This window comes from Hibiscus syriacus, unplaced genomic scaffold (assembly GCF_006381635.1).
Source record: "Hibiscus syriacus cultivar Baekdansim isolate YM2019G1 unplaced genomic scaffold, ASM638163v2 tig00110387_pilon, whole genome shotgun sequence".
Lineage (NCBI taxonomy): Eukaryota > Viridiplantae > Streptophyta > Magnoliopsida > Malvales > Malvaceae > Hibiscus > Hibiscus syriacus.
Window position 1 is genome coordinate 2412537 of NW_024062717.1, and position 72089 is coordinate 2484625.

General features: G+C 35.6%; 3 protein-coding genes and 1 pseudogene across 5 annotated transcripts; 1 reads left to right on the plus strand and 3 right to left on the minus strand.

The window, feature by feature from the left end:
• Window positions 1-14592: 14592 nt before the first annotated feature.
• LOC120122385 lies at window positions 14593-16251 on the plus strand (annotated as a pseudogene).
• A 3426-nt stretch (window positions 16252-19677) lies between these two features.
• LOC120122386 (E3 ubiquitin-protein ligase RHA2B-like) lies at window positions 19678-20218 on the minus strand (the record flags this gene model as incomplete). The annotated part of the gene is made up of 1 exon (XM_039141505.1): window positions 19678-20218. A coding segment is annotated over one exon (474 nt), but the record flags the coding sequence as incomplete, so codon positions are not given.
• A 2646-nt stretch (window positions 20219-22864) lies between these two features.
• Window positions 22865-42081, minus strand: LOC120122409 (apoptotic chromatin condensation inducer in the nucleus-like). Of its 2 annotated transcripts, none has more exons than XM_039141527.1 (6): window positions 41929-42078; window positions 39990-41381; window positions 39256-39453; window positions 39010-39161; window positions 38661-38882; window positions 22865-23190 (listed from the first exon to the last, which is right to left on the minus strand). In XM_039141527.1, exons 2-6 carry the CDS (start codon window positions 41350-41352, stop codon window positions 22939-22941), a joined length of 2187 nt encoding a protein of 728 aa, XP_038997458.1. In that variant the 5' UTR covers window positions 41353-41381; window positions 41929-42078; the 3' UTR covers window positions 22865-22938. The 2 variants fall into 2 exon arrangements, with proteins under 2 accessions (XP_038997458.1, XP_038997459.1); XM_039141528.1 differs by lacking the exon at window positions 22865-23190 and adding an exon at window positions 38005-38400 and having other exon boundaries at window positions 38438-38882; window positions 41929-42081.
• Window positions 26147-27949, minus strand: LOC120122411 (cell division cycle and apoptosis regulator protein 1-like). 2 transcript variants are annotated; one of them, XM_039141530.1, is made up of 3 exons: window positions 27799-27949; window positions 26427-27264; window positions 26147-26301 (listed from the first exon to the last, which is right to left on the minus strand). In XM_039141530.1, exons 2-3 carry the CDS (start codon window positions 27258-27260, stop codon window positions 26287-26289), a joined length of 849 nt encoding a protein of 282 aa, XP_038997461.1. In that variant the 5' UTR covers window positions 27261-27264; window positions 27799-27949; the 3' UTR covers window positions 26147-26286. The 2 variants fall into 2 exon arrangements, with proteins under 2 accessions (XP_038997461.1, XP_038997460.1); XM_039141529.1 differs by having other exon boundaries at window positions 26418-27264.
• Window positions 42082-72089: the final 30008 nt, after the last annotated feature.

Consider the following 72089-nt stretch of genomic DNA (forward strand, 5'->3'; position numbering starts at 1 on the left):
CTTTAACACTGTGAAATAGTATTTGTCTTTGTTTTGTCTTTTGGTTGAAAGTAAATTTGTTCGGTTGCTGCCAATTCTGCTAAACTGTGTATTCTTTAACACTGTGAAATAGTATTTGTCTTTGTTTTGTCTTTTGGTTGAAAGTAAATTTGTTCGGTTGCTGCCAATTCTGCTAAACTGTGTATTCTTTAACACTGTGAAATAGTATTTGTCTTTGTTTTGTCTTTTGGTTGAAAGTAAATTTGTTCGGTTGCTGCCAATTCTGCTAAACTGTGTATTCTTTAACACTGTGAAATAGTATTGTCTTTGTTTTGTCTTTTGGTTGAAAGTAAATTTGTTCGGTTGCTGCCAATTCTGCTAAACTGTGTATTCTTTAACACTGTGAAATAGTATTTGTCTTTGTTTTGTCTTTTGGTTGAAAGTAAATTTGTTCGGTTGCTGCCAATTCTGCTAAACTGTGTATTCTTTAACACTGTGAAATAGTATTTGTCTTTGTTTTGTCTTTTGGTTGAAAGTAAATTTATCCATTCAAGTTTCAATTTGCAGAAGAAGAAATAGTTTACTTTCGCAACACGAAACTTAAAATCGCAACGCGAAACCAAAATCGCAACGCGAAATGAAAATCGCAACGACAGAATCGCAACGCGAAACCAAAATCGCAACGAAAGAATCGCAACGCGAAATGAAAATCGCAATGCGATTTTGGTTTCGCGTTGCGATCTTGTCGTTGCGATTTTGGTTTCGCGTTGCGATTATGTCGTTGCGATTTTCATTTCGCGTTGCGATTTTGGTTTCGCGTTGCGATTTTAAGTTTCGTGTTGCGAAAGTAAACTATTTCTTCTTCTGCAAATTGAAACTTGAATGGATTGCATTACTTCAACCAATAGACAAAACAAAGACAAATACTAACTTCAGGGTATTAGTTTGAAACATATTTTTCTTTGTTATCTGATGCATTTTGTGAACTATGATAGAATAATGACTTGGGTGAATACAATGCAAGTTTGAAACATATTTGTCTTTGTTTTCACTGTTTAAATATCATGTCTGTTTATTTACTGATTTTTGTATTTAATTATTTAGCGGCCCGATAGAGTGGATGCTTTACGTCGGGTTATGCTTGCACGACGGAGTTCACGCATCAGACAGCGTGCACGTGCTATTAAGTCTCCGTACACCCCAATAGTGCGAAGACACCGCAAGAAGAAGCCCGACTCGCCTGTCATCCCTCAAGAGTCCACTCCTATCGTTGAAGAGGCCCCCCATATCATTCCTCGAGAGTCCCCTCCCACCGTTCAAGAGGCCACTGTCATCATTGAAGAGGTCCCTCCCACCATTCAAGAGCCCGATTCACATGGCGTCATATGTAGGCTTCTTGAGAAACCCTCTGACGTGCCGGACATGATGGATTCAAGTTGGCTCTCGTATGAGTTACCGGCCAGTACCATACCGGTATCTGAAGAGGAGAGGGAACAACTACCGGACACAATTTTGGATAACACCCTTTGGGCTAAGACCGCAGTTGATTTTTATCTACATGAGCGGAGCAAGGGGTGTTTCACTGACATATGCAAGCTCACCGATGATATCTTTTTGTTGCTTGAACGGCCTTGGTGGGGCGTATTATTAGGGGTCGAAGACAATGGCTATTTCGATGGGGGGGTAAGTCTTATATTTTTCTTATATTTCAATTTGATTAATTTTTTTTTTAAATTTATGTAAGTCACTAATATATGTCTTTTTTTGTAAAACAGCATATCGATGCGTGGGTGACACGTCTTCTAATAATAAGAAAACTTAAGAAAAATAAAAATATACGATATACAATAATGCCGACGTCTTTTCACGCCGTTCACTTGAAGAATGCACGAGATGAATCATTTGATTTGGGCAATGGACAAGCTAAACTTTATCCTGCATGGTGGGAGGTCGATAAGGTTAGTATTTATTTTAGATTGAGTTTAAAGGTTTTATGAAATAAGTGCGCAAATGAATGAATTATTACTTATGATTGCAGGTGTTTATCCCTGTTTTGGAACGTAAACATTGGATTCTCGTCGAGCTTCAGCTCCCATCCCTTAAGACTATAGTGTATGACAGCATGATAAATTACATATCATTGGCTGATTTAAGAGATGTTATTAAGGGATGGAGCTCTCATTTGGCTAAATTCTTGGATGCGATCAATTATTGGACTCGTTCTGGAAACAAGAAGCCAAAGAAGCTCAATATTATAGTTATTAGAGACGAGACCGCGCCACAACAAACGAGCGGAGCCAGAGGAGATTGTGGTCCTCTCGTATGCTTGGCGTTGGAGCGTTTGACGACGGGAAGCATCAAGTATCTACCTCCCACCGATAGAGATAAAGCTGCAGTAGGCTTGTGGTTTCGGCATTATATGGCTAAATCGATATACGAGACGCTGCCTACCTGCATCCGCGTTATAAAAATGTCCATAAACAATTGGTAAGTTTATATACTTATAAATGAAAATGTTTGGTTAAGTAACTAGAATTCAATAATTTGCTGTTTGTAGGTTTTAGATGTGTAGAAAGTGTTGTTTGAACAAATGTTTGGTTTCTGCAGGTTAATCTCAGAAGTGAACTGCGTGAAAATGATGTCGAGCTGCAAAAGTTGATTCAATAGTTTAATTGATTGTTTTTTGATTGTTTAATTGATTTGTAAAAGTTGATTCAATAGTAGATGATCGGAAATAAGAATTATTGCTTATTTTTTGATTGTTTAATTGATTTGTAAAAGATGATTTGTAAAAGTTGATTTGTGTAATTGATGCGAACATAATTCTTATTTGTGCTTGTTTAATTGATTGAAATGTAATGGTTGATTTTGTTGATTTCAATCTGCATTATGTTGAAGGCAAAAATGACTATCGCAATGCGAAATGAAAATCGCAATGCGAAATGAAAATCGCAACGAGAGAATCGCAATGTGAAATGAAATCGCAATGCGGAAATGAAAATCGCAATGCGTTTATAATTTCGCATTGCGATTCTCTCGTTGCGATTTTCATTTCGCATTGCGATTATTTCGTTGCGATTTTCATTTCGCATTGCGATTTTCATTTCGCATTGCGATTTTCATTTCGCATTGCGATTTTCATTTCGCATTGCGATTTTCATTTCGCATTGCGATTTTCATTTCGCATTGCGATTCTCTCGTTGCGATTTTCATTTCGCATTGCGATTTTCATTTCGCATTGCGATTCTCTCGTTGCGATTTTCATTTCCGCATTGCGATTTTCATGTTGGGATTTTCATTTCGCGTTGCGATTGTATTTTCCGTGTTGCGATAGTCAAATGTATGCCTAATAGTGATAACAACTGAATAACAAGAGTTGGTTAAGTCAAAATGGTTGGCCTGAGTCATTAATTCAACTGAAAATGTTAAAAGTTCACACATAAAATCCACATAATACAACGTTTGCATTTAAAAATCACCTAAGTTAACAGTCTCAAAAGGTGAAGCCAATCGTGATTGGGATTTTAAAGATGATTGCCTTTTGCTTGACACCATATGAGCTTTGGATTTTGATGAGGATCCATATTTTGGTAGAGGAAAAGATGATTTTGATGGCACTGGTGATCCACATGTCAACCTTGTATGACCACTTTCCTTGCACCGACTACATGTCGATCTCTTCTTCTCTTCACCCTTAGACGGTATACGATCGTGACTTTTTGGTCGGCCAGGTAGCCTTCTGTCCATGGCTGGTGGCAAAACTGTTTGTAAGTCATCTGGTATGTCCCACTCAGAAGGATGTGGAATAGGGTAGACAATCTCGGCATAAGTCTGTCGATAAACTTCTGTAGTGTAGCAATCCATAGCGTATGCGCTTGAATCATCTTGGTTTAAATGAAGAGCAACTTTTATAACATGGCCACACGGATAACCAGATGTTTGCCATTTCATACAACTACACGTCTTTGCATTTAGATCGACTAGCCCATTTAAGTTATTATCCAGTACTTGAAACAAAGTGTTTGAACATGGTTCAACTCTCTATGACGTTGACTTCACAACACGTTTCGTTATCTTTTTTTCAGTCCATGGTGTAACACGATGTTCCAATGTTCCTGTAAATTTAAATAAACAATACTTAGTAAAATATATAAATATGATAAGTTACGAATTCAAAGAAATAATACCTGCATGGTTTCTTTTCTTGTAGTACCACTGTTGAATAGAGGTTCGAAAAAACTCCATTAACATAGTAATGGGTAATTTCCGGGAATGACGACTTAGAGCGTTGATTGATTCTGCACTATTAGACGTCATGAAACCATATCTTGCTCCAAGTTGATGTACTCTTGACCATCTTTCAAACCCGACATCTTCTAGTGTTTGAGCACACTGAGGCAAAACACGTCTTAAACAATTTATATGCTTATTGAAATCCACTTCCCGATAAGCTTTTACAGCCTTCCAGTATGTCCATTTGTGCTTTTTTATACCAGCAGACCTTGATTTTAGATTTCTATACAAATGAACACCACAAAGTCCATGAAAAGCATCTGGGAAACACCTTCTAACAGCGTTGTCAATTGAGTTTGCCCTATCGGATATGATTGTCAGATTGCTAATAGGACCTATGCAATCCCTAAGATGCCCCATAAACCATGTCCATGAATCAGAGGTTTCAGATTTGCCAACCCCGTAAGCTATTGGCAATATCCCATTGTTAGCATCCATGGCTACTGCTAATAAGTTTACTCCAAGGTATCGACCTTTCAAATGTGCTCCGTCAACTATAATAACTGGGCGCATGCAAGTAATAAACGAACGAATCTACAAAATAATATACACAAGAAATATAATCATTTAAATGTGAAATGCATGTAACTAACAAAAATGAGTCAACAAAATTATATTGATTTACTAACCGTAGCACCAATGGCGATAAACAGCAACTCAAAGCATCCATCTCTATCTGTTTTGATATGAGTTACCGACCCAGGATTTTTCAGCTTTAAATTGTGACAATAAGCCGGCAGTTGGGCAAACGATGCTTCTGGCGACCCCCTCAACAATTCCAAGGCATAACATTTGGCTCTCCAAGCTTGAGAATATGATATACTAATCTTGAACCGAGCATTCATGTCAGTCATAATTTCATGTCCCCGATATACCCTACCATTCAAAAACATTAACTCAGCCAGAAAACCACCCAACACCTTTTTGTTTGCCTATCTATGGTGAGGAAAAACTTGGGTTCTTGAACATGTATGTTTATCAATAAAAGTCCTAACTTGAAACATTTCGCAATCTTTTATCCTCTTTGCAATCATACGCCACATACAGTTTTTGTCAATCATACACCTTGTTTCGAAACGATCTTTGCTTGATTTGTTAACTTTTAGTTGATAGCCATCTTCCACACATTTCGTATATAAAGCTATCTTCAAGTCTTCCTTTGTATCAAAACAATCATCTTTCTTGATACGAATAACTTTTGTGTAACAATCAACTGCTTTCTTTATCAACTCTTCTTCCGGTATCTGAAGTAATTCTGGCATATTCCAGTTATACGCCCGTGGCATTTTCTTTTCTTCGGGGACTTTTTCTTCTTCTTTTTCTTCTTCAGGATTATATGAATTACAGAATGGATGTTCAACATGTTCATTCACAGTCGTAACTTCCTCCTCATTATCATCAACATTACATTCTTCGGCAACGGCTGTTTCATCATCAAAATTCGGGTATTGACCAATATCAATATCATTACACGCATGGTCTGTTTCTTCTTCTGAAACATCATCAAAATCCGTGTATTGACCAATATCAAAGTCCGGATATTGACCAAGACCAAATTTCGAATACTGACTAGTACTCACAATTTTTTCTGTTGGCTCATCATCGTCTAACTGGTCAATACGAAAACCGGAATTTGGTGCTGAAAGTTGACTGGGATTTGGATTAGAGAAAGGTTGTGGGTTTTGAGAAAAACTTAGTTGATTACTACCCGCTACTGACCCAACAATACTACTTCTAGGTTCAACAACATACAATGTAACATCATCTTGTGAAACACTAATGTAAGCAATGAATCGTTCAACATCTTCATTGTCGGTTAACAAATAAACTTTACCATTTCTCTGATAAGATAGCCTAAATCCACTTAGGGGCTCTAAATTCAATTTATTTGAAACACGTAGCATTAGAGTTTCATAAGTTAACTTTTGTAAAGACAATTTTAGTTGAAGATTCATGGGTAAAGGCATATATTGTAAAACACCATGAACATTATCCCATGACCCTCCAAAACACAAATCTATCCAAACATGATCAACATTAGATGATTTCATGGTTGTAAATTAATTTACTAAACAGACGAGCTGCGAAACTAAAACCTGTTGCCGGATTGGGAAGGATGTCGTTGGATATAGGAACGGATGTCGCCGGAGAGAGTGATAGATGGAGATGGAATGAGTTGCGATTTAGGGATTTAGTTTATGATTTCAGTGTTATATACCCAAAATTTCAGTGTTGTGATTTACAGATTCTCGTTGCGATTTACGGATTATCGTTGCGATTTACAGATTCTCGTTGCGATTTACGGATTATCGTTGCGATTTACGGATACGCGTTGCGATTTACGGATTATCGTTGCGATTTACGGATACGCGTTGCGATTTACGGATACGCATTGCGATTTACGGATACGCGTTGCGATTTACGGATACACGTTGCGGTTTACGGATACGCGTTGCGATTTACGGATACGCGTTGCGATATACGGATACGCATTGCGATTTACCCATACGCGTTGCGATTTACGGATACACGTTGCGATTTACGGATACGCGTTGCGATTTATGTGTTCGCGTTGCGATTTTCATATTCGCGTTGCGATTATGGAAAATCGCAATGCGAATTTGTACTATCGCATCGCGATTTTCAAGAATCGCGTTGCGATTTTGGAAACTGATTTGCGATTCTGGGGATCGCGTTGCGATTTTTATTTCGCGTTGCGAATTTGTTGGTCATTTTGGCAAATCCAAAAAAAGTTGGTTAAAATCGTATATTATAACTTTTTTTTGGTCACTGAGGCGATTTTCTCTTTCTTTAATTGAAGTTATAGGCATCTCAGGTGCATAAAGATAGATTTAAGAGGCTTAGTTCAGGCAAAGCGCTCCGCTATTTATGTAATATTTAGACGGGGAAAAAAGCTTTGTTTTTTCTTCAAGTGATAGTTGTGAAGAGTGGACGTGTTTGTTGTATTAATAATAATGTGAGAACTTTAGTCTCATTTAAAAATATCTTTCAAACTTATTGCAGAGTTCTCTTGGTTGTCTACTATTCTAATATATCATCGATTATCCTTTGTTTAGTAACAATTCTTATTATATTAGCAAACAATTTTTTATCAAAGAGTGATATGACAATAGTCTTTATGCGATTAGAAAACAAATGGCACAAGTCTTTGTGCGAGCACCAAAACAACTACAAAGGTATGCGAAAAACATACCAAAAGCCATAATAAACCTACCACAAAAGTAGAGAAAAAATGTTTCACAATGACAGATTCTTATTCAAAATTGAAAAAAAAAATATCAAGAAAAAAAAAAAGAAAACAAAGGACATATTATGAAAAAAACAAGAGAAATAATAGTCACTTGCAGTCAGCAATTAACATTAAGATTGATGTCGCCACCGGCTAAATAAAAATTAAAGGGAAACAGGAAGGCGACACAAAAATATTGAGAGAAAATTTAAGTTAGAGGAAACCTAGGGAAAGCTATTGGGTACATTTTAATATATATGTACAATTAGAAAAAATTATCAATTATTTTATATAAAAAACATATGATTTTTGTTTTTTAATAATTGAAGAGAAGACTGAAGCTAAAGCTTTGCATCAAGTATTGTTTATCAAATTATAAAAATTGCAGTAGAGTCGTAGGTGGTTCCTCATAAATCAATAAGGTGTGGCCTTGGAGATTTTCAAGTTTAGCTATTTTATCAGCATCTTTGTTCCTTTCACGGGGAATTCAAAGGATGTTGGTCATCCAACTTTTACAACGAAGTCTATCTGTAACATCCTCAATACCAGGTTAGTGACTAAATTGTAAAATTTTAGAATTTGGTGATTAAAGTGAAAAACTTGAAAGGTTCAATGATTTATTTGAAAGTATTTCCTAAAAGTTTTTAGTAATTATCAAAGAAAATAAAGGGCAAAATGGTCATTGAACAAAGGAAATAATAAAATAATAATTAATGGGTATTATAATACCCATGTGGAGCATACGTTTTGGGAAATTAAGTTTCCATATTACTCTTCTCTCTTCCATCTTCATCTTCTTCTCTTCTCCACGTGAAAGCTCAAGCAAAGGTAAGATTTAGTTGTTGTTGATTATTAGTTGAAATTTAAGTTGGGTTTTGATCATTAGATGATAACTAAGCTTAAGGAAAGCTTAAGTTATCTTAAAATCAAAAGATAAAGGAGTTAGGAGAGATTAAAGATTTTGAGTTCTTGAGTGAAATCTTGAATAGAGTTGATAAGTTGAATTTGAAGTTAAAATTGACTTGTCATCAGCTTAATTAAGAAGTATTAAGTGTTAGAATTGGATTTGAAACATGTTGAATATTTGGTATGATTTTTTAAGTTCATAAAGAGGAGAAGATTTTGAGGTTTAAGATGTGATAAATTAGTAGAAATTAGTTTAAGTATGTATATTTGAGTTAAGAATAGAAAAGTGAATGAAACATGAAGAATTTAAGTTGATATAGTGAATTTTCGGACATGAACAGTGATTTCCTGGGCTTGAACGCAAAAATCCAAATTGTGCAGGGGGTACAGATTCCCCCATGGGGGGGTATCGATTCCCCCTAAATGAAAAATAGAATTTTGGTTCATTAAATCGACTTAAGTTATCAGCATCAAGTTTAAGGTTTAGGCTTCTGATATTTGTTTTGAAATGTTATATTTATGTAGATATTGAGCCTAAACAAGTTCTGGAATAATCAAAGGATTAGAATTGAATCAAAGAAAGGCTAAGGTGAGTGCAATTTAATTTGTGCTTATGTTATAGAACGAACATTGGCTTGCGATGAGCCAGTGACGGATTTACTATGGTAAGAAGTAAATTCTAAAATGCTATGTGATTTATATGTGTTAACAGGTTATAATATATGTTACATGATTTGCATAAGTATATGTTAGTGTGATAAGTCATATGAAACAATATAAATAATCTATAAGATTATATAAGATTATGAAATATGTTATAGAAATTACATGATGACATGTTTGTTCCTTGGTGTTGTGATATATATGTGTTATTTGATATGAATATGGTAAGTAAAAGGGGTTAATGGGGATGATAAGAATAATAAGGATAATGAAATGATATATATATGGGAATATATGTATATTCGATTATGTGATGTATATACGAACATATGAGAACAAGATATGACATACGTACATGAACAAATGAGAAATGATATATGTTATATGATATGGACCTATGTGACTACGTGAGAAAGAATATATGTCTATGAGAAGGCATAAGAGCAAAGTATAAGATATGTGACATATGAATATAAATCATATGGAAATGTTCTACGTGTAAGTGAACTATGTGATGATATGATATGTGATAAATATGAAAAATAATGCCCATGTTATGTGTCATGAGATCTAGAGGTATAGTTGGCATGTCAAGAGTAGAAGGTCTATGCGGTTCTTCGGGACAAATTCTACGTGGTCCTTCGGGACGTATATGTATTCTTTGGAACATGTATGAGGTATTTTGAGACACCTATTTGATCATTGGTATATGTATATGATTCTTAAGGAATTTATATGTGGTCCTTATGGACAATCTTATATGACACTACAGTGCAATTCTACGTGGCACTTCGGTGCAATTCTACGCGGTCCTCTGGGACAAATTCTACGTGACACTTCTGTGCAAACTTATATGAGCTGTGGTGAAAACATTAGTGCACAACCTCAATGTACTCGAATACCTTAAGTTCTCAGTAATGCACATGATATTATAAAATATATCAAAAGTATTTGCATTATTATATGATATCGTGCTATTATTGTTTACACTGAATTCTTTGTGTACATGAACTAAATAAGAGACAATAACAAATACAATATATGTGATGTATATTCTTTTGGTGATATAAAATATGTTACATGAATTATATGATGTTATGTGTGTTTTGTTATGAAATGATATATGTGTTCCATGATGTATATGAAAATGTTCAACATATGCTTATATGATATAAATGAATTAGTGATAATAATATGATTATTGATAAATATGTTCATGATAAAGGTATATGTGTGCATTGGTTATATAATGGGAGATATGCTTTTATATAATATGATAGTATTTGCAGATGTATGCCTTTTGTTTATATGAATGGTATATGGTTATATTATATGTTTTATATGCCTTACTAAGTCATCGACTTAGCGTGTGATTGTTTCACACGTAGGTTTGGAAAACGAAAAGAGAAATAAAGAGGAACAAGACAGGTCAGTTCTCCATACCAAAGATCAGATCAGAAATGTAGATTGGATTACATGTATTTTGTTAGAAAGAATTTAGTTGGCATATAATAAAAAGGATTTGCATTAGAAACGCTCTGATCGAGTTTTGAAATGTTTTAAACGTATATATGTAAATGGTAAATGTATAATGATTAACGTTTTAAATTTTATGAATTTATATGTATTTTACGAAAGTACTGTAGCAGTATTGTAGCAAGGAATCGGTACCCTGTAGCAGGGGAATCAGTTCCCCTCTGACATTCTGGAAAAAATTTAACATTCGAGTACTGTTCACGGTACTGTTCATACGGTATTGTTCACTGTTCATGCCGTATTTTACTGTTTATAAAACGTATATTTTCTTAATTTAGTTATAACAAACATGATTCAACAATATATTATCTTATTTTCTTAAAAAGAGTTCAAATGTCTTTATATTTTGTAAGAAAAATGTTTTGAAATGTCAATGTGACATCTCGGACTCGTATCCGGGTCGGATACGGGTTGGGGTGTTACACTATCAATGGGTCAAACAGGGAGTTGGAGTTAATTCCAGTGTTTGGATCATGTAGTAGTTGGACTGCCTCTTTATTATCAGTCTGAATGATTAGTCTCTCAAAACCATAGTTCATGCAAGTTGTAAACCAATAAAGATTTCCCACAATTTGGCCTGCAGTGGTTGTGTGATACCTATTGTTTTATTGAACCCCAGAATCCAAGACCCTTCATGATCGCGAAAGGTACTTCCAATAGAACAAATACATGTACCTGAGGAGATTTCCTTGTCTGTGTTTAAGCATATCTAGCCCTTAGAAGGATGATGTCAATGAGCAGATGTGGTGTGGAATCTCGAGTGGAAGTAGCAGGAAGTTGGCTTTCAGAACAATAACGCGCCCATGTGACGCTTCTAATAACAATAGATTCAGGTGAAGACTTGAAATTGTTGAAGACCACCTCATTCCGGTTTTTCCATATTTGCCAAAGGGTTGAGGCAAATATAAATGACCAAGGCAAGTTCCAGACATTATGCATAATGTGAGAATCCAAATTTTAAAGTATCCAATCTTCAACACTTGTTGGAAGAAATTAGGAGTGTGAGTTGAAGGAAGAACCTGATTCCGGATAGTTTGCATTTGACATAAAATGACGCAACAACCCTAGAGTTGGGAATGTATTATCTAATTACGGTTGCAGATTTTGTTGCGGATGCAGTGTCGCAGTTGCGGATGCTGCAAACGTTACGTAACGTGTTGATGCTGTCGAGGGCGTGATCTCTTCCTCAAAAATCACAATACTTCTAAAATATTATATTTATACATTTTACAGTTATCTTTTAATACACTAATATTAATTTACTCTTTTAATATTTTATTTTGAAAATAAAAATTTAATTTCATAGATAAAAATTTATTAAAACAAATATAAACCATAGAAGTGTTATCATACTGGATAATGAGTAATAACAATTATAATATTAATGAATAACATATAAACAATATCACTAAAATCATATAAAATTTTTTTTATATTGTAACAATAAAAATGTTCATTTTACATAACTTAAAAAGAAAAAAAAAACATAACTACAAATATAAAAATTCTATATCTTACACTTCACCACCAAAATGATTGGCGTGACGGATCTAAAGCATTTTCATCTTCGTCATTATCTTGGTTTTGATTCCTTCATATTCCATGTGAAGAAGACATCACATTATGTGCATCATAAGATGCATCATTTGTAGGAAACATGTTGTATGATAAATGATGATAAAAAAATTCGTAACTTGGATTTTGTTCAAGGTAAGGTGGATAACATGAATTTAGTTGGTAAGAATGAGAACCATGAGATGATTCACTAATTTCATTATTATTTGTAGCTGAACTATATAATGATGAACCTGAAAATGAATCATAAAAGTGTTCTCACATCCTCCTATGAGTTCTATTATCATCATCTCTTATATTTTGTGATGCAATTGTTCTATACAAACTTGCATTATCATTGCAAGGATATCTAGAAGTACCTTGATCTTCATGAAAAGCAATAGAATAAATGTGTTCATATTCTGGTTGGTACGTACCTTCATTATCACCACCATGATCATCACAACCACCACCATCATCATCATCATCATCATCACCATAATTTGACGTCGATAGCTGAACATTTTCCTCATTAGATAAAGTAGGTGAATTGTTCATTTTTTTCACCTTGAGTTTCTTCATTAGTTTCATTAAGAACTCCTCAGGCAACCATGAGAAATTTTATTCACTATCAAGTGTAGCATTTTCTCTTTCTTCAATCCACGCATTTAATAGGTCATTTTCTTCAAAAATATTTTCAAGATTAATCGGATTAAAACCCATTTATAATTATTGTGCACTTTTTCTTTGCATGTGTCTCAGCTTCAACCTTATATTATAATGAAGGTAAACCAATTTTTTTAAGTTTTTATGCTTGAGTCTATTTCTTTTCTTTGCATGGATCAAACTAAAAGTACTCCGACACTACAGCAAAATTGTTTTGTAGCGGCTCTTTTAGTGGCGTTTGAAAATTTAACACCGCAAAATTTAAACATATAGCGACGTTTACAATCTAAACGCCACAAAATGATACTTTAGCGGCGTTTCTTAAACAAACGCCGCTATAGAGTAGTATTGTAGCGGCGTTTTTTATATAAACGCCGCAATAGGTACATATGTAGTGGTGTTTTTTCAACAAACACCACAACAAAGTAGTACTTTAGTGACGTTTTTATATAAACTCCGCAATAAGTTCATCTATAGTGGCGTTTATTATAAAAACGCCACAATAGATTAGTACTTTAGCGGCGTTTTTATAAAAATGCCATAATAGGATTCACCTATAGTGGTGTTTTTACCAATAAATACTGTAACAGATTAGAACTTTAGCGGCATTTTTACACAAATGTCGCAAAAACATGTATTTTAGCGGCTTTTTTTTTTAAGAAAAAACCGCTATAAAATGATAAATGGTGGCGTTTGTGTCAACAAACGCCACAAAATTTGATAATTGTAATTGTTCAAATCCCTTTCCCCTTTTCCATATGTTCCCACGATCCCCTATTCCTCTTGCCCATCTCCGCCGAACATAGTATCTGTTATTCACTTATGAAAGCCTTTTCTCTCACCATTAGATCTATTTTTTCAAATCCCTTTCCCCTTTTTCATATTTTCCATCCACGCAAAACTGGTGCTGCTCGTCGCCGGTCGAAGCTGTCGAGGCCTCCAACCTGTCGCCATCAAAGCTTGACTCTCTGATTTGAGGTGCGAATAGTATCTGCTGTTCACTTATGAAATCCTTTTTATTTTCCATTAGATCTATTTTTCAAGCTTTTGTTCTTGAATTGTTTGGAGGAAAACTCTAATCTACCAACTGGTTTTATATGTTTTTCTTAGGGTTTCGAATATATAGTTTGTGCTTTGATAATGTGGATTTCTTCCTTTTATTTTTCTCCTCAATTCGTACGTCTCAACGTTCTTAATTATCATATTCAGATGTCAAATTGGATCTATTGTCACTGATATCTTTGCTTACGTTGATTTTGCATGCAAATCCTAGTTTGTATATTTAACGATATTTACTGTAGCTTATTCTGTGAAGCTGGTGGCTAATTTTCTTGAATTCCTCGAAAATTCGATTTAATTGTTTACTGGAGAAAAGCTAATTAAAGTATTTCTGATTATAGTACATTTTATTCTTGTTCGAGTGAATTTTGATTTGTAAAATTGAAGGAATGATGTTTACTTGCTGAGTGTGTGAAATTTGTCCTACATTTTATTGAAATTATCTAAATAAGAGGTTTAAATCCGATATTTTATTCTTGTTTGAGTGAATTTTGATTCGTAGGATGATGATGGAGGAACTGTAAGTGATGACATTGAGAATCTATGAGGCACAGAGTTTCCAGGGGTTGGTATTTTTGGTTAAAAGTGCTTGTTTGATTGCTATGCAATTTCAATTGTACAAAATTTCATCCTTTGTTTTTCTCAATTCTGTTATGATTTCGATTGATATGCAACTTCCGTAAGTAATGTTCCTCCAAGGGGAACATGCCAAGTGGAAACACAAGTAAGATCAACTTACATGATTTGTTTTCCTTTTACTAATATTAGCTTTAAAAAACTGAAAAAGATAAAAAGTTGATGGTTTTCCCACCTTGATTAGGATAATTGTTACACTTGTATTGACTTTTCTTACAAGTTCACAAGCAATACTTATTGTCTGGTCGAAGAGAGCTGGGAAGTATGAGTATAGTGTTACCACAACGAACTTTGTGGTGAGTAGAATAGTCATCTTATGTTATGACTTGACATGGTGCCAATGGGATTGACCTTACAGATGGACTTTGATTTTTGGTTTCCTTGTGAATAACTATATCTTGGTCTTATTTTCCAAAATGTAATTGTATGTCCTTTTCAATTTTATGTTTGCAGTATTACATCTTTGCCTATGTTGACGCACCGGGTTATCAAATACTGAAGAATCTGAATATTATCAGTACTGGTGTTTTGTATCGTATCATCCTTAAGAAAAAGTAAGTTGCTTAAAACCACGCACGTCGATGTTTTTCATAAAAAGAGTTGATGAATAAAATCTGATGATTGTTCAGTATAGCGTAGCATAGCAATTGAAATTATCATAATCTCAGTTATGCAAATTTCAATTAAATAAACCTAATATACATTAAAGTGGAAGAAACACCAAAATAGACATATATTGTGCACCTTTTGGATTCCATAAAATTTTCTTTTATTGATACTTTAATTCAGATTAAGTCAGATTCAATGGGCAACTTTTATTCTCTTATGTGTTGGTTGCACAACAACACAACTAAATTCTCGGTAAGAATCATTAAACCTTTCCTAATTTTCCAGAATTTGTTTTTGAGCACATGTTTGTTACTTTGATGCAAACTTATTGACTTTGGAGATTGTCTTGGTACTGTTCTCTGATGGTTTAACGTGATAGACCTGTCAATTTCATCTTGATGAATGTAAAAAATTGTCAGATAATGATTGAACAATTTTAACATGTATGCTTCATATAGTTATGGGTAGAATATTTGAAATGAAAACTGATATCTCAATTCTCAATCCCATGAGGATAAGGACATGCTGTTCTCAATTTGAGTTTTTATGGGGTTTATGATTTGGCTATTCCTTAGTAAATTTGCATTATTTTTTTGTAGTTTTGATCAAGTAATTCAAGCACCTCTGCCAGGTTGGATAATGGCCATTGTAAGTTGACAAAATATTTTTCTTTTTGTTCCACAAAGATGAAAAGTAGAATTGATTGGTTGCTTCAAAATCAAAACTTTTAATCATTTGTTAATTTGTTTGCTTTGCAGGTGATGGCTCTTTTGAGTGGATTTGCAGGAGTCTACACTGAGGTAATTTTTTTAAGATATTTGTTTAATTTCTTCTTTTTTGCGCTGTAACTTATTTTTGGATGATTATTTATTGTTAAGGTGTTTTGTCGATGTTGCCTAATCCGATTTTGGTTGAATTCAGTGATTTATAGTTCTCAATCAATGAAAATGTCTTGATTCAGTTAAACATACATAGCTTCTATTGAGTTAGATTAGAAAAATTCTTGATTGTCATAGAAATCCATGTTGATTATTTACTTCTGTTGGCAGGCTATAATTAAGAAGCGCCCGTCAAGTGAAGCACTGAACGATGCATCATGAAACAAGGAAAACTGTTTTTTTACTTCCTTTCCACACGAAGGAGCAATGAAGATTAAATTCTAGTGAACAATATTTTTTTAGTTGAAAGTGAAAGAACCTAGACTAAATTCTAGAGAACAATGTCAAACTACATTACTTTTAATACTTAATGTTTATAAATTTTAATTTATTTTGTTGTTAAGTATTTTTCTACATAACTTGTGTATTAATGAAAATGGATGGTTGTTGTTAATTAGATAAATCTACATGATATTAAATTTAGGTGATGTACAACTGAAATGAAATATGCAAAATCAATTAATCTTAGCTAAAGATAGGTAATTCGTGGCGTTTGAATCCAAAAACGCCGCTATAGATCTGACCTTTTACGGCGTTTGTAATAAAAAACGCCGCTATAGTTCTAAAAAAATGCCGCTATAAATCTAACATTTTACGGCATTTTTGAAAAAAAGACCGCTATAGATATCGACCTTTTGCGGCGTTTGTTCCAAAAACGCAGCAATAATCTTGACCTATGTTGGCGTTTTTGGTTCTCAAACGCAACTAACTTTAGCGGCGCTTCTTGCGGCGTTTTTTCAATCGTCGTAAGCGCTTTTAGCGGCGCTTAAAAATGCTGCTATAGGACTAAAAAAGCACCGCTAAAACTCTATTTTGTTGTAGTGCAATTACGCTCACAATTTGAAAATGAAGTTGTTTGACTCAAAACTTAGACATCGATGCGTTGAAGTTGTTGTGCACAAGTTTCATAATTAATGCACCATTCAACTATAAAAAACATAAATATTAAGATATAATTCATAAAATATTTATACAAATATCTTTATTATCTACAAAACTATATAGGATAAATTCTTTTTGTTTATCAGTGTTAGTCTTCAAAATTGCAGCTTGAGCTAATGGTGTTCTAAAAGAATCCATTTTGTCTCGATATAACAACAACTAAAAAATAAATGAATTAGTAGTTTAAATATGATAATTTATGAGTTTTTTCAAACAATTTAAGTATATAAAATACATATCTGGTTCATTGCAAGAATTTGATCATTCAAGTTGGGTTCTATCCTCTATATGACATTTCTAACTCCATTTATAGTTTCACGAATTACTTCACTTGTGGAATTGACTCCGTATAAAAATTGTGAATTTAGAAAATATCCTACATAAAAATTAATATAATAAATATCTAAACAAGATATCACAATTTAAATTTAAAAGTTTTATAATGTACCAGCAAAATGTAAATCATTATGAAGTTGTTTACTCCATCGTCTATCAATTATTTTCTAATATAATAATAAATAAAATATAATTATGATACTTAATTTTTAATATAAAAATTTAATTTAAAATTAATCACGTCAATTTTAGATATTAGAAAAATTCAATTTAAATTTAAATTAATTTAATTTTAAAATAACGTTAATAAATAATTTAATTAATTCAAATTTAAGTAACTAATTTTAAACATAACTATTGCGCTATTATTAATGTTATATATTTATAATCCAGTTTTAAGAATTAAATTAGAACAATTCATCTATGTAATTTTATATTTCAGATAATTTAAAGTTTGTTGCGGCGTAATTTATAGTGTGTTGCGGTGTTACGTAACGGTTTTTGACCGCAACAATTGTGACGCGATTCCCTTATTGCGGTGCGCGAATATTACGTCGCAATATTCTTAAAAAACAGTACGATGCGGGCGTTACGCTGTGTTGGGGCCACAATTTAATACTATGGTTGGGATCCAAATATCATCTAGAGGTTGGATGGAGTTTCCATTGCCTAAGGACCAGGCCAGACTTGTTCTCAAATCATTTCAAGCTTTCGAGATAGCTCTCCAAAGCGGCGTGCTGTTTGAGCTACGAATCGAAGCAGAACAAGTTTCAACAACCTTATATTTTTGGCGAAGAATGCGAACCGATACTGCATTAGTGTCGGTGACCAAAGAGAAGGCTATCTTGAGAATAAAAGCCATGTTGAAGTCGTATATTCTCCTGAAACCGAGTCCTTCACGATCAATCGATTGACAGATATTTTCCCAATTAACAAGGGATATTTTGGGCGTGCCCCATATGTATTGTCTTAGAATTTTTTTCGACCGCATTATAGACTTACTTGGGGAGCATAGAAGTTTGCATAAAATATGTTGAGATTGCTGAGAGGACAAATTTGGCCAAAGTCAAAATCCGAGCACTTTGTTCGACGATGAAGAACAGGGACACCTATGTACTTGTCTAAGGAATCGACTTGCTGAAAGCTCAAGAATGAATAACAAGTATCAAGGATATTCTGAATAGTTTTAGCTTGCTTTAAACCAGCTTTCGCATAAAGAATGAGATCATAACTTATATAAATAAAATCTGAAATTAATATATATTTAACAATTGATATTTTCAAATTATGGAATGTATCATTATTATTATCATTATACTTATTATGATGAAAATTTTCAAATTAATTCGTTCTCTATATTAAAAAATAATATATTTAATGATTATTTTTATATAAAATAAATAGATATTACTATGTCACTCCAAAATGTAATAATATGCATAACTTATATAAATAGAATCTGAAATTATGATTAAATTATTAAAAAATGAGTCTTAAGATAACGTAGGATGTGATCAAACTGCTCATCTTTTCCTATAGAGTTACTCTTCTCCTCCCCTCTAGTAGGATTAGGATTAGGATTAGGATTAGATTTAGGACTTGTCTAAAAAACAAAAATATACCTCTATGCTGCAAAGGCACACAAACATGAACATAAACGCTGCTGGCAACATGGCATATATTAGGCAGAAACCAGTGATTCCCTCTACTTTTCGACAAATTTTTACAAGTTTGGATAATTCCCACAGGTAATTTATTGGTTCTTTTTCCCTAGTTGAGTTCAAATTGGGGAAGTGTCAGATTCGAAAGAAGAAATATGACTCTGAATTTGTGAAAAACCTTAGCACAGTTTATCTATCAGTGTCAGTAATCCTGCATCTGAACCTCCATTCCCTTTTCAGAAAGTAGAAGAATCTAAAGAAATCCGTTTTGTTTTTTCTTGAAATACCTATCTATATCCAGCAATCGTTTGTTCTAAATATGGACATAATATATAGCCTCTAAAAAGCTTTTGAATTAATAGAACACCATAAAAACAAAATTGAATGCAGTGGAGAGACAAGTAACCGAGAAGCAACCTATCCAATGTATTTCACCTGTTTACCTACCAATCTTCTAAGAAAAATGTTGGTAGACAATATTGATAATGAAGAAACATCTAGCAGTAATTAAGCATTGATATTTGCTAGCTACCATGAAGCTGATTCATAAAATTAGATCACCAAGCCTCTATCTAATATTCCTCTGGAGTTCTTTCACAAACTTTAAAAGAAAAACAGTTATAATATTCCACAATGTAACGAGCTTCTCTCGGGCAAGTAAATTTATAAGAAAAAAATAACTTAAGAGTCCTTTAAGTATAACAAAACAGAACTGATCAGAACCATCTGTGTAAACTATTATCATGAAGTGCAGACAGCAAGAAAACCACATCTTCATCACTTCCATCATATTCTACCTGATTTTGCAGCCTGTGATAATTAGCCACGATCTCGTCCGGCAAAACTTTGGTCCTACAAAGTGGACAGGTAGCCCACTGATGGAGCCACCAGTCCTTGTGGAAAGTGTGTTTGCATTTCAGTTTCCTCACTTTTTCACCTTCTTCAAGCTCGGACAAACACACGGCACATTCATTCGATGACTGGTCCACCCTCGACGAAGACGACGACGATCTTGCGGAGTAAATGATTGTTGGGTTCTTTTCTTCAATGAATTTGAGGTACTGGGTGGTGGTGATGGGACGCTTTTCGGAGTTGGAAACGCCGTTGGTGATGGACCTGATGAGGGTTGCAGTTTCGAGGAGTAAGAGTTGAAGAAGACGACGGTCATGGTGTAGAGGTGGGAGAAGAATTCAGTGAGAGCAGCCATGGTTGGTGGTGGAGGAAAGAGGAACTTTATGGATATGAAAAAAGAGTATCAAAAGGCTATATTTTCTACTAGGCTGAAGCCGTACGAAACAATTTTGTTTTAGTTGTGATCATAAATTGCCAATAATAGAATATGTGGTAACTATGTCATTGGTCAGCCTACTATTATGTCTATTCTATATTGGTCACTATATTATTTTTCCTACATATATGATCACAAATATTATATATTTTTCTTACTTTGGTCATCGTTATGTTTTATTGAATATGCTGAGTAATATTTTGAATATCTAAAATTTGTATATTTTACTAATTTGATTTTAGTTCATAATAATTTAATAAATTCAACCATCAATATTTAAAATATTATCAATTTGGTCATTGTCTAATCTAAACCCTAGCCTTAATGTTATAGTAGTCATCGAGTATTATTTTCAACATCTTCTCTGATTAACGAGATTATCAAAAAATTCATTGTTTTTCCCTCTTTCATCTAGTCGATGGGAATGAAGAAGACATCTAAAGAATTATGTCAAGAAGTTAAAGTTGATAGAGGGGTTTTAAAATTTTGGATGTATAATAATAAGACCATTGTTTAACTTATAAACCTGAATTCATCTATTTTCTCTTGTATTGAGAATTTATAAGTGGAAAAATAATAAAGTGAGATCGAGATAGAAAATATCACATGTAAGATATAAGGTTTAACATGGTGCGACCTTGTCTACCAGCTCTATGAAGAAGAAGAAGAAGAATCCACTATAAACGTAGAGATCATGAATGTTACACATAAATGATATCTCATGTATCCTAAAATCTTATATATGTACCAGAATCTAATGTATCCCAAATCAATCTCTTAATATCCTAACAAAATCCATCAATGCAACGTAAACCTAAAAAATTACATAGACTATAAAAATACACATCTCCAAAATAATTTCTCTCATAATAATTCTAAAGGCTAGGATATACTTTCGATTTATAGTTCGATTTATAGAGTCTTGTTGCATTTGATCAACAAGAATTTGTATCCAATTAAAATTCATACTTAATAAACTTAATCATCAAGTAATTTTCCACCAGTAAAATTTTAAAAGAAAATCAAAATTTATTTATAATTAAAATTTGAGTCAATATCTAACATCTTAGCGTAGTTAATTCCTATTTTGCAAACCCTGGTTCTCGCTCCCTACTCCTCGGTAACTATCAATCTCTCTTTATTTATTTTTCTTTCTCAAAAAAGAAGTGTTCCTATTTGTGCCAATACCCTGTAGTTTAATGTTAGATTTTTTAATTTTATGGAAATTTTGTTGAATTTGCGTGCAACCGAGATCGTTAATTTGTTATATATTATTGAATTGGGGATCCAAAATAGGCCGGGGAAAAACCATATGTTTCATTTTCAGAGAAGAATTGAAATTTTATGTCTATAATTGTTTATTTATCTTCTCATTGTCGCCTTTCTTGACGTGTGTGTGAGGGATGTGGGTCAACTGAGTCGGCTATATCGAGGCATTTAGAGAAAGAATATCGAGGTTTGTCATTGTAGTAATGGAGAGCATGTATGTGTCTGTAATGAACGGTATATGATCAATATGGATGATGAATGTTGAGAAAGGGGAGTGAAGTCGAGGCTTTTGATGGCTGGAGTCGGCTAAATGGTGATCCAGTTCCGGAATCTGAGAACCGACGTGAAGTTGGAAGACAGTGCTGAAGCGAGTGACCGGAATACATCATATGAACAAAGCTGAAAAGCAGTCAGTTGAAGAGGTTCGAGGTCTAAATTATACCCAGTGCCTTGGTAGAATTCAACATTTTCAAATTCAATATCGTGGTCTTTTTTTTATTTTTGTTTTTTGGACATTGAGATAGTCTTTATTTTTAGATGCTAAGAATTTGAATTGGATTTTAAAATATGCTCCCTTAGATACAATTTTTCAAATATATATAACCTACATTAAAATATGATTTAACACATTTTAAAATTAAAATCATATTCTTAACTTCTGAAAATCGAGACTATCAACTTTTAAAGGCCGGAAATAATTTTACTTTCTTCACGCATAATAAGGAAAACTTCCAAAATTATTTTTTTTAAAAACCTAAAAAAATATAACTTTTATGAAATTAATTTTATAAATAATCGATATTAACTATATTTTAAAAATAAGTACAATTTCAAGATAGACTTATGGTTAAGAAAAAACTTAGTTTCGACGATAATTGATGTCTAGATAGATATCTCACTTCTCGGATCTCCGACTCATAATCATCCGAAACAAATTCATGCGAGACAATCAACAAATACATAAAATGAGTTTGAGATTATATTAAAACCAGGGAGTCTCCGTCCAAAACAACATCCAGAATAAGTAAGATTCTACAAAATCAGGTTCATAAAAGTGAACTAAACTCGGGAAAAAAAAGAGAATCAACAATCCATTACAAAAGAGAGCTCTAAGTTTGAAGGATTCTAATGCTATATGGAACTTAAAACTCAAGCCCAAAGTAGCTGTCAGACAACCGATACCCATCACCGGATACGTTCCCTCTGCATGGCATCGATAATTCCTTCAAATTGAACCAAACCTGCAGACCTGCAAAGATGCAATTATGTGACACTTTCATACCAGTATCTAACATACAGACCAACTAATAAGAAAACAGGAACAACAGCCAGTCATAAACTACAGCCTGATCTCTACTGCTTCATGTTTCTGCCCTCTCCTGCTTGCTTTGCTGCAACTTGTTCATCCGACAATGGCAAATAATAGATCCGGGGAGTTGCTTTGGTTTTCCAAAACAGATCATCCAGAGTGACAATAGGAGGATCTAGTTTCTCAGGAGGTGGTGGCGGAAGAGGGAGCCGTTCTCTAACTGGTGGAGGGTTAGACAAAGGCGGTGGCGGTGGTGGTGGAAGTGCAGAAGGTGGTGGTAGCTGCGGTCTAGAAATCTGTTGATGAGGTGAAGGCTGGGGCTGAGAAGCAGGTTGAGCTTGAGGAGCTGTAGAACCATAAGTCCCAGGAGTAGTTGGAGTCTGAGGTGGAACATCAACCCGAGTTTTAACTTCCAGTGGATCAACAAAGTCTGCCACCAATAGACGTCCTCCATTAGGTGGCCATTGCAGGTTGTAAACAGCATTTCGTGTGTCTATTGCTTCTTCTACAGAAGAATACTGCATCAAAGTAATTCCCAAAGTGGATTAGACGAATAGAATAACCTCAACATATAAAATGCCAAAACGAATAATTAATCATAAACCACAAAAGTCGAGCAGATGGAAAGAAAGCAATAAGTCTTACTGTGACATAGCAATGGGTCTTAATGTGGTCCATCCAGAAGCTCGTTACAGTCCCAGTTTTCCCTAGAAATTCTTGTACGGCTTTCAAGGTAAAAGGGCGAACAAAATTATCAATTCTGAGGGAACTTGTTGGAGCTTTTTGAGAAGGGGGAACTGCCAAATAAGATCAAATAAAAACCTTTGAGATGTTAAAGCCACATTCAGTAGAATTCATTTTGAAGCATTTGACTGAGATATGATAACTCACCAACTCGTTCCTTAGGTGTATCTTCGCTTGCCATTGAATCTGATCTAGAGAAGTTACGTCTGAAAGCAGTAGGTTGAGTTGTGCCTTTAGGTATGGTGGCGGGGACAAGATTAGATCCTTGATGTTCTGGAGCTTTTATATTGTCAGAGTTCCATTTGCGCCTTTTTGATAGCTCACTGTTCTCAACAGTTTTCTGATCTGTGCAGACAGCTTGTTAAGTTAGCATTGTCCATTTATCAAGAAGCAAACTACAGATTTCATTCTCAAAAAGAATTTGCATTCTAAAATTTATTCCCTCAACAACAAAGCAAGCTCAATATTAAATGTGCCTATAAACTTTGCTGTCCAGAATGGTTACAGCTTATTTCTTTGTTGAACAGCACCACTTTGTCATCTTTGGAAGAAGACTGCTGGGTATGGACAGGGAATGGAGAGGGCTGTTTTTCAGCTAAATCATGCATCAAGAATTTTCTTGATTGGGTTGGTAATGAGGGGAATGATGGTACTTGGGAAAGTCGTGTATGGGTAGGGGGTAGCACCGCCCCGTGTGGAAACTTTTGTTTGGCAGGTTGCACATCAGAGAGTGGCGGTTAAGGAGGAACTGTTGAAGCGAGGAGTGGCAGGGATTGATGACCCCTTGTGTCCAATGTGTGGTAAGTTTGTGGAGTCGGTTTCTCATCTTTTTTTGCACTATGAGGTGGTATGGGGTTTGTGGTCTAGATTCTTGATTTCTTGGAATGTTTCTTTTGTGGTTCCAATGAATTTGATTGCATTCATCATTCTGTGGGATGATTTAGTTCCGGGCTCCATTATTTGGAAATTCATTCCAAGGGCGGTTTTGTGGTCGGTTTGGAAGTGTAGAAATGAGATAATTTTTCAGAAAGGGAAGGTGGATTTTGCGTTGTTGTTCTTCCTTGTTCGATTTAGAATTGCTTCTTGGTTTGGGGCTAGATTTAAAGATGTGCATATTCCTTTTGATTCCTTAGTGGGTGATATTAAACTAGCAGATCTAGTGGGAAGACAGAAAAAGGGTTGTTATTCTTCATCTTGGTGGGTTCCTCCTCCTGAGGGGTTCGTTAAACTTAATGTAGATGGTGCGATGGTGAAGGGATGGGATAAAGGGGTAATAGGTGGATTGATCAGGGATAGCAAAGGTATGCTGCTTGGTTCATTTTCAGAGAAGGTTGGGGGTGGTCCTCCTATCCTTGCAGAGTTATTGGCTATCAAAAGAGGGTTGCTTCTTATTGAAGAAATAGGATCTGTCCCAATTCGAAGGATTATTCTCGAATCGGATTCTAGTACTGCATTGAAGTGGATTAAAAATCCGGCTATCTGTACCCCTATGTTTGAGTCTTTGGTGAAAGATATAGCTTCACTTGTGGAAGGACAGGATATTATAATAAGGCATACCCTAAGAGCTGCTAATTGGGAAGCGGATAAGTTAGCTAAAGATGGTATAGGTTGATTATAGGTTATGTGTTTGGGTTGTTATGTTATTGTGAGTTGTTTGTATTTCTGTAGGGTGTTTTGTTTTCAGTGTTATGTTGTAACAGAAAGTTGTTAGGAACTGACTGTATTATTGTTCTGATTAATAAAATTCATAGGCACTCTTTTCCTCCTTCCAATGTCCTTCATGTTACTGCTGTAACATGGAGGGGTATGAAGGGGTTTTTTAATGAGGCCTAATAATATTTCTATCCAAAAAAAAACTTTGCTGTCCAGGGCACCGGGAAGTCCGAAACCAATATAGAAAAGTGAAAGAAGAAATATTATGCCAATTTCTAGCCAAAACCAATATAAATAAATAATATATATTATTAACCTCACAACCAAAGAAGCAGTGCTACATGGAAACAGTGTATAAACTATCGAATACAAAAAATTAAAACAAAGTTATCACATTCCACATGTACAACTTTAACCAACTTAAATTAGTTGTCTTAAGCATGCCTGTAAAAGTACAAGCACTACTAATATCCCATTACCTTAGCTTCAAAATGAAATCAGTAAAGTTAAAGCATGCATACATGCAAAGAAAGGGCAGTAAATAAAAAATGCAGGCCATCGTCACTTACCAAGAAGCTTTCTTTTTCCGGCAGGAACAAAAGAACAGCTCTTATTCTCAACAAAGATGTCCTTTTTATCTGCAGATAAATCATCTCCTATAACACGAACAGAACTTTTCTCCTTGATAATGGGTGCTCCATTTTTTTCACTCTTTACTCCAGTTTCATCAGTACTATATTTAGAATCAATTTGTTTACTCTCAAGCACATCCTCCTCCATAGAGTCATCGCCAGAACTTCTATCTAAATTTAATTTTTCCGAGTATGCCATCTCTGCACTATCATTTTTATTGCTCATGTCTACATTTGTAATATTCTTGTCATCTCTCTCATCAAAAGGTGCCTTTATCTCAGGTGGCACTTCAACATCCATTGGATGTGCTTCACCACTAACTGGGACAACATTGCTGGATGATGGTTCCAGCATATCTGGCTTTATAACATCTTGGTCTAGTTTGACATTATCAGCAATTATGTTATCCTTTTATTTCAATATTTTCATTATTTGACACATAATCAGTAGGAATAGTATCAGATATTACTTGAAACCCTAAATTAGGGCTGACCTCAGAGACCTGGATGTTCGGAGCAGAAGAATCACGCATGTCATCCTCATGTGCAGCTTTTGAATCATCATTCTCCGGATGCACCTTCGAATCTTCAATGTCCAGTAGGGACTTCAAATCATCACTCTCCACTCGAGGCTTTGAACCCACACACTCCAGCTCGCCCTTGGGTTCTTCAGCCTTTGGACCCTCACTCTCCACCTGATGCTTTGGGCCTTCATTCTTCAACAATGCCTTTGGATCCTCAGTCTCCAATTGGAGCTTAGGATCCTCATACTCCAATTTGATATCAATATTCACATTCTCGTTTTGTCCTAAGCTCTGCAAAGCTTGTCCAATTATTGGTACCTCAGATACCACATCCTTGGTAACTGTTATATCAGTCTGAACGGTGGTAGCTTGAGCAATGAGCTCCTCTTGCACCATGCTGTCCCTTCCCTGAACTCCTTCGTGACCCAAAGCAGCTGCACTCTCATTAATGTCAACCTGAACCTTCACCCCACTCTCCTTCTTGATCTCACTTCCACTATGATCCACAACATCTTTAACTGTCTCTGCAGTATCCAGCATCACCTTTTCAACCCCACTCTCATCTATTGTCCGGGGATCAGAATTTAAACCATTGTCTTCCTCGTTTTCAGTATTTTCCCTCTCTATTCGAAGCGCTTCGTCCAAACGTTTTACCAAATCCTCTTTCAAGCCCCGAGTTGTCAATTTCCGCCTCTTAAGTTCATCTTTCAACTCAGTAACCTTCCATTGATCAATCGGTCTATTGTCAAGTATTTGGTACTTTGATGACATATTTTCCAAACAAATATCACCTTCAAAACCAGAAAACATCATATTACTGAGAGTCATTCACCATAAACCTAAAAAAGATATGATTCTTGCAAAACATGTGCAGTAAAAAAAGAGAACCACCAAGTCCACAGAAAACATGTTCAATTGCAAAATGAAGGTAGATCAAACTTATAAGCTAAAAGCAATAACGGAGCTAAAGGCACAATCTTAACATTTTAAACAATTTGAATAATGCAGCACAGCAAAGAAAATAATTTCCAGAAATGAACCAGAAAAGAAAAAAAGAAGGCACTGAGTTAGAAATGGCCTCTTGACACCACAAAATAGTACTTTTTTTAACCTTATTTTCCTGGACAAAATAACTATACAAGAAAATTCCACTTTCTCCCAAAATAAGAGCTAATACCGAAGAAAATTAAGGCATGACAAACAGTAATATATTCACTTCCAGCCCAAAATTTTCCAAACCCTAGATTCAGAAATGAAACAATGGCACCAAGAATTAATCGAAGCCTTTAAAAAAAAGTCACTAACACCCATTAAAAAAGTCTTGCAGCGACAAGAAATAGAGAATACTCACAGGATTATATATTTAGGAAGCAACTACAACCGCACTTCCGTTCCAGGAGAAATGAAAAATTCCAAGAAACGGCCTAATTGCAACAGACGAAACCCACCATTAGAGCAAACCCTAGTTTTCAACAAAGACAAAGTTATCGGAAACAAAGAAAAAAGAATAAGAAAATATATATAAAAAAGCAAACGGAAAATAGAAGATGTTTGTTAGAGAGTGGATGATGAGCAAAACTGATTTTATTTTTAATGTAATATAAAATCCGGTACTTCTTTTCTTTTAGGATTTTTTAAGAAATTTTCTTTTAGGATTTAGAAGAGATGAAATTAGGGTTTTAAGAAACATGTGCTCCCTCAACTTTTATCGACTCTCGATGCCAATTGTTCTAGTGACGTATTTATTTTTGTTAGACCTCGAATGCCTAAATTATCCTCATTATTTTTTTATAGAGTCATGCTTAACTCACGTGATGATTTTATTTTTGGTAAATTATATGGGTGGTCGCTTATATTATCGGTCCATTTGATTTTCATCATCGGTTCATAAAAAAGTACTTTTAGTCTTATATTTTTGATTTATTCAGTTTTAATCATTCGATCGTTAATTCTCGTAAAATTATTAACGGAAGCTTGAATTGATAATTAAAAAAAAGAAATTAGAGTTTTTTTCTCTTTCTTCTTCCACTCTTAGCCATCACGAGCAGAGTTTCAAGTTGCGGATCGAAAATGCGATAGCGGTCGTGATATTGCGATAGCGCCGCCATCCGAAAACGGTTTTCATGATTTTTGCGGTAGGTAACGAATTCACACCAATAGCTGTATGTCGTGCACGTAATTTAACGGTTAACGGCGGATTGCGTCGATCACGGGACGCTATAAGCGTTATTCCAACCGTGATTCCTACCGCAATTTTTTCTTTGTTTCAAAAAATGAAAGGTTGGGGGAGGAGGAAGGGGAGGGGGAGTTGAGAGTGAAAGCATAATATTTTTTGTTTCAGACAATGAAATCGCCAGGAGGGGGAGGAAGGAGGAGGGGTAGTTGGTTTATTTCTTTTATTTTTTAAAATAATTTTTAAAATACAATTTTAAAAGATATATTAATTTGATATCCCTCCCACTTTTAGAATTTATAATTTAATCTATAGTTTAAAATGTAAACTTTAATTTTTATTTAATTTAATCTTAATTTCAGTAATCTAAATTTCTACAATTTAAATTTTATAATTTTATTTTAATTATATTTAATTTATTCATTTTAGGGTAAGTTGTGCGACATTTAAAAAAATTCACGACCGTAATAAACGCGACGCGGCTAAAAACATGACCGTGAATGCTATTTAAATTCTTGATCACGTGCATCAAAATTGGCATGACTGTAACACTTCCGAGAAGTACCTCCATAACTACCTTCTGGTCGTCTGCTTTAAGTTTAATGGGAAGTGGGAAACTCTGGTTTTTTTGTGGCAAAGCTAAGCATTCTTACATCCATAGAAGAATTACTTTCGAGTCGAGATTCTTTTTAATGTCTTTAATTTATGACTTATCAACACTTGAAGACTGTTACAACAAACTGACATACGAATGAACCTAACGCCTATGAAGCTTGTGCATAAGCGAAATTCAATTTTTTTATGCGAGAAATGAAACCTTTGATACGAGGGGTGCTCTAGATAAGTTGCGTCAGGTTACCTCTTTTTTATTTTCCTGCCCTATTAACATATTCTACTGTCCTTAGAAACATTTGAGAAGGGTATAAGTAATTTGGTAAAACACGTTAATGATAAAACACTATGGTTGTTTCTTGAAAGAGAGGGTATTGCATCCAAATAGTGTGGCAGAAAGTTGCATCTCACAGTTTAGGTATGGTGATTATTATATTTGGTTGAAGTGTTTCTCCTTGTTTTGAAGTTCTGATTTATTCTCATGAACTTCTTAAGGGAGGAACATGTTTGAATAAACATCATTCCAGTTTGTTAAAAGGTAAATTTTTTGATTTTTTATGTTTGAATGTAGACTTTTTGGTTACCCTCCCGATTCCACGGGTTTTTTCCCTGACTAGTTTAGATCGATCCGTGTTGCATACCTAATTTTGGTGGGAGAATATCTCAACTATAATTTTCTACATACACAAGACATCGAACTCGAAACTTGCTTAAGTGAGATCAAACTACTTATCGCTTTAACCAATTTCGTTGATTTTTTAACGTAGACATTAGTTAACCATCATCGTAGTTGGATTTCATCAGTAAATTATAGGTTGGACATACATGAAATGATGGGAATTTTTTTGTTTAGAATTCTTGCAACTCAATTCATAACCTTGATTATTGTTGCGGAAGACGGCTATCGGATAGAGCAAAATCGCAACTGATAATTTGAGAAAATAAAAAATGAAGATAAAAGAGACACAAAATTTACGTGGAAAACCCCTAAATAATATAGGGTAAAAACCACAGGCAACGATAGAAGAATTTCACTATGAGAAAATATGAATTATAAATTCTCTCTATCTACCAAGGAGAAAACAATGATAATTATCTCTTGATAAAAAAGAGAAAAACAACTCTCAAGAAACTCTCTAAATTCTCTAGTATTGGAAGAAAACTAGAATGCTTTGGGATGATTTTGAAGCTAAATGAGCTAGGTATTTATCGTTGAAGCTTAAGGACTAATTTATAAATACCCTAAATTATAATGACTAAATATGCATTTCTACCATTGCTAATTTTCAACACAAAGCCACCCTTTTTGACATTTGCCATTCGATGCATTAATTGCACCGAAATGGCCTGACTTTCAACAATCTCCCACTTGAAGATTTGATTGGAACAATCATATCTTCACACCATTCTTCCTACCTTGTACCTTCATGTTGCTTACGTTTCTGACAGACCACAAGAGGATCGACACCAAGTAAACTTATCAGTATTTATCACCTTTGTCAAGAAATCTGTTATGTTCTCTTTGGTATGGATTTGTTGCATATCTACCGTCCCTTCTTCCACCTTTTCACGAATTAAATTGTACTGTACTCGTATGTGTTTTGTTCTTGAATGAAATGATGGATTCCTTGCTAGATGCAAGGCACTTTGACTGCCACAAAACAGAGAGACATACTCTTGATTGTGTCCAAGCTCCTCCAATAGCATCTTCAACCAAATTGCTTCTTTACTGGCTTGTGTAGCTGCTACATATTCTGCTTCTGTTGTGGACGTAGCCACAACTGACTGCAATTTTGAAACCCTGCTTATAGCTCTACCAGCAATTTTGAACACATATCCTGTAGTAGATTTGCTTTTAACCAAATCCCCTGCATAGTCAGAATCTACATACCAATTGATTAGTAAGTTTGATCCTCCGTAACATAATGCAATATTTGAGGTCCCTTTGATGTATCTCAGGATCCTCTTTACTGTATTCCAATGCTCTTTGCCTGGATTCGCCATGTAACGACTAATCACTCCCACTGTTTGTGCAATGTCTGGTGTTGTTCATATCATAGCGAACATTAAACTTCCCACTGCTGATGCATACGGTACTCGATACATCTACATCCTCTCTTTTTCATTGTTAGGACTTATACTGGAGGATAATTTGAAGTTAATAGGAAGAGGGGTAGAAATTGGCTTACAATCTTGCATACTGAATCGTGACAAGTTCTTCTTCAAGTAATTCTTTTGTGAAAGCCAAATCTTCCTATTACTTCTGTCTCGGTGAATTTGCATCCCTAGAATCTTGTTTGCTGATCTCAAGTCCTTCATTTCAAATTCCCTAGCCAGTTGTGCCTTCAATTCTTCAATATGATCTTTGGTGGGTCCTACAACTAACATGTCATCCACATACAACAACAATATAACAAAATCGTTATCACCAGACCTCTTGAAATAAGCACAAGGGTTCGCATTAAGTCTGTTGTATCCAAGGCACATAATGAAGGAATCAAATCTCTTATACCAACACCTCGGCGCCTACTTTAGACCGTACAGAGATTTGTTCAACCTGCAAACAAAGTTCTTCTTTTCTTTTTCTTCAAAACCTTCAGGCTGGAGCATATAAATTTCTTCTTCAAGATTTCCATGAAGAAAAGTTATTTTAACATCTAGCTGCTCTAGATGTAAATTCAATGTAGCACACATTGCCAAAACTACTTGAACTGTTGTTAGTCGAACCACATGAGAAAATATTTCATTGAAATCAATACATTCTTTTTGAGCATATCCTTTTACCACCAATCTTGCACGATACCTCTCCACTTGATCGTCACCATTTCACTTGATTTTGAAGACCCTTTTGTTACCAATTGGCTTTCTTCCTTGTGGTAGTGGCACAAGGTCTCATGTATTATTTTTATGAAGGGCTTCAATTTCCTCTTGCATCGCCATTATCCATAGTGAAGCATCTGAGCTATTTATTGCCTCCTGGTATGTTGATAGCTCACCATCCTCTATTAAAAGGCAGTATGCAATATTACCTTCTATAACATAATCTGAGTGCCAATTGGGACGTCTTCTCACACGATCTGATTGACGAGTTGTTGGAGCTTCAGAACTCTCTAGTTCTTATTCATCATGTGTTGGTTCTGCTTCAGAAGAATCTTTTTGTTCAAACTCCTTTTCCACATGTATCTGTGTAGTCTCTGACTTTTCAGCGCTATCATCATCTTCTTTTCTTTGTAGCTTATCTTTTACAAAGATAACATCCCTGCTGATGATCACTTTGCGGGCAGTGGGATCTCACAAGCGAAACCCCTTTACACCATCAGCATACCCCAAGAATTTGCATTTCCTGGATTTTGGATCTAGCTTTGAAATTTCTTGGGAGTTGTACATCACGTACACTATACTTCCAAATACATGGAGGTTTGAATAATCAGCTGGTTTTCCAGTCCACATCTCCATTGGTGTCTTCAGCTCTATTGCAGTTGATGAAGCTCGATTCACCAAATAACAGGCGGTATTGACTGCTTCTACCCAGAATGATTTTTCTAGGTCTGTATCCCTCAACATTGCTCTTGTTCTTTCTAACAATGTTATATTCATCCCTCTGCCACTCCATTTTGTTGAGGAGTGTTCGCCACTGTGAACTGTCTTTTGATGTCTTCTTTCCTGCAAAAGTCATCAAATGTTTTACTTGTATATTCTCCTCCATTATCTGTTCTGAAACACTAGATCTTATTTCCAGAATCAAGTTCCACCAGCGCTTTGAAGTTTTTGAAAGTTGAAAACACATCTGACTTCTTCTTAATAGGGTACACCCAACATCTCTTGGAGTAGTCATCAATAAATGAGACAAAGTATTTTGCTCCGTCTAGGGATAAAACTGGTGCTTGCCATACGTCAGAGTGAACCAATTCTAGAACACTTTTACCTCTAGAATTTGATGTGTTGAATTTCAACCGGTATTGCTTACTTGTTATACAATGCTCACACAAAGGAATTGATATCTTTGTTAAGCCTGGAAGTAGTTTTTGCTCCATAAGGACTTTCATTCCTTGTTCTGACATGTGTCCAAGTTTCTGATGCCATATCATTGTAGAATCTGAACTACATGAGGCAACAGAGGCTTCTGCTTCTAGCAAAGTCTCTCCCTTCAGCATGTACAAGTTTACAGCTATCTTTTCGCCTTTCAGCACCACATACGCTCCACGGAACACCTTCATGATTCCTTTCTGTGTTTCAATCTTGCTTGCATTATTATCCAACAATCCGTAGGATAATAAATTTTTCTTCAGGCCTTTCACGTGCCGCACATCTCGGACAACTTTAATGGTTTTATCATACATCTTCAATTTGATGGTTCTCACGCCAATGATCTCTAAGGCATGATCATTGCAATTATACACAGATCCTCCTGAGAGAGGTTCATAATGATAGAACCATTCTCTTCTTGAGGTCATGTGATATGTTGCTCCAGAATCATTGAGCCATATATCTGCAAATCTTTATCTGCCTTCCACTGTGGTTGACGCTTCACAGCATAGAGTATCTCCATCATCTGAAGTGTTTGCGGTATTGCCTTGTGGATTGGAGTTTTTATTTAGACTCCAACAATCCTTCTTCAAGTGACCATTCTTTCCACAGTTGTAACACTTTAAATTCTTCTTGCTCCTCGACTTCGATCTACCATATTTGTGACTGCTGCTTTGGCCACGTTCTGTTGATCTCCCTCTCATCGTTGTCAACACTTCTGCTTGTTGCAGATTTTCTTGTTGTCTTCCTTGTTCTTGCACCGATTTTCTTCTTGTAGAATAGCAGTTGCAACGTCATCGAAGACTAAACTAGTGACATTACTATTTGTCAAGTTGATGATGAGTTGATCATACGAATCAGGTAGACTTTGAAGTAGAAGTTCAGCTCGTTCTTGTTCTCCTATTGTACATCTTAAGGATGTAAGCTGAGAAAATAACGTGTTCAATGTGTTTAAGTGCTCCGTCACTGAAGTAGATTCTAACATATAGAGAGTGTACAATTTTCTCTTAAGGAAAATTTTATTGTGCAGCGATGTGGCCTCGTACAGTTTGGTGAGATGATCACATATCTCCTTAGTTGTCTTCTTTTCCTCGATGCTTGAAAATACTTCATCTGCTAATGCTAGATGAAAGTTTGACATAGCATTCCCGTCCATTTCGATCCATTTGTTGTCATCTGTGAAATCCACCGGCCTTTCACTGATAACTTCTAGACAATCGTCTTTCCTCAGGATGACATTCATCTTCAATTTCCACAATGAGAAATTTCTTCCATTGAATTTTTCAATATCAAATTTCGTTGCCATAGCTTCTATTACGGATAGCTCCCACTATTTCACTATTGTGAATTGTTCTTTGGAACCTTTAAAGAATGGGTAATAATTTATTACTTTCTTATGTTAGAGGATCCAACTTTTGGTGGCAACCACAAAGATAATAAGCAGATATTACACACTTTAATCTGGCTCGGATACCAATTGTTGCGTAAGACGGCTATCGGATAGAGCAAAATCACAACTGATAATTTGAGAAAATAAAAAATGAAGATAAAAGAGACACAAAATTTACGTGGAAAACCCCTAAATAATATAGGGTAAAAATAACGGGCAACGATAGAAGAATTTCACTATGAGAAAATAGGAATTACAACTTTTCTCTATCTACCAAGGAGAAAACAATGATAATTCTGTCTTGATAAAAAGGAGAAAAACAATTCTCAAGAAACTCTCTAAATTCTCTAGTATTAGAAGAAAGCTAGAATGCTTTGGGATGATTTTGAAGCTAAATGAGCTAGGGTATTTATAGTTGAAGCTTAAGGACTAATTTGTAAATACCCTAAATTACAATGACTAAATGTGCATTTCTACCATTGCTAATTTTCAACACAAAGCCACCCTTTTTGACATTTGCCATTCGGTGCATTAATTGCACAGAAATGGCCTGAATTTCAACAATTATTAATTTGGATGCCATAGTTCCATAACATTCATTGTGGTAATATACAACAACAACAAAACCCAATTCCCATATGCAATGGGGTAAGGGGGAGGTAGGGTAGTAGGTTGCCCCCAACGCTAGGTTGAGAGTAGCTTCCGTGGAAGACCTCCGGCAGTCAGAAAATTAAAAATATAGATAAAATGCAATGCATGTATAAATAAATACATAAATACATAGTTGAATAATATTCATATGTAGTCATTAATATTCATTGTGGTAATATGATGGAGGTTAACTGAAACTTCACATTAAATTTTAAATGTCTTATTTTATTTCTAATATGAATATTTGTTTTAAAGTCAACCTTTTTCTCATCATTAAAATGTATCTTTATTTCAACTATTTATTCTCTTGGGATCAAATTTTGCTTATGTGCAAGCTTCGTGGACGATGTTCATTTGTATGTCAATTTACTGCAACAATCATCAAGTATTGACAAGTTAGAAGTTAGAGACATTATCACATGAAGAAGGATCTCGACTCAAAAGTAATTCTTCTATGGAGGTAATAATGCATAGTTTTGCCACAACAAAACCGAACTTCCTTACTTCCAATTAAACTTAAAGTAGATGACCAGAAGGTGGTTGCGGAGGTATTTCCTGGAAGTGTTCCAATCACGCCACTTTTAGTACAAGTACTTGTAGCAACGAAGAGTGGAAGAAGAAGAAGCGAAGAAGAATGAGAAAAAAAGGTGGATTTTTTATTTTTATTTTTAATTGTCAACTTAGACTTCTATTTATGGGTTAATGGGATTTAATGGTCGAATAGCTAAAATCAAATGGACCGATAACATAAGAAACTAAAAACACTCTTTTTTTAAATTGATGACCAAAATCAAACAGACTAAAATATAAGAGATCATCCTTATAGTTCACCATTTAATTTTTAACTTAGTTATATTTTTTGCCCCTAAACTTTTTGAATTTTATGCTTGCCTTTGTAGAGTTCTTTTTTTTAATGATTTTTTTATCTTTCCTGATTTTACGAATTCATGTTAAATATTAAATATTTTAAATTTCAGTTTTTTTATATAGAATCCAAAAGGAAAGTAAGGTATAATATTTTTAGACTCAAAACATTGTTGAAATTAAAAAAATTCCCAATATCACAAAAAATTCAAATTATTAGTTTGGGTTAGGGGTGGGAATAGGCCAGGCCGGCCTACAGGGGCCTGGGCCTGGCCTGTATAAAGCCTGGTCTGGCCTGGCCTATTTAACTAAACAGGTCAGACCCAGGCCTTTTTAAAAGCTTATTTAACTAAACAGGCCAGACTTAGGCCTATTAAAAAGCCTTATAAGCCTGATAGGCCGACCTATTTAGAGTGACTACTTTGTAAAATATACTAAGTTAGAGTGACTTAATAGTGATTTTACTCTAAAATTAATGGCTAAACTGAAAATATTAAATGTTTATTGTTAAACAGGCTTTCAAACAGGCCAGACTTTTAAACAGGCCCAGGCCAGGCCTAAATAAAAGCCTTTGACAGGCCACAAATCATTGTAGGTCAGGCCCAGGCCTATTAAAGCCTGGTCTGGCCTGGCCTATTCCCACCCCTAGTTTGGGTAAAGTATAAAAATACTTAATTGCCTAAATATTTTTTTCTTTTATCGTCTAACTATCAAAAATTACAAAATAATTACTTAATTTATCAATTTTATCTTTTTATTTATTTTTATTAGGCTTAAAGCACGTTGTACTCCGACCTTATCTTAATTAAAAAAAACACAATGTTCCCCTTCGACTTTAGTTATTTTATTGAGTGGTCCCCTAAATTATTTTTTATATTATTTTTCCTCTTAACATTTAATTCTTTTACTCGTTTTATTCAAACGGATAAAAAAATATTTGATCAATAAGATCGCACCACATGGCACTTTTCAACAAAAAATGACTTTGGTTTTAATAAAAAAAAAAGTCAAATCTCTCATTTTTTTAGTTCAATTTAATCCTAAATTGACTCTTATTTGTTTTTATATTTTATAATTAATTCTAATATTTCCGTTTATCTCATTAAATCTATTCATTGTTGATTTTCTTTGTAATTACTTTTTTTAATTTTAACTCATTATATTTATTATTAATAAAAATATGAAAAATATATGTTTTAAAATCTTTACCTCAAATAATTTTTAAATATATATTTTATAAAATTTAATTGTTTAAAATATTTAAAATAGTCATTGTCAAAATTAAAATTTTAAAAATTTAATAACGAACACATTTAGTGAAATAGTTGAAGAATTTATTATTGATAATATTATTTTACTTAAATTTTAATATTAAAAATAATTTTATTATATTTAAGAAAAAATCTTCTCTTTCTTCACATTAAAAAAATTATAAACAACACAAATATAATTATCTCAATGATTAAGGAATTTATTGTTATTCTTTAACATCTCAAGTTCAAGCACCACTAATGCAAGAGTATAAGTCTTCATTATTAAAAAGTTGAAAGGGTTGAGTAAGGCTCAATTTTGGTTAATTTTAGAAGGGAAAAATAAATAAATTTCCGATACAAAAATTGATACGTCCAAATATAGATATCGCACTTCACTGATATTCAACTCTTAAAATACTTTCTAGCACCAGTTTCCAAAAGCACTTATCAAAAACAATGTCAAACTAAACTGGCCGGCGACACAAAAATGAAAACATGAAATTCATGCGAGAGAGAGAGAAGATTCTTATCAATCCCGAGTCATTCCCTCACCAAACTCAGAAGCACATTTGCACAAAAGTAAATGACAAAACCCCAACTGAAACTACACAATCATCAAACGAGTTGGAGAACATGATAATAATACCGGGGAGTCTCCCTACTCTTTTAACTAACACAAGGAAAACAACATCCAGAGTTCGATTCTACAAAATCAGGCATAAAAGTGAACTAAACTCGGACAAAAGAGAATCAACAATCCATTACAAAAGAGAGCTCTAAGTTTGATGGATTCTAATGCTATATGGAACTTAAAACTCAAGCCCAAAGTAGCTGTCAGATAACCGATAGCCATCACCAGATACGATCCCTCCTCATGGCATGAATAATTCCTTCAAATTAAGCAAAACCTGCAGACCTGCAAAGATGCAATTATGTGACACTTTCTTACCAGTATCTAACATACACACCAACCAATAAGAAAACCGGAACAACAGCCAGTCATAAACTACAGCCTGATCTCTACGGCTTCATGTTTCTGCCCTCTCTGCTTGCTTTGCTGCAACTTGTTCATCTGACAATGGCAAATAATAGATCCGGGGAGTTGCTTTGGTTTTCCAAAACAGATCATCCAGAGTGACAATAGGAGGATCTAGTTTCTCAGGAGGTAGTGGCGGAAGAGGGAGCCGTTCTCTAACTGGTGTAGGGTTAGACAAAGGCGGTGGTGGTAGCTGCGGTCTAGAAATCTGTTGACGAGGTGAAGGCTGGGGCTGAGAAGCAGGTTGAGCTTGAGGAGCTGTAGAACCATAAGTCCCAGGAGTAGTTGGAGTCTGAGGTGGAACATCAACCCGAGTTTTAACTTCCAGTGGATCAACAAAGTCTGCCACCAATAGACGTCCACCATTAGGTGGCCATTGCAGGTTGTAAACAGCATTTCGTGTGTCTATTGCTTCTTCTACAGAAGAATACTGCATCAAAGTAATTCCCAAAGTGGATTAGATCAATAGAATAACCCCAACATATAAAATGCCAAAACGAATAATTAATCATAAATCACTAAAGTCAAGCAGATGCAAAGAAAGCAATAAGTCTTACTGTGGCATAGCAATGGGTCTTAATGTGGTCCATCCAGAAACTCGTTACAGTCCCAGTTATCCCAAGAAATTCTTGTACAGCTTTCAAGGTAAAAGGGCGAACAAAATTATCAATTCTGAGGGAAGTTGTTGGAGCTTTTTGAGAAGGGGGAACTGCAAAATAAGATCAAACAAAAACCTTTGAGATGTTAAAGCCACATTCAGTAGCATTCATTTTGAAGCATTTGACTGAGAGATGATAACTCACCAACTCGTTCCTTAGGTGTATCTTCACTTGCCATTGAGTCTGATCTAGAGAAGTTGCGTCTGAAAGCAGTAGGTTGAGTTGTGCCTTTAGGTGTGCTGGTGGGGATAAGATTGGAACCTTGATGTTCTGGAACTTTTATATTGTCAGAGTTCCATTTGCGTCTTTTTGATAGCTCGTTGTTCTCAACAGTTTCCTGATCTGTACAGACAGCTCGTTAAGTGAGAATTGTCCATTTATTAAGAAGCAAACAACAGATTTCATTCTCAAAAAGGATTCGCATTCTAAAATTTATTCCCCCAGCAACACAGCAAGCTCAATATTAAATGTGCCTACAAACTTTGCTGTCCAGGGCTCCGGGAAGTACGAAACCAATATAGAAAAGTAAAAGAACAAATATTATGCCAATTTCTAGCCAAAACCAGTATAAATATAATATATATCTATATATTATTAAATCAAAACCAAAGAAGCAGTGCTCCATGGAAACAGTGTAGAAACTATTGAATACAAAAAATTAAAACAAAGTTATCACATTCCACATGTACAACTTAAGCAGATCAAGTTTCAAAAACCCAACTTAAATTAGTTGTCTTAAGCATGTCTGTTAAAGTACAAGCACTACTAGTATCCAATCACCTTAGCTTCAAAATGCTATCAGTAAAGGAAAAGCATGCATACATGCAAAGAAAGGACAGTAACTAAATAAATAACAATTCCAGGCCATCGTCACTTACCATGAAGCTTTCTTTTTCCGGCAGGAACAAAAGAACCGCTCTTATTCTCAACAAAGACGTTCTTTTTATCTGCAGATAAATCATCTCCTATAATACGAACATAACTTTTCTCCTTGATAATAGGTACTCCATTTTTTTCTCTCTTTACTCCCGTTTCATCGGTACTATATTTAGAATCAATTTGTTTACTCTCAAGCACATCCTCCTCCATAGAGTCATCGCCAGAACTTCTATCTAAATTTAATTTTTCTGAGTATGCCATCTCTGCACTATCATTTTTATTGCTCATGTCTACATTTGTAGCATTCTTGTCATCTCTTTCATCAACAGGTGCCTTGATCTCAGGTGGTCCTCCAACATCCATTGGATGTGATTCACCACTACCTGGGACAACATTGCTGGATGGTGGTTCCACCATCTCTGGCTTTATAACATCTAGGTCTAATTTGACATTATCAGCAATTATGTTATCCTTTATTTCAATCTTTTCATTATTTGACACAGAATCAGTAGGAATAGAATCAGATTTTACTTGAAACCCTAAATTAGGGCTGACCTCAGATACCTGGATGTTCGGAGCAGAAGAATCACGCATGTCATCCTCATGTGCAGCTTTTGAATCATCATTCTCCGGGTGCACCTTCGAATCTTCAATGTCCAGTTGGGGCTTCAAATCATCACTCTCCAGCTGAGGCTTTGAACCCACACACTCCAGCTCGCCCTTGGGTTCTTCAGCCTTTGGACTCTCATTCTGCACCTGAGGCTTTGGGTCCTCATTCTTCAACCAGGCCTTTGGATCCTCAGTCTCCAACTGGAGCTTAGGATCCTCAGACTCCAATTTGATATCAGTATTCACATCCTCGTTTTGTCCTGAGCTCTGCAAATCTTGTGGTTGTCCAACCATCGATACCTCAGATACCACATCCTTGGTAACTGTTATCTCAGTCTGAACAGTGGTAGCTTGAGCAATGAGCTCCTCTTGCACCATGCTGTCCCTTACCAGAACTCCTTCGTGACCCAAAGCAGCTGCACTCTCATTAATGTCAACCTGAACCTTCACCCTACTCTCCTTCTTGATCTCACTTCCACTATGATCCACAACATCTTTAACTGTCTCAGCAATATCCGACATAACCTTTTCAATCCCTCCCTCATCTATAGGCTGTGTATCAGAATTTAAACCATTATCTTCCTCATTTTCAGTATTTTCCCTCTCTATTCGAAGAGCTTCATCCAAACGTTTTACCAAATCCTCCTTCAAGCCCCGAGTTGTCAATTTCCTCCTTTTAAGCTCTTCTTTCAACTCAGTAACCTTCCATTGATCAATCGGTCTATTGTCAAGTATTTGGTACTTTGATGACATCTTTTCCAAACAAATCTCACCTTCAAAACCTACGAAAAAACATCATATTCCTGAGAGTCATTCACCATAAACCTAAAAAAGATATGATTCTTGTAAAACATATGCAGAAAAAAAGAGATCCAATAAGTCCAAAGAAAACATGTTAAATTGCAAAATGAAGTTAGGTCACACTTATAAGCTAAAAGAATAACGGAGCTAAAGGCACAATCTTATTAGTTTAAACAATTTGAATAATGCAGCACAGCAAAGAAAATAATTCCCAAAACTGACCCGGAAAAAAGGCATTGATTTAGAAAGAGGCCTTCTGCCAGCAGAAAATAGTTTTTTTTAACCTTATTTTCCTGGACAAAATAAATATACAAGACAATTCCACTTTCTCCCAAAAAAAAAGGAGCTAATACCGAAGAAAATTAAGGGATAACAAACAGTAATATATTCACTTCCAGCCCAAAATTTTCCAAACCCTAGCTTCAGAAATGAAACAATGGCACCAAAATTAATCGAAGCCTTTCATAAAAAAATTCACTAGCACCTATTAAAAAAGGCTTGCAGCGAAAAGAAATAGAGAATACTCACAAGATTATATATTTAGGACGCCACTACAACCGCACTTCTCTTACAGAAGAAATTAAAATCTCCCAGACACGGCCTAATTGCAACAGACGAAACCCACCATTAGAGCAAACCCTAGTTTTCAACAAAGACAAGGTTATCGGAAACAAAGAAAAAATTAGAAAAAAAATAAAAGTAAACGGAAAATAGAAGAGAATGTTTGTGAGAGAGTGGTTGATGAGCAAAATTGATTATATTTTCAATGTAATATAAAATCCGGTGTTTCTTTTCTTTTAGGATTTTAAAAAAAAAAACTTATCTTTCAGGATCTAGAAGAGAGAAATTGGGATGAAATTAAAGAGAAGGGTGAAATTAGGTTTTTTTATCGAATCTGAAAAGCACGCTGCCAATTGTTCTACTGACGTACTTGTCTTTGTTAACACTCAAATGCCTTCTATGGAGTCATGCTCAACTCACGTGATGATTTTATTTTTAATTGAATTACTCTTTTTGCTCCTACACTTTTTGAATTTAATGCTTGCCTCCGTTGAATTTTTTTTAATATCTTTCCTAATTCAAATTAGGAATTTCATATTATTAAATATTTTGATTTTCGTCTTTTTATAGAGTCTTTATAGTATTAGAAAAATATTCAAATTATTAATTTAAGTAAACTGCATAAATACTTATATGATTATCAATATTTTTCGTTTGATCATTCTATTATTAAAAATTACAAAGCAATCATTTAATTATCAATTTTATATTTTTTTAATCCATTTTTATTAAGCTTAATGCAGAATCTACCCCTTGGACTATACTTAGTTTACTCAATTGAGTCTTAAAAGTTTTTTGGTATCATTTTCCCCGTTACATTGAACTTTTTACCAATTTAATTCAAATTATTAAAAAAATTTGGGTAAACTATGTGTTTAGTATTTAAACTATCGGTTTGTGTCTGTTTTAGTATCTAAACTTTTAATTTTTCCAAAAACATACTTAACGTTTAAATTTTGTTTCATTTTAGTATCTCGCAACTAAGAACTTAAGGCATTTAATATCTAAACTATCAATTTTAATCCGTTTTAATACATGAAATTTCATTTTTTTTAACTTAACGTTAAGTTTTTAACATGGGTATTGTCGGAACCGTCTTTCGGTTGGGCCCCAGAATTGTGCTTCGACTTGGATTAAACGATTTAGAGTCACAACCGATCATTTATTTTAAAACAAATGGGTTGATCGAACACCTTATTTCTTACCTGATATGCGTCTTACCAAAGATATGTCGGACTCGGAAGTCGGTTACAGTCAAGGAAGGGTTAGCACCCTTAAACTGCCCTTTCGGTACTACATAATTTTCAGTTGTCTTTAATTAAGAAAATTGTAATTTAAATTAAAAGGTAAAGTATGATCCTAATTACTTACCTCCGATCGATTTAACGAATACCTTTAAAAAGATAGAAATGTTAGATTTGTAATAAAGCTCAGAATCGAATTAAGATAAAAATGCATGCTGATGTATTAAAAGAAATGAAATACAACCAATTACATATTAAATCTACACAACAAATAAAGAGGTCTTACTAAATTAGAAAAAAATTAATGCTAATTGAGAAAATAAAATATGAACAAAGTCGAAAAAGAAAATAAAAAAGAAAATGCCAAGAATATAATAAAACAAATATGTATTATCAAGAAAGAAATTACTTAAATGAAGAGAAGGTAAAAAAATAATAAATAAATAACAAGAACAAAAGCTAGCTAAAAGATTATAATAAAATAAAGTAAAATAAAATAAAATAATAAACAACAACAAACAGATGGAAAAGAAATAAAAAAACCTAATTAAAAAACTATAGTAAATAAATAAAACTAATTAGAAAAATGATAAAAGAAAAGAATTAAAAATGATAATAAAGTAAGGTTAAAACAATTAAAAAGGGTAAAAGCAAAAAAAAATTAAAGAATAATAAAAAAGATGTGAGATCAACATGTTTGCTTGTTTTTGTCAAAAAAAATACTTTTAACTAATAGGTTTTAAGGGTCTCATGCTATTAATAATTATGTTTCACTTTCGCTCAGGATGTACGGATCTTCTATGTTTACCTAACGAATTGATTTACATCGAAAAAATAATAAAAATATATACATAATAAAAAATAAAAAAAATAAAAGCGAGGTAAAAATAAAATTAGATAAATAAAAAAATAGATATAAAGAAAACAAAACCATAATAATAATATATATATACATACTAATATTAATATTAATAAAATAAATAAGGAGAGAAAACAAAACCTATATGTAAAATAATACAATATGATATTTAAATAAAATAAATAAATGGAAAATATATATATATATATATATATATATATATATATATAAATATAATAAATGTATAGGTACATATATATAATTAAATACTAGAGGGGAAAATATAATAATAATAGAGAAATAAAATAATACAAAATAAGATATAATAATAGTAAACAAAAATAAAATAAAATAAAATAGTAAAAACAAAGAATAAAATAAAAATATGAAAATATATGTATAATGATAATGGGGTAAATTTGAAATAAAAACTAGATTGGGGGCTAAATTCAGAAGAAATCGATTCATATATGGGATCAAAACAAAATCCTTTTCATATCGGAGGGACCAAAAGTGCGGTTTACCCATTTTTAAACAAAAACACGTGGGTTGTAGGTATATGGGTCGGGTCTGCTTACAGGCTCACTATATAACTAAAAAAACAGAAACACATTTCAAAATTAAAATCACCCTTCATTTGGATCGAAAACAGATCCCACAAATCCTATCGCCTATTCTTGCGTGTTCATCAGGCGGATGAACAATCGCCGCGCAACCCAGATTACGGCGATCTCGCCGCCTCATCGACCGTCGTTGATCGGCGCTGGCCGCCGGTCATCGGCGGTGAATATTAAAACAAATTTCATTTTTCGAGAGTTTTCATTCCCTTCTCTTCGAAAACCAAAATATTTTTTTTTTTGAAAAAACTAGGCCTCGAGGGCAGATCTAGATTCGAAGTTTCGAGAACCTCCACCCCAAAGTCATCGGCGTTCGTGATTTTTAAAAAAAACCAGAAAGGAGACAAGCAAGGCATGCAAGGAACACGAATAAAAAACAACAAAGGTAACAAAATTTCTACCTGTTTATTTCTCTGATTCCGAATGACTTTACAACGCTTCTTGTACTTTGTGAGATTTTTGTGTCTATTTTGTGCGTAATATTGTATATAATCGTAGTGTTCTCTCGTGATCTTTCAGTGTTTGATTACATTGAATATTTATAGCCTAAGATTTAAGAGTTTAAGTCCTCTTAAAACTCTAAATCTGTTGTTTGTTGGTGGTGTCTTGAGAGATCCTTGTGCCGGAGGAATCAGAGTTGGTGGCATGCGGCGTGGGGACTTCGAACATGGGATGAGGCGCCGCTTGGAACGCTAGGGTTCTAAAAACCCTAGCTCGTTGGACTGGTTCGCATGCAGCCGGTCTTGGGCTGTTTTCATTTTCGTGTAATAGGCCTGTAATATGTAACACAATTAATAAATAAATATTATATTTTATAATATAATTTGTAATAATAAAAAATATATTATATAAAACTATATCAATGGACAAAATTCGATGTCTTCAGCTACCCCTCTTTGCTCATTATCGTATAACGAAAATGGAGCAAAGATTAAAAGACATAAATTTCGGCCATATCGAATATCCTCTGTCACAGAGTTGAAATCCGATATTGAAACTGGTTTGTCAATATGAAATAACTCTTTTGCCGTGAGGTTGAGTTGAACTGGAAACTTCTGAGCGCGATATCCTTCATCGTGAAGTTGAAATCGAACTCAAAAGCCCTTGACAAGTAGCATCTGAACCGTCTTCTAGCTCAAGATACTTCGTTGTGAAGCTAAAGCTTGACCCGAAGGCTTTGGTGTTACTGTACTGCAGATGACTCCTTCGTCGTGATGTTGGGTCGATCTGTTGAGGTACAATACCCTTTGTTGTGAAGTTGGAATTGTATATGGCCCTTTCATCGTGAAGTTGAGCCTGGGAATTGGATATCCTTCGTCGTGAAGTTGGAATCCAATGTAAGTTATGTTGTTTCGAGGCAAATATCATTCTTTCTTTGAGTTGGATATCCTTCGTCGTGAAGTTGAAATCCAATCTAGAGATGGATGTTTCTCGTGTGTACGATTCCCTTAGTCTTGAAGTTGAAACCGCGGGTGGCCCCTTCGTCGTGAAGTTGAGCCTGGTAATTGGATATCCTTCGTCGAGAAGTTGAAATCCAAGTAAGTTGTATTGTTCCGAGTCCAATATCCTCCGCCGTGAAGTTGAAATTGGCTCTAGAACTGGAAATTGTTTATTGACAGCCAGTCGCCCCTTTGCTGTGAAGTTGAGCTTGTGTTGTCTCGAGTCCAATATCCTTCGCTATGAAGTTGAAATTGACTGAATGAAATAGAAATGTTGTTTGTTGACAGTCAGTCGCCCCTTCGTTATAAAGTTGAGCTTGTATTATCTCGAGTCTAATATTCTTCGTTGTGAAGTTAAAATTGACTCTGAATGAAACTGGGAAGCCCCTTCATCGTGAAGTTGAGCCTCAAATGACACGATATCCTCGGTTGTGGAGTTGAAATCGTGGATACGTGGGTACGATATCCTCCATCATGGAGTTGAAATCGCGAATGGCCCATTCGTCATGAAGTTGAGCCTTGACTTAAATATCCTTTGTCGTGAAGTTTAAATCCAAGTATTGTATATTGTGGGTGGACATGATTCCCTTCGTCGTGAAGTTGAAACTATGGGTGACTCATTCATTGTAAAGTTTGGCTTCGAGTCAGATATCATTCGTCGTGAAGTTAAAATATATTCTCGAGCAAATTGTGTCGTTTTGAGTCCAATATACTTCGCTGCGAAGTTAAAATTGGCTCTAGGTAAAACCTACAAAGATATGCATATATGCGATGTTATGGATGCACTGCTCTTAGGTATGCCTAAAATGCATATGCAACATATGTTATTCTGGGCTCCAGAGAGAAATCTCGATCTCCAGTTGCCTGTCGTGTTGACTCTTGATTTTGGAATCTGGAAATTCTGATTCCCAATCTTGAATTCTTTAAATGTGTAAATATGATGTTATTTGTTTCTTGATTTGGGAAATGATTTCTCGACCATCTCAAGTATGTGCCTGAGCCTTGATCTGCTTTCGGGCACCTGTACTTTTCAATGAATCTTTGTACATTAGTAAGCGATTATCTTTTGCATAAGTAAAAAATCATTAAGTTTAAGTTCAATTCAAGATGCCCAAAAGGAATTGATTTAGAGAAAAGATTGACTTTATTCATAAAGGGAAAAAGAACAAATAATACATGACAAACATTTTGGAAAATGAATACATGATGAAGTGCGTATGAATGTCCTAGATCTCGATAATGTGGGCACTTTTGAGCTGAAAAGCTGTAAGGTGACTTTGAATCCAACCTTTGTCAAAAGATCTTCAAAAATACGACAACGTTCTGGAGAGTGCAACCCTTCTCTGACTTGTTGAGTTTGTAAAAGATTCAGATACCGGGATGTTTCCACTGTCTGGATTTCTTGAATTATCCAAATCTCCCTTTCGGGTTTTCAACTTGGACCCATCTTTGGTTGCAAGACGCCCTTTACGGGTTTTCATCATGAACCCACCTTTTTATTTTTCTTTTTTCTCTTTTTACTTTTTTTTAATTTAGGGTGCCCTTTCGGATTTTCACCCTAAACGTTTTTTCTCTTTTTTTTTTCTTTTTTCTTTTTCTTTCTTCGACTTAGGACGCCCTTTTGAGTTTTCATCCTAAGCGAAGTATTTCTTGACTGCATCCGAATTGATGTGATGTGGTAGTTCAGGTCCATCCATTTCATCCATGACAAGGGCTCCTCCTGAAAAGGTCTTTTTTACGACATAAGGTTCTTCCCAATTTGGCGTCCATTTTCCTCGGGAATCTTTTTGGACTGGCGAAATTCTCTTTAGCACCAGATCTCCTTCACAGAATATTCTCGGGCGCACCTTTTTTCCATGTACTCGAATCATTCGTTTCTGATAGATTTGACCATGATGAATGGCTTTTAGTCTCTTTTCATCTATCAGGTTCAGTTGATCGTATCTGGATTGCACCCACTCTACATCATCCAATTTGACTTATGTTAAGACTCGGAGTGATGAAATCTCTACTTCAATGGGTAGTACTACTTCAATTCCATAATCTAGTGAAAATGGAGTTGCCCCAATCGAGGTTCGTACCAAGGTTCGATAAGCGAACAAAGCAAAAGGCAACTTCTCATGCCAATATTTGTAAGTTTTAGTTGTTTTATGCACTATCTTTTTAATGCTTTTGTTTGCTGCTTCTAGTGCTCCGTTCATCTTTGGTCTGTAAGCAGTAGAATTATGATGCTTTATGTTGAAATGTTCACAAGCAGCATTCATTATCTTTTTGTTCAAGTTGGTAGCATTATTGGTAATGATCCTTTCAGTTAGACCATACCGACATATGATCTCTTTTTTTCAAAAACTTGTAAATAGTGGATTGAGTAACACTAGCATACGACACAGCCTCTACCCATTTCGTGAAATAGTCAATTGCTACGAGAATGAAACGGTGACCATTCGAAGCCTTCGGATGGATTTTCCTGATAACATCCATGCCCCACACAGAGAAAGACCATGGTGACGTCATTCTATGAAGTGAATGGGGTGAAACATTTTTCTTGTCTCCGTAAATCTGGCATTTATGACATCTTCTAGCATAGTTGATGCAATCACTTTCTAGTGTGGACAAAAAATAACCGCATCTCATTATTTTCCTCGACATCATATGCCCATTTGCATGTGTTCCACAAACCCATCATGTACTTCTTCCACCATTATTTTTGCCTCTTTAGCATCGACACACCTTAAAAGGACTTGATTATGGATTTTCTTGTACAAGACATCCCCGTCAAGGACATATCCAACTGCCATCCTTCTAATCGTTCTTTTATCGGTTTCGGTGGCTTCCTCTGGATAACTTCGATGTTTGATATATTGTAGAATATCGTAGTACCAATGCTTAGTGTCTTTCACTTCTTCAATTTGGTAGCAATGAGCCGGGTACACATACAACTGTATGTCAATTGGCATCATCTCAGATTTCCCGCCAGTCTTGAATGCAGCTGCCAATGTAGCTAAAGCGTCAGCCATTTGATTTTCTTCTCTGGGCACGTAGTGGAAGGTGACTTCATCAAACTCGTCAAGCAGATCCATTACTAGTTTCTAATATTCTACCAGCTTTATATCCTTGGTTTCCCATTCTCCACGAAGCTGATAGATTACTAAGGCTGAGTCTCCGTATTCCCACAAGGTCTTTATATTTTGCCCCAGAGCAACCCATATTCCGAAGACACAAGCTTCGTATTCTGCCATGTTATTGGTACAATCGAAGTCCAGTCTACTGGTAAATGAGTAGTGATTCCCTTCTGGAGAGATCAGGATTGCCCCGATGCCATGTCCTAATGCATTTGATGCACCATAGAAATGCATTCTCCAGGAACCGTCTGTTGAAGTACTTACTTCTTCTAAGGATATAGCCATCAAGTCTTTATCTGGAAAATCAAAGTCCAATGGCTCGTAATTCTCATCGGTTCTACTTGCCAAGAACTCCGATGTGGCACTTCTTTTGATTGTTTTCTTGCTCACGTACTCGATGTCAAACTCAGACAAGAGCATCTACCATCGGGCTAACCTTCTAGATAGAGTATGTACACCCATCATATATTTTAAAGGATCTAACTTGGAGATAAGCCAAGTGGTATGATACAACATATATTGTCAGAGTCTTTTTGTAGCCCAGACTAGAGCACAACAAACCTTCTCAATTGGAGGATATCTGACCTCGCAATCGGTGAACTTCTTGCTCAGATAGTAGATGGCTCTTTCCTTTCTTCCAGATTCATCATGTTGATATAGGACACACCCCATTGAGTTCTCGAACATAGATAGATACAAGAATAGACGTTTGCTTGGGATAGGGGACATCAGAATAGGAGTGCGAGACAAATACTCATTTACTTTTTCGAATGTAATCTGACAGTTTTCATCCCAAGCTTTAGAGTTGTTCTTTCGGAGAAGACGAAAGATTGGATCATACTTGTTGGTTAACTGAGATATGAACCGTGCTATGTAATTCAATCTACCCAGAAAACCTCAAACCTCCTTTTGCGCTCGTAGTAGAGGTAGATTCTGGATAGCCTTAACTTTATCGAGTCGACCTCGATGCCTTTTCTGCTAACCATGAAGCCTAATATTTTTCCAGATATTACCCCGAAGGTACACTTGCTAGGGTTCAATCGTAGTTAGAACTTTCTCAATCTGTGGAAGAGCTTTCTCAAGTTCTCGACCTGTTCATTCTCTATTTGTGCCTTGACGATCATGTCGTTGATATAAACCTTAATTTTTTGTGCATCATATTATAGAACAGGGTCACCATAGCTCTATGATATGTTGCCCCAACATTCTTCAGTCCGAAGGGCATCACCTTGTAGCAAAAAGTCCCACATTATGACGAATGTGATATTCTCCATGTCTTCAGGATGCATCTTGATCTGGTTATATCCTGAAAATCCATCCATGAATGAAAAGAAAGCATTCCCGGTTGTATTGTCTATCAACGTGTCAATGTGAGGCAGAGGGAAGTTATCTTTGGGACTTGCCTTGTTAAGGTCCCGGAAATCGACGCACATACGAACCTTTCCGTATTCTTTCGGAACTGGCACTATGTTGGCTACCTACTCTGGATACTTGTCCATTTAAAGGAAACTGACATCGAATTGATTCTTGACTTCTTATTTAATTTTAAGGAGCATCTCAGGTCGCATACTTCTCAGTTTCTGTTGCACGGGTTTGCACTTTGGCTTAATTGACAACTTATAAACTACCATATCTGTGTCTAGTCTCGACATGTCTTGATACGACCAGGCGAACACATCTCTGTACTCGTGAAGTAAGACTATCAGGTTTTTTCTTGCTTCAGCCGAGAGAGTTGTGACGATTTTAACCTCCTTTCTGTCATCTTCAGTGCCCAGATTCAAGATTTCGATCGTCTGCTCATGTGGTAGTATTCTTGTAATCCACATGTAATTCTTCTACCGATCAGCTATTAGGCACGAACCCAGGTGGTAGAGGGCATATCTCATATCTATCTTTGTTGACAACATCTTCTGTGATCACGTCATTGATGCTCAGATCTTCTAGAGCCACTTCTAAATCAGATGTGGTGGTTTCAAACACATAACCACCTGACTTGAATGTATGGTAAAGAGGCGGGAATGTCATGGGCTTCAATTGAAGTTCACCTCCAATTAACTTGACTAGTCTTCTTTCTCGATTCTTCTAGAATTCCTTTATCTTTTCATGGTAACTGGGCTGAAAACCGAGCCCAAACTGGTCTAATTTTGATATGGGAAGGACTGGACTAATCATTCCTTATAGTTGCTTCCCAAACCCCTTTTCGGTTTTGGCACCTCGACCCAAGGTTTGCTTGATCTCCCTTGGAATCTTTTTTCCTTCTGCCACAAATGTGGCATTCACCAACTCCAAGGAGCGGAATGAACATTCTACCACTTCCTCCTCTACTTCAATGTATGGGGCCTCTGTGGTCACACTTGCCACGATATATTCCTCAGCATTGGTAATTACTAAGGCCCCGTCAATAACAAATTTAACTTTTTGGTGCAGCATAGACGGTACTACACCTGCTTGATGAATCCATGGCCTCCCCAAAAGACAGTTGTAAGAAGGCATGTTATATATCACTAGGAACTCGATATCATAGGTGGCAGGTCCGATGGTCAATAACACCTCGATCTTGCCAATAACCTCTCTTTTGGTCACATCAAATACTCAGACCACATTCTGGTAGGTTCTCATATGTGAGGTATCTATTGGTAGCCTTTTCAATGTAACTAAAGGCATCACGTTCAGGGTCGAGCCATTGTCAATCAATATACTTGGTAGGGCATGCCCCTTGCAATAGGTAGTAATGTGTAACGCCTTTGTTCGACCTCTTCCTCCGGATGGAATCCCATCATCTGAGAATGAGATGAGATTATCAACTTGAATATTATTTACCATTCGATCCATCTTGTTGACTGGTATGTCTTGTGGCACGAATGTTTGATTAAGTATTTTCAACAAGGCCTCCTAATATGCTTTCGAGTTTAACAATAGTACTAGCATTGAAGTACGCATAGGTAAGCTGTGGAGCTGTTCTACAATGTTGTACTCATTGTGCTTTAAAATATTGATGAACTCCTTAGCTTCTTCCACTCTGATAGGTTCGTTGATGGCTAGCACATCTTCTTTGAAGAGCTCAAGTGGTCTTTGCCCCACTTTGTTATCTCATCATTTGAAAGTACTCACCTGGCATTCGTACTTTCATGACACTTGTCGATTGTCTTTATATTGAAAAGGTGTGTTGTGATCACCACCTTGGCTGGTGTTGTTGTTGTCATCTTTGCCTTAGGGGTAATTAACAAAGGACTACCCCTACCGAGCCTTTTGTCTGATGATTCTCCGGTAGCGCAAACGTCTACTTCCAAAGAATCTTGAATTTCTTCATAAAATTCCAGCTCTTTCCGGTCCATCATGAGCTGGACTAACGATCTGAATTATGGGCACTCTTGCACTTCATGCCCCTCTTCGTTGTGGTAACAACAATGGTTACCATCTTCAATTCTTGTTGTACGTGACTGGGGTGCAAGAAGCCCCACTTTTACCATTTGTCTCCATACCCAAGTAAAAGGAGCTTTAACTTTCGAAATACTGGTTTTGATTCTCCTACTGTTCTCGGTGGTGACTGAATTGATTCAAGCCTCCGGATGATTATGCAAGGGATTCTGGGCGACATTCGGTGCTCCGGAGTTGAAATAGATCCAATTCTTATTCTGCATTCGTTGTACAAGCCTCCTGAATATGAGACAGTTTTCAATTGAATGCCCCTGCACACCACCATGATATTCGTAGTGGGCGTTTTCGTCAAACCATCTCGGATATGGGGGTTTTATCGGATCTATTGGGTAGGGTGACACCGCGTGAGTGACGAAGAGCTGCTGGTACAACTCTTTGTACGTCATGGGAATGGGATCGAACTGTTCCCTCTCTCTTTCCTTCCTTGGTTCTCTCTCTCAGCTTGGTTAGAAGTACCAGATGATACAGTTGCAGTTGAACTCGAGATCGTAACATCTTTATTGGCGTTGTAGGTGTTGACATTATTGATCTCTCGGTCTTTGTTCTTCATGGGAGGCTTCTTACTGGAATCCCCTCCCTCAATCTTTCCTTGTTTTATACCAAGCTCGACTATCTCACATGCCATAACCAGATCTGAGAAACTTCCTTATTTGATCACCACCAGGTACCTGAAGTATGATGTCTTTAGGGTATGGACAAACAACTTTCTAGTTTCCTTTTCATCCAAGGGTGAATGAACTTACACAGATAAATCCCTCCATCTCTGTGCATACTGTCTGAAACTCTCGTTATGCTTCTTCTCCAGACTCTGTAGCATAACTCGGTCTGGTCTCATATCATTAATATGCTTGTGTTGCTCTAAGAAAGACTTAGCTAAGTCTTTCCACGTCTTGATATGAGTTCGGCTGAGCTGGTTGTACCATCGAATAGTTGAACCAGACATGCTCTCCTGAAAGCAGTGGATCAGGAGTTGGTCATTTCCCCCACATCCCGTTATCTTCCGACAGAACATAATGATGTGGGCTGAGGGGCAGCTGTTCCCATCGAACTTCTCGAACTCATGGACCTTAAACTTTGGTGGAAGCACCAAATTTGGAACCAGGCTCAGTTCCATTGTGTCCACTCCATAATAATCATGGTCCCCTTGGACCATCTTCATCTGATCTTCTAACATCCTAATCTTCTCTTTCATCTTCTTTGCCTTATCTTCTTCGTTAAAATCCAGGGTAGGGTAGTCGTCCAGATGAATTCTAGGATTAGTTACAGAAGTTTGTATATTTACACCCAATACAATTTTCCCTTTGGTAGCAGATGAGTCCCCTTGTAGTCCGGGTGAAATAACCACCTATGGGGTCGGTGGTATAGTTACCCCCTCATACGTACCTACTCCTGGTGCACTTGCTTGTTGTTGTAAACCAGACAACTTAACCATAATTTGGTCGACTAAGGACTCTTGGTTTTTCTTGATGAACTCTATGGTATTTTGACTGTTCTGAGCCATTCTGTCCTCCAATTCTTTCTTCAGCTTTGCCATGTTCTCCTCAATCTTCTCAATTCTGGCTTCCATTTGTCTCTTCTTTGCTCGAGTATTGTGTGGATGATGCGTATCTAATGCTTGAGGTGGTAAACTTGGTGTTTTCTCTCTCTCTTTCTAAGGCATGTTCTGTTAGTTAATATGAATGTAAAAACATGGAAAATATAAAAATAAACATGAAATATAAAATGCAACGATTGCAATGTAGGATGTATACAATTTAGAGGCATTGATCCAGAAAAGTTTCCATTATTATAAATAATCCTTATTTAGACAAAAATGTTTTATCTTTTAAGAGACATAAAAATAATCAAAGGTACATTCGGACTAAATCTTCTAGACCTCGAACAACTTATAGTAGGTTGACAAGTCTTCTGCCTTCATCCGTCACTGGTTGAATGCCTTGTCGAACCACTCCAACTTCCCTCGCCAGGCCATGTAGATGACGGGCTACCTTCTGTACTTGATCTAGAAAATCTCGAATGACTGTGTCTCTAGCCTTCACCCTTTGTTGTGCTTGCTCCCAACAAAAACGCCATTGTAAACCTCCGTCAAAAGGCACTATCTGAAGCTCGATTGCTTGTTTCTTGAACCCATCTACAATAACTTCTAACTCATCTATTGTCTTGTCATCTCTCTGATGTTGTTTCTCTAGATCAGCCACCCGGATTCTCAAGCGTTGGTTCTAATGTTGACTATCTGTTAAGCGCCTCTGAGCAGTCTTTAGTTGTTCCTTCCAAGCTCTTTCATCCAGCCCCTCGAACTTCTTTTTCAGACTGTGAGCTTCATCTTTCAGTATTCAGAGGTTACTTTCAACTTGGAATTATCCTTAACTTTATCATACCCCTTTCTCAAGTCTTCGAGCTCAAAACGGGCTCTCTTCTGTTCTTTCTCCAGTTTGTCTACCCGGTCTTTCTGAGTATCAACATTTAGCTTCCACTGATAGCGTTATGCTTCAAGTTCCTTTACCCTCTAATTTAGCTCATTACTCAAAGCTTCAAACTCTGCTTTGGCTATCCCAAGTTCAAAAGGGACATGCCTGAGATGTTCCTCCATGGTTCGGGTGTCTTCACAGTCTGGCACCGGGATGCTGTCATTTTTTCTCAATATTCTCCACTCTACATAATCCGGAGTAAGCATGTCTCTGGCAGCTACTACATCCATCCGAAATACTTTCTTCCATGAATCAGCTGCTTCCTTGATCATTTTCTTATAGCTGTCACCGTGATACAAAAACACTGATCTAGCTAGTTTGTTTGTTGCTGGGACAAACTGACATGCCCCATACTGTCTAACTGCTAACAACGGAGCATACCCAACTGTACCCCAAAGTCCAAGTAAGGTCATAATGTTAGAATCCCCACACCGGAAAAGAATGTCACCGAGGAACATCCAGGGGGCTCTCCAGGTAATATCCCGATCCTGAAGATGTGTAAAGACTTTCATCCACTTTTCCTTGAATCACCTTCATGCCATTTCCTAGTGATAAATTCTCCCAAAGGTGAACATGTAGTGCTGAATCGGCGGTAGGCAACCCCATTAGTCTTCCAGAAGTGGCTGTGAATCCAGACTTGAAGGAGCCGAACACACCCAATAAATATTCCTCCACCAGTTCTTCTACAATGATTAAGAGACCGAAAGGTCTCGGCTAAGATAGTCGGTGCTGGGTTGACTCATCTTAGAAGTTGTTCAAATAGTTCCACCATGGCTGCGTCGATGCACCCCAGGGTCTTCGAAAGGATAATCAAACCGTACAGACCTAGAACAAAAAGGTCTATAGTCTTCCATTCATCAGGGTATTTATTCATTAGTTGCTTTATGTGGATCCACTCGATTCCTTCCCCGCTACCTTTGTGTCGGAGTCTATTAGTCACCCATTTTTCATCAACCCCTGCAATCTTGGGCAATCCGTTCTTGAAAGGTTGACTCTTGATGTGTTTGATATATGCCCTATCTAGTCTGATATTTTCTCAGTGCAGTAGTGTAGTATACTCTTCGATAGTAGGCACCATGTCCTCCCGGTTAAAGGTGAAGCAACTATATCCCAGGTTCCAAAATTGAATCAATGCTCGGAGAAGGGGCTCATCAGTCTTGACATGCAGTAAGAGGGCAATATCACCATATCGTTGGCTGAACTTCTGTTTTCTATCATTCTTCCAACTGTCCCAAATGTTCCGCAGCTCTTGTACATCGTTCTGTTTCAGGCTGACAGAGGCGTAGCTAACCAGCTCTGACACATAGTTCTCCTAAAGACTATCTACCTTCTCTTTCTGAGTTTTCTCGGACCATAGTCGTGCTTTGGTGTTTTCAATCTCTTGTATTACAACACCTTTGTCCATTAATTTAGATTATTTTGTGTGTAACAAACGCTTTTTAGGGATCAATAGCCTCTTGTTATGATGCAAATGCTAAAAAAAACACAAAGGCAAAAAAAGTTAGTAAAATAAAAATGACGAAAGGAAAAAAACACAAAGACATGGTTAGGGTAAAAATATCCTAGGTTTTGGAATGTGGTTTCAGGGTAGGCTCTAATTCTCCATAGTTTCCCGGTTTAGGTTCTAAAAATAGTACTCGAGTTCTCCTTGCCAGACCCTTAGTCCTAAACCCATCACATGCTTGTGTGGACTAAGTTGAACTCGAGAGGACACATTCCCTCACGGTGAATAAATTCACACGAAGATATAAGATATAGGAATCCCGAAGGCTACTTGCTAGGCCCGCACGGTGAATAAATTCACACGAAGACGTCGCTTTTACCCCTACTTAAAATAGGGTTCGAAGCTCAGGTTTAAAGCCTTAAGTGAAAAAGAAGCTTTGAAGGCTGAAATTATTAGAAAACGGTTAATACAACTATTTACTCGAAAATACAATCAAAAGTAAGCAATAAAGATCGAAATGTTACCTTAAAATTTAAACTTACCATTTTTCGTTAAAAAGACAATTGGAAATTACCTTAGCCTGACTCACTTACCTGTGTCCCCAGCAGAGTCGCCAAGCTGTCGGAACCGTCTTTTGGTTGGGCCCCAGAATTGGGCTTCGACTTAGATTAAACAATTTGGAGTCGCCACTGATCATTTATTTTAAAACAAATGTGTTGATCAGACACCTTATTTCTTACCTAATATGCGTCTTACCAAAGATATGTCGGACTCGGGAGTCGGTTACAGTCAAGAAAGGGTTAACACCCTTGAACTGCCCTTTCGGTACTACATAATTTTCAGTTGTCTTTAATTGAGAAAATTATAATTTAAATTAAAAGGTCAAGTATGATTCTAATTACTTACCTTCGATCGATTTAACGAGTATCTTTAAAAAGATAGATGTTGAATTAATCGATTGACTGAATCGGCCAAGAGGGAGGGTGAATTGGCAATAAAAATTTTGGTGGAAGTTTTTGCAGAAAATTGAAAGAAATTGCACAGCGATTTAGAGTGGTTCGACTTTATCAACCAAAGTCTAAGTCCACTACCTTAGCTATCCACACTAAGGATTTTCCAACAAATTCACTAATTTCTTCTTTCTTTTGAGGCCAAAGAGATAACCTTACAACTCCCTCAAGAATATACCCCAATTCTTGAGAACACTCTTTTCTCAAAGAGAAATACAAATTTGCAAACTTACAAGAAAAACCTCACAAGGAAAATATGTTTGTACAATTCTAGAACAAAGAAAGAACACTCAAGAATAAATACAATTGAGCACAATAAGTGTTCTTGAAAGCAAAATGAATATTGAATGAAAAATAGGCTTGAAATGCTCAAACTTGAGGTTTGATGCTTTCTCTTTGATTCTCTCTTGATTCTAATTGCTTGATGTTTATTGTTGTTGATCAATGGCTTCTAAGCTTGCTTAAATACACCTTGAATCACTTCTGAACGTTGGGGATAATTAGAGAAAATAATATAACCGTTTTAGTGTGAAAACAATTAATAAAACAATTTGGAGCGTGGAGGAATCGGTACCCCTATGGGGAATCGGTTCCCTAAGTGTAAAATTCAAATATTTCGACCGTTATACAAGGGGGGAATCAGTACCCCCTGGGGGGGAATCGGTTCCCTCCGAGCATACTGGAATTCTCGGAGCCAAACCATTCAGGGGGAATCGGTTCCCTCTGAGCAATCTGGAATTTTTGGCTTTGAAATAGTTCGAAATACTTTGTAAAATTATTTTGAAATTGTTTTAAGATTAAAACTTAATTTTACACTTTAGGATAGTCAAATTAGGATCAATAGGATTATGATTAGAAATTGGAATAGGTGGAGGATTTGAAGGTGGATTTGGTTGACGGTGTGAACGACTAGATGAAGACCTAGCACGTTTAGGATTGGACATGGTTTAGGAAATCGGAATAGAATTGATAACCAACAATTTAGAAAACACATGTATGCAATTCAATTAATCCCAAAACTCAATTGAGTCCTCAATATTTCAAGGTTCTCTAAATCAATCCTAATGGGCAAAGTTTTTGAAAAACTTTTGAAAAATATGGTTTTGAGAAACAATATATGTATAGTTTTCATAATAACAACATAATTTAATCAAAACACAATAATTTGAAAATTAATAAATTTTTTTTATTTCGAAAATTTAGAAAAATTTTGAAAAAATCTTGTGTTTTTGATGAAATTAGTTGTAATATCTAGTTTCTAATCACTAAATAATCAATGCCCGATCAAAAATTCAACCTAGAACTAATTAAAACTAGTTCTATGTTCATAAATTAATAAAAAGAAGTTTTGGAAAAATACCTTGAATGATTTCGGATTTGAGTGAGATTAGATGAAGTTTGCATGTTTTTGATGATTCCAACAGGTTTAGAGGATGATATTTGAAGTGAATTCCGATTAAAAACGTTGATTTGAGGCAAAAATGGAGATTTGAATGCTTAGAGGGTGTGAAACGACGGAAGGAAGAAAATAAGAGAGGTTTGAGCAAATATTGGGTTCTGCCCGTGTTAAAACCAGAACCCTAGGGGGGTATCGATTCCCCTATGGGGGGAATCGGTTCCTCTTCAAAGGGGGAATCGGTTCCCTCAAGGGGGGATCGATTCCCTCTGCACCAAAATGCTAAAATCCGATTTTAAACATCCAAAATGCTAAATTAATTTCCTTTAGTGGTATTGGCAACTCATATATTGAAAATTAATCATGTTCAAACAATTCAATTAATCTTTAAACGATATTTGAACATAAAATTAATTTTTTTCGTCAAGAATCATAAACTCCCCCTAAATAATAGCAATGAATGCAAAAAAAATTACTATTATAAGCATTTTTCATTTATTATTAAAAGTGCTAAAATTATTTTAAACACTCAGTGAAGATAGATTGGTCAAACCTAATTCTCTCCTAAGTGTCCAAAATCGTTCCTTGTCTAAAGGTTTTGTAAAGATATTCGCTAATTGGTGCAAAGTATCAACAAATTCTAGAACTACATCTTTCTTAGTGACATGGTCTCTAATGAAGTGATGTCTTATTTCAATGTGCTTAGTTCTTGAGTGTTGGATGGGATTTTTAGTGAGACCAATAGCACTAGTATTGTCACACTTGATAGGAATGGTACCTACTTCAATTCCATAATCAAAAAGTTGTTGTTTCATCCATAAAACTTGTGCACAACAACTACCAGCTGAAATGTATTCGGCTTCAGTGGTAGATAATGCAACATAATTTTGTTTCTTTGAAAACCAAGAAATTAGCATATTTCCAAGGAATTGGCAAGTACCGGAGGTGCTTTTCCTATCTAATTTGCATCCTCCATAATCCGCATCAGAAAAAGCATGCAAGCTAAAGCTAGAGTCTCTAGGATACCAAAGTCCTAAACTAGGAGTGTCTTTAAGGTATCTAAAGATTCTCTTAACAGCTAGTAAATGTGATTCCTTAGGACATGATTGAAATCTAGCACATAAGCAAACACTAAACATAATATCCGGTCTACTTGCAGTTAGATAAAGTAGAGATCCAATCATTGACCTATATAATTTAACATCTACACATTTACCTCATTCATCTAAGTCAAGCTTTGTTGAAGAGCTCATTGGAGTGTCATGAGGTTTCCCATTTTCCAGTCCAAACTTCTTGAGCATATCTTTGACGTACTTAGCTTGATTGATGAAGATGCCATCTTTTCTTTGCTTGATTTGGAGTCCCAAGAAAAATAAGAGCTCCCCCATCATGCTCATCTCAAACTCACTTTGCATTAGCTTAGAAAATTCTTGGCAAAGAACATCATTAGTAGAACCAAATATTATATCATCAACATAAATTTGAACTACTAATAAATCTTTACCTTTATGCTTCAAAAACAATGTAGTGTCAACCTTCCCTTTTGAAAAACCTTTTTCAATTAAAAAATTTGACAATCTTTCATACCAAACTCTAGGAGCTTGCTTTAAACCATAAAGAGCTTTTGTTAATTTTAAAACATGAGCCGGAAAATTTCAATCTTCAAAACCTGGAGATTGTTCCACATACACTTCTTCTTTTATAAAACTATTTAAAAATGCACTTTTAACATCCATTTGATATAATTTAAATTCATTGAAACATGCAAATGCTAATAACATTCTAATTGCTTCCATCCTAGCTACGGGAGCGTATGTTTCATCATAGTCTATGCCCTCTTCTTGAGTATACCCTTGAGCAACAAGTCTAGCCTTGTTTCTCACTATATTACCACTCTCATCAAGCTTATTCCTAAATACCCATCTAGTACCTACAGTAGATTTATTACTAGGCCTTTCAACTAATGTCCATACTTTACTTCTCTCAATTTGATTTAACTCTTCTTGCATAGCCATAATCCAATGTTCATCATTTAATGCTTCTTTAATATTCTTAGGCTCTATGCATGAGATAAATACAACATAATTACAAATATTTCTAAGAGAAGATCGAGTTGTTACCCCTTTTGATGGATCACCTATAATTTCACCATCCTTGACATAGTTGTACTCTCTTGGATAAGATACTTCCCTTTCTTCAATGGTTGGATTCTCAAGAGGATCATGAGTTTCCTCATTTTTCGTTTCTTTCTTTGATGATGGTTCTCCAACATCATGTCTAACGTCATTTGTATTTATAACACCTACATCATCATTCACACAAGAATCCTTCCTCGGAAGGGGATTATCATCGAAAACAACATGTATAGACTCTTCTACAACTAAAGTTCTTTTATTAAATACACGATAGGTTTTAGAATTTAAGGAATAACCCAGAAAAATTCCTTCATCACTTTTAGCATCAAATTTGCCAAGGTTTTCTTTACCGTTGTTTAAAACAAAACATTTACATCCAAAAGGATGAAAATAACTAATGTTAGACTTTTTATTTTTGAAAATTTCATATGGAGTTTTCTTTAAAATTGGCCTAATCATTACTCGATTTACAACATAACAAGCGGTATTTGTGGCTTCCGCCCAAAAATATTTTGGCAAATTATTTTCACAAAGCATGGTTCTAGCCATTTCTTCTAAAGTTCGATTTTTCCTCTCAACAACTCCATTTTGTTGAGGGGTTCTAGGTGCTGAAAAATTATGGCTAGTACCGTTAGAGTTACAAAATTCAGTAAATCCAAGATTTTCAAATTCAGTTCCATGATCACTCCTAACACTAGTTATAGAGTAACCTTTTTCATTTTGGATTACTTTTGAAAACGTGATGAATTGTTCTAATGCTTCATCTTTAGTATTTAAAAATAGAACCCAAGTATATCTAGAATAGTCATCTACCAAGACAAATGCATATTATTTTCCACCCAAGCTAGTAGTTCTAGTTGGCCCAAAAAGATCTAAATGGATCAGTTGTAAAACTCTACTAGTTGATACATCATTAATGGATTTAAAAGAAACTCACTTTTGTTTTCCTTTAGCACAAGCATCACATATTTTATCATTATCAAATTTAAGCTTAGGCAACCCTCTTACTATGTCTCCTTGAATTAACCGTTGCAAAACACTCATACTAGCATGTCCTAGTCTCCTATGCCATAACCAACTATCATGTTCATCCTTAGCAACTAGGCATAAATTAGTCATATCAAAAGAATCTAAATGCACCATGTATATGTTTCCTATTCTATGACCAACAAGCATAATCCGATTAGATGCAATGTCAATGACTTTACAACCAACAACAACAACAACAACAACAAAACCCAATTCCCATATGTATGGGGTAAGGGGGAGGTAGGGTAGTAGGCTGCCCCCAACGCCAGGTTGAGAATAGCTTCCGTGAAAGACCTCCGGCAGTCAGAAAATTAAAAATATAGATAAAATGCAATGCATGTATAAATAATTACATAAATACATAGCTAAACAGTATTCATATGCAGTCATTAATATCATATGTGCTTCTGTAATGGGGAGTAATCCCTGCAAAATAATCCCTGCGAAAGAATCTCTGCATATAGACAGAAACATAAGACCGGCTAAATTTAACAGAGGAAACATGACGAGAATGATACACAAAAGACAATTATAGCAAGCCCAGTTCTAATCTTTCATAAATACCAATAACAGAAAAGTATAAAAAGTAAAAGTCATGGAAATTACTACAAATGCATTTAAAAGAAGACAAAGATGATACACCCTATAGATGTGTCCCACACTACTCGACTACCCTAGTCTTAAGCCTCCATAATTTCCTATCATAGGTCATGTCTTCGGTAAGGCCTAAATCCATCAAATCAGATCTCAAGCAGTCTTCCCACTTCCGCCTTGGTCGTCCTTTCCTTCTGGCACCGTCGACTGTAATCGACTCTACCCTTCTGACCGCATCCGACGGTAGTCGCCTAAGGACATGCCCAAACCACCGTAGTCTTCCCTCCCTCAATTTTTCAGAAACAGACACCACCCCTAAGGACATCCTAATAGCAGAGTTTGTCGTCATATCCCACAGAGTCCTACCACATGTCCATCGAAGCATTCTCATTTCTGCGGCCTCTATCCTCCTTACGTGATCCTTCTTGGTTGCCCAACATTCTGATCCATACAACAGCTCTGGTCTTATTGCCATTCTATAAAATTTTCCCTTAAGTTTTAGAGGCACCTTCTTGTCACACAAAACTCCAGTAGCGGCCCTCCACTTTAGCCATCCCGCCTTTATACGGTGTGTAACGTCATCATCTACACCCCCATCTTTATGTATCATAGACCCTAAGTACTTGAAACAATCCTTTGAGGGAAGAACGTGTCCTTCTATGCATACTTCTACATCTTCATCGTTTTGGTTCCCATTGAAGTTTGAACATAAATACTCTGTCTTTTCAATATTGATCCTTAAACCTTTTTCTTCCAAAGCAGTCTTCCAGGTAGCCAGTCTACTATTCAACTCAGATTTTGTTTCAGCAACTAGAACAATGTCGTCAGCGAAAAGCATACACCAAGGTACACCGTCTGGTGTCGCACAATAGATGTCGTACATAATCAAGGCGAAGATGTAAGGGCTAAGAGCCGACCCCTGGTGGAGTCAGATTTCCACCGGGAATGCCTCGGTGTCGCCAACTGTAGTCCTGACGTAAGTAGTAGATCTACAGTACATATCACGAATCGCCCGGATATAAGTAGTTGGTATCCGTCTCGTTTCCAAAGTCTTCCAGATCGTATCGCGAGGAACGCTATCATAAGCCTTCTCAAGGTCAATGAACGCCATGTGAAGATCTCTAGACTTTTCCCTATATTTCTCCATAAGCCGTCGAAGTAGATGAATCGCCTCCGTGGTAGACCTGCTTGGCATAAAGCCAAATTGGTTTTCCGAAACCCTAGTAACTTGTCTCAACCTAGCCTCTATCACCCTTTCCCATAGCTTCATGGTATGGCTGAGTAGTTTAATACCTCTGTAGTTACCACAACGTTGGGGATCTCCTTTATTTTTATAGATTGGTATCACCGTAGAATCTCTCCACTCTTCTGGCATCTTGGCAGTCTCTAAAATAATATTAAAGATGTTGGTCAACCACTTAACTCCCTCTTCTCCTAGGGCTAACCACACAGTGATAGGAATTTGATCAGGACCGACAGCTTTCTCCCTTCCCATCTTTCTAAGAGCCATTTTGACTTCCTCAAACCCAATCCTACTTGTAGGGCAGTCATTGGCCGTAGTATGATGGTCGGCTGACCCATCAACGATACTATCTCTACATGGAGAGGCACCGCCATTAAATAAGCCAAAGAAGTAACTACCCCAAACCCTCTTAATATCATGATCTTTCGTTAAAAGAACACCATTGTTATCCTTAATAAACCTAATGTTACCTAGATCCTTTTTCCTAATCTCCCTAGATTTTGTAAGTCTGAAGATGCCATTTTGTCCTTCCTTGGTGTCTAATCTCTTGTACATTTCCTCATATGCCTTATCCTTTGCTTTAGCTACCGTTTTCTTGGCTTCCCGCTTTGCCTCCTGGTATCTTTGTTTAGCTCTCGACCTTTCTTCGTCGTCATTGCATTGAAGAAACTCCTTGAAGCAAATTTGTTTTGTCTTCACCTTAGTTTGGACTTCGTCGTTCCACCACCACGATTCTTTATGTTCCTTGGCCTTCCCCGTCGACAACCCAAGGGTGTTTTTGCCCACCTCTCTGATGGAATTTGCCATATTTTTCCATAACATATCTGCATTAATTGAGTTTGTAGTTTCAAAACCTATATTAGACAAAAGCTTACTCCTAAAGTCATCAGTTGTCGCTCCATGTAAGTTCTTCCAGAGGATCCTAGGTTTACCCAGTTTAGCCCTCCTATGAGTGCTCCGCCCGTTGGGTACGCGGAACACCAAAACCAACAATTTGTGTTATGATGCACATGCCTCTTCAGGGAACACCTTACAGTCAATGCAAGCCCATCGTTCCCGATTTCTAACCAAGATGTAGTCGATTTGGGTACAATGTCCCCCGCTATGAAACGTAATCAAGTTCGCATCTCTCTTATTAAATAAGGAGTTAGTGAGCACCAAATCGTGAGCAGTAGCAAAATCAAGCAACGTACGCCCCTCATCATTCCTACTGCCATAACCGAAACCCCCATGAACACCGTCATACCCGTCGATTGCACTACCTATATGACCATTGAAGTCTCCCCCTATGAAAACTCTTTGGTCCTCCGGAATGCTCCTAAGTACATCATCTAACTGATCCCAGAAGCAACGTTTTTCCCCCTCCCCTAGGCCAACGTGTGGGGCATACACTGAAAGGACATTTACCACTTCCGCTTCTATAACAACCTTAATCATCATGATTCTATCTCTGTATCTACAAACTTCAACTACATTTTCCTTGAGCTTAGAGGATACCAAGATACCCACCCCATTTCTAGTGTTATCTACACCTGAATACCACAACTTGTACCCATTACACTCTCTGGCGCGAGCCCCTTTCCACCTAGTCTCCTGAATACATGCAAAATCTATTTTCCTATTACTAAGTACGTCGGTCAGCTCCAGCAGCCTAGCATTTAATGTGCCTACATTCAACGAACAAACTCTAAGTCTAGTGTCCTTGACATCACTCTGTCGGGTCCTCCCCCTATACGCCCTATGGGATCTAAAAGAATGACACGACCTCAAGTAATCATCTATAACCGAAGCTATGAGGAACTATGAAAAAAGAATCCAAAGAAGACAAAAGATGCACCAAATAAAACGCTAGAAATATAAGATACTAGGAGTCTAGGACAATGAAAAAATACAGATCCAATAAATCCTACTCAAAAGAAAAGTACAAAAATATAGATCTAGTAGATCTTACTCAAAGCAAAACTGCTTTTCAAGTAAATAACAAATTCTATAGAAGTTTAATTTTTTTTAGGTTCCACTTCCTTACCTCCAACAGGAAAGAATAATAATGAAGAGAGAATTACTTAAAGGACAGAAACAAATCATATAAAGATCAGAGCATAAAAGCCAAAAATGAAATGAAAATTCAACGAATTAACCGTCTAGAAACATATTTGAAACGAAACCTGCAATGGTTTCCAGATCTGAAAAAAAAACAGATTAAGCTGATAAAAACACATACAAATATGTCTTAAAGAGGTTATCTAGTCTGGTAAGAATTTAGAAACAAAACAAAACTAGATTAGAAATAAACAAACTCAATGTAAGGGTAATGGAAAAGGAAACACAGATTAAATCCGAGAATAACAAGAGGATAAAGATCTAAAACAGAAAAGGAATGATGAAGAAAGATGATGGTAAAGGAAATATCTAGCTTGCGCCGAGATTTACTCAGAGATTCAGTGGAGAGACGAACCACCCAAGGAAATACGCTTGATTCCTCCTTTAATACTGCGTTTCACCAATAAAACAAACCCCGATATGCAGGGCGGCCTAGCTGTGTGTCGCAAAGAATGAAAAGAAATACCAGCTGGGGGAATATTTTAGTAATATATGAAAGAAGAGATTACGTGAAATCCACAAACTTTAATCCTTAAAATCACAGTACCCGTTTAACGAAAACCATGAAACTAAATTTGAGAGGTTAGGGTTTATGTTATAAACACAGGAAAACTATTTTTAAAATGAAAACATTGAATTTGAAAAACCGAACCACTTCAAAACACAATAAAGGATCGGATTTTCTTAAAACTAAAACAAGCCAAGAAATTTTCAGAAAATAAAGGGGAGAATGCGGAAGAAAATCAATTAAAAAAAGGCTTTAAACAAAGGGGGGAAATCCAGTAATTAAGGGCATGAACTGATAAATCTCAAACACCAAAAACACAAAAAGCATAAACAGGAAACATATCAAATCCAGATCTCATACATTAAAATAAATCCAATAAACACCAAATCCATCAAAACATAGATTCAATTTGAAATCAATAGAACACACACACCCAAACGAAAAGCCAACAAATATAAGAAGAAGAGGGATGGAAAAGGAGCAAACTTAGAGTAGACGAAGGGAGTCGGTTTTCACTTCCAGATCTGTGGAATCTGACCTGGGCGAGATCGGAAATGTCTCTTGCTAGAAAAATTGACCGTTTATAGAAAAATCAGAGCGTTTCACCGAAAGAAGTCAATGACTTTACAACCATTAATTTCAAATAAGACATTGAATCCTTTATCGCATAGTTGACTAATACTCAATAGATTATGCTTTAATCCATTCTCATATAAAACATTTTTAATTTGTATGGAAGAGGTATAACCTATTGTACCAATACCTTCAATGTGACCTTTTGAATTGTCTCCAAAAGTCACTTCTCCTCCATTTTTGGCGTTAAGCTCAATGAACCGACTTTTGTCTCCGGTCATGTGTCTTGAGCATCCACTATCAAGGTACCATGAATTTGTTTCCCGTGCCTTGTAGCAATTCTCCTTTCTCTACAAACATAGATTAATTTTTGATTTTTGGTACCCAAATTCTTTTGGGTCCATATTCATTAGTTTCCAAAATCCTAGTCCCCTTAGGTATCCATTTGTGTAGGATATTTTTATCTTTAGTAGTAATGAGTTCTTTAGGAACCCACATACTTCTAACGATTTTTCCATTAGAGGTTCTTTGGGGACCTCTATGATTGTAGTTTCTAAAACTTTTTCTAACAAAGTTGGATTTTGAATTTCCACCTTTTTCAAAATGTTTTGTTCCAACTTTATCAAAAGAAGTTTTAAGATCATCAATTTTCTTTTGATGATCATCATTGATCTTTGAAAGTAAATTTTGCAAATCTAAATTTTTCTTTTCAAACTCTTCTAGTTTGATTTGCAAATATTTGATTTTACTTTCAAGACCGTTGTTGGTTTTGGATATGAGTTTGTTTTCATTTTTCAATTTTGAAACATCATTTTTATATTTTAAAAATAATTTCTCATAATCCGAAGCCAACCCATTATATTCCTCTAATAACTCATCATAGGATAAATCATCAAAATCGAATGAGTTAGAGGTTACCTTAGAATCTTCCCCAAATGCCATCAAGCACAAGTTAGCTACTTCTTGTTCCTCTTCATCGAAACTTTCTTCATCGCTCCATGTATCCACATGAGCCTTGTGCTTATTCTTTGATTGACCCTTTTTCTTCAATTGTGGGCAATCATATTTGACATGCCCTGGCTTTTTGCTTTCGTAGCAAATGATTGGGTCCTTCTTTTTCGGTTCATTTTTTAGGCCTTCATTTCGTTTGAATTTTCTTCCTCGATAAGGTCTCATCATATTTATGAACTGTTTGGCAAACAATGCCATTTCCTCATCATCGTCATCGTTATTCGAATCAGTCTCATCTTTTGTGGATTTGAGAGCAACTCCAATGTTTTTCTTCTTCTCCTTCTCCTTTGGTGTCTCGTCAATCTTGTCGAGGTCTACCTCATCTTCGAGCATCATTTCATGAGTGAGGAGTGACCCAATTAGCTCTTCAAGAGTTAAGGACGTTAAGTCCTTAGACTCGATGATTGCCGTCTTCTTTGATTACCACGATTTTGGGAGGGAGTAGACTAACTTCCTCACAAGCTTTTCATTTGAAATGATCTCTCCATATGATTTGAGACCATTGACAATCGTTGAAATCTATCCGTCATAGCTTTGATATATTCATTTGGTTTCATCCTGAAATTTTCATAGCTATGCGTTAGAATACTAATTTTAGATTTCTTTACCTCATCGGTACCTTCATGAGTGACTTGAAGTTTGTCTCATATTTCTTTGGCGGTTGTACACGATGAAACTATTCCGTATTCATCTGGTCCAAGAGCACAAAAAATGATATGGATGGCTTTGGAGTTGAGCTGGAACATTCTTGTCTCTCCTTCAATCCACAACCTTGGATGAGTGAGAGGTTTGATGTATCCTTCTTCTACAACATTCCATGCTCCCATGTCACTTGCTTGAATGAAGTATATCATTCTATTCTTCCAATAGGCATAGTTAGCTCCATTTAAGAAAGAAGGCTTGTTGACGGGCATCGAGTCGAGACCGGAGTCGAAGTTTGAAGCGGAGGCCATTGATGACTTTGATTATCGATATAACTCTTTTCGAATCGACTCAAGAGGCGATTAAACCTTCAAATGAGTTAGGCTCTGATGCTAATTGTTGAGTTAATCGATTGATTGAATCAGCCAAGAGGGGGTGAATTGGCAATAAAAATTTTGGTGGAAGCTTTTGCAGAAAATTGAAAGAAATTACACAGTGATTTAGAGTGGTTCGCCTTTATCAACCAAAGTCTATGTCCACTACCTTAGCTATCCAGACTAAGGATTTTCCAACAAATTCACTAATTTGTTCTTTCTTTTGAGGCCAAAGAGATAACCTTACAACTCCCTCAAGAATATACCCCAATTCTTGAGAACACTCTTTTCTCAAAGAGAAATACAAATTTGCAAACTTACAAGAAAAACCTCACAAGGAAAATATGTTTGCACAATTCTAGAACAAAGAAAGAACACTCAAGAATAAATACAATTGAGCACAATAAGTGTTCTTGAAAGCAAAATGAATATTGAATGAAAAATAGGCTTGAAATGCTCAAACTTGAGGTTTGATGCTTTCTCTTTGATTCTCTCTTGATTCTAATTGCTTGATGTTTCTTGTTGTTGATCAATGGCTTCTAAGCTTGCTTAAATACACCTTGAATCACTTCTGAACGTTAGGGATAATTAGAGAAAATAATATAGCCGTTTTAGTGTGAAAATAATTAATAAAACAGTTTGGAGCGTGGGGGAATCGGTACCCCCTATGGGGAATCGGTTCTCTAAGTGTAAAATTCAAATATTTCGACCGTTATACAAGGGGGGAATCGGTACCCCCTGGGGGGGAATCGGTTCCCTCCGAGCATACTGGAATTCTCGGAGCCAAACCATTCAGGGGGGGATCGGTACCCCCTTGGGGGGGAATCGGTTCCCTCTGAGCAATCTGAAATTTTTGGCTTTGAAATGGTTCGAAATACTTTGTAAAATTATTTTGAAATTGTTTTAAGATTAAAACTTAATTTTACACTTTGAGTAAGGATTAAAAATGATCTTTGAAAGATTTGGAGTAATGTTTTGATATTCGAATAATTCTATCGAATATACTTAGAAAATCATTTGGAAAATCTTAAAATTCATTTAACTTAATTTGTTATATCGAAATATCAAAATGTTTTCAACAATAGAAATGTTAGATTTGTAATAAAGCTCAGCGAATTAAGATAAAAATGCATGCTGATGAATTAAAATAAATGAAATACAACCAATTACATATTAAATCTACGCAACAAATAAAGAGGTCTTACTATATTAGAAAAAAAAATGAATGCTAATTGAGAAAATAAATTATGAACAAAGTCAAAAAAGAAAATAAAAAAGAAAATGCCAGGAATATAATAAAACAAATATGGATTATCAAGAAAGAAATTACTTAAATGGAGAGGAATGTAAAAAATTAATAAATAAATAAATAACAGGAACAAATGCTAGCTAAAAGATTAAAATAAAGTAAAATAAAATAAAATAATAAACAACAACAAACAGATGGAAAATAAATAAAAATAAAAATAAATAAAAAAATAAACCTAATTAAAAAATAATAATAAATAAATAAAACTAATAAGAAAAATAATAAAAGAAAAGAAATAAAAAACGATAATAAAGTAAGGTTAAAACAATTAAATAAAGGGTAAAATCAATAAAATTTAAAGAATAATAAAAAAGATGTGTGGACAGCATGTTTGCTTATTTTTGTCAAAAAAATACCTTTAGCTAATAGGTTTTAAGAGTCCCATGCTATTAATAATTATGTTTCACTTTCGGTCAGGATGTGCGATGCTTGTATGTTTACCTAACGAATTAATTTACATCAAAAAAATAATAAAAACATATATACATAATAAATAAATAAAAGCGAGGTGAAAATAAAATTAGATAAATAAAAAATAGATATAAAGAAAACAAAACCATAATAATAATATATATATACATACTAATATTAATATTTAAAAATATATAAGGAGAGAAAACAAAACCTATATATGTAAAATAATACAATATGATATTTAAATAAAATAAATAAATGAATATATATATATAATAATAATAATAATAATAATATATATACATATATATATATATATATATATATATATATATATTAAATACTAAAGGGGAAAATACAATAATAATAGAGAAATAAAATAATACAAAATAAGATATAATAATAAACAAAAATAAAATAAAATAAAATAAAATAAAATAAAATAGTAAAAACAAAGAATAAAATAAAAATATGAAAATATATGTACAATGATAATGGGGTCAATTTGAAATAAAAACCAGATTGAGGGTCAAATTCAGAAGAAATTCGGGGTTTGGATTCATATTTGGGATCAAAACAAAAGCCTTTTCAAATCGGAGGGACCAAAGGCACAGTTTATCCCTTTTGAAACAAAAACACGCAGGTTGTAGGTATATGGGTCGGGTCGTGGGTCTGCTTACGGGCTCACTATATAACTAAAAAAACATAAACACATTTCATAATTAAAATCACCCTTCATTTGGATCAAAAACAGATCTCACAAATCCTCTCGCCTGTTCTTGCGTGTTCATCAGGCGGATGAACAACCGCCGCGCAACCCAGATTTTGGGGCGATCTCGTCACCTTGCCGACTGCCGGTCATTGGCGGCTAATATTAAAAAAATTAATTTTCCGAGAGCTTTCCTTCCATTCTCTTCAAAAACCAAAATATTTTTTTGAAAAAATTAGGCCTTGGGGGTAGATCTAGATGCGAAGTTTCGAGAACCTCCATCCCAAAGTCATCGGCGTTCGTGGTTTTTAAAAAAATCCAAAAAGGAGACAAGCAAGGCATGCAAGGAACACGAATAAAAAACAACAAAGGTAACAAAATTTATACCTTTTTATTTCTCTGATTCCGAATGACTTTACAACACTTCTTGTACTTCGTGAGATTTTTGTG

Excerpts from the sequence above, each read along its gene's own strand:
- LOC120122409 (XM_039141527.1), bottom strand. The coding sequence starts at position 41,352 with ATGTCATCAAAGTACCAAATACTTGACAATAGACCGATTGATCAATGG. Across the intron at positions 39,454-39,989 it reads CGGAAAAAGAAAGCTTCATG|ATCAGGAAACTGTTGAGAAC; the intron begins GTAAGTGACGAT and ends CTGTCTGTACAG. Across the intron at positions 39,162-39,255 it reads TACACCTAAGGAACGAGTTG|TTCCCCCTTCTCAAAAAGCT; the intron begins GTGAGTTATCAT and ends CTTATTTTGCAG.
- LOC120122411 (XM_039141529.1), bottom strand. The coding sequence starts at position 27,260 with ATGATGTTTTCTGGTTTTGAAGGTGATATTTGTTTGGAAAATATGTCA.